A 72089-nucleotide genomic window follows, 5' to 3' on the forward strand; every position below is an offset into this window, starting at 1 on the left:
AACTATACTCCGTACATCAGGGCCAGACGTTGGCATTTATAGGGCTGGCCCCGCCTTGTTGCAGTCCCACCAAGAAGGAAACGCAGAGAGCTTCATCTATACAGCTGTATCATCTCATACAGAGAGGCTAACTGAACAAAGGTCGCAGAGTCGCTGCGTTCCGCAGAACCACAGAACCAACATGGTAGAGAGGAAAGTGCTCTGAGAGTAAGCACATGGAAGAAATGAAGGCCCAACATACCCATCCTCCATGATCCACAATCCAGCCCAGCAGATTGTTCGTGAAAAACTCCACGGTCCACTTCAGGATGTCCGTCACTAACTGAGGGAGGCGAGCCTCCACCATCTGATGGACAGCAGAAACACAAAGAGGTCCATACACAAAGAGACGATGCTGCCAAATTAAATAACATGGCTGGATCAGTGAACATCAGACTGTTGTCTGATATGAGATATATATGTTCATATATATATTCATATATATATATATCTATATATATTCATATATAGATATATATATTCATATATAGATATATATATTCATATATATATATTCATATATATATATATATATTCATATATATATATTCATATATATATTCATATATATATATATATATATATATATGTATGTATATATATATATATATATATATATATGTATGTATATGTGACATACACACAGAAGCGCAAACAATCACTTTTTATCAATATTTGTTTGGAAAAGCCCCCAAATGAAGACATTTCAAATTAAAACAATACACTTTTGAGGTGATGAGTAAAGCTTTGAATGGAAAATACAAAGTGAAACGCGCCAAAAGTTGGCTGAGCGATCCGATGGACGCCTGATAAATCACTAGCAGCTGCAGTAGGTCATGCAAAGACAGATGCATTCCAAGGAACAAGAATCATTCTGGTAGTGAGCATCAGCGCTGATCGCCTCTCCAGCTGGAACACAACCCTCCTCATCGAGGCAGGTCACAGCACTGCCAGACCTTCTGATGGACAGGCAAGCTCTGAGAAGAAAAGAAGCTAACCCACCTTGACGGCTAGCTTGGCGGCAACGTAAAAGAACAGAGCGATCCTCTCCCAGGTGATCCCCTCCTCAATCACTCTGGCCGCCACTTGCTTAAAGTGGTCCCACTTCGAGCTGGAGGAACAAGCCACTCCGTCAATCGCTCTGAAAGAGAGACAGGATGCAGTTTAAGTAGATGTTGTAAGAAATTTGAGCGTAGAACTGTGTGTTTAGTAGATATAATAAAAGTGTTTAATAATTCATATTTAAGAATTCATAATTAGTCATCATAAGTGTTTTGGAAATGCATAATTAAGATAAGCATAAAGTGTTTTAGGATTAGTAGCTAACAGTAGAATTTGAGACATGAAGCTTATGCCAAAGTTGCAAAGCCTTATCTATTATATGGAATGTTTATCATAGAAGGGATTAAGCAATAACTGACCGACATTGAATGTGTTAGTAAACGCAGGGACAGAAAGCCAGACAGGCGAATACACTCCTGGAAGTTAGCCAATAGGAATTGGGATAAACGGAAGGGGAGGAGTTGCGAACGGATATGAGGGCGGGAATAGAAAAGCATTTTTCTCGTTCTCTTTAGCGTGTGGTGCCACGGGACGGCTGTGTCTCATGGGACCAGGGACGAGTTTTTTCCAAAGTGGGGTAATATTGTAATATTTCATAGGAGTATGTACTCCATTGTTTAACTGTAATCATACTTGCATCGGTGGGATTAAAATCCTTTTAATTGTAAACCAGTTTTGGTAGATTTATTATTGCAGCGTGTGAACTGTAGGAAGCAGCTGGACACACGTGCTTCCGGCCTCCTCTTTGTGAAGCAGGCTAAAACTTCACAATGTTAAGAAACTACGGAGCGCGTATTACACATCTACCCCGGTTCTATTTTCCGTATTGCATCACAAGCGCTGAGACACAGCGGGCGAGAGACTCACTCTTGTAACTCCTCGTCGGCTCGGATAGTGTCGCAGATGCTGTGGATACGATTGATCAGCTGGGTCACCATCTTCTGCTCCTGCTCAGTCAGTCGACCTTTGACCGATGACCATGTGGTATGAAACTCAAGGGGAAATTCCAAAGACTTTTCCCATAGTGAATTATGGATTTCTCACCGAACTCGGCCCACATTCCCATAGAAAGCAATGGGCTAGGACCCTGAAAATTGAACGGTCAGTCGACCTTTGGCCAATGACCATGTGGTATGAAAATCAAGGGGAAATTCCAAACACTTTTCCCATAGTGAATTATGGATTTCTCACCGAACTCTGCCAGAATTCCCATAGAAAGCAATGGGCTAGGACCCTGAAAGTTTAACAGTCAGTCGACCTTTGGCCAAAGACCATGTGGTATGAAAATCAAGGGGAAATTCCATACACTTTCTGCTATGGTAAACTCCGTACACGTAGAAATTACGGCCTTTTGACTCAATTCTGCCTAAAGACACCTAGAAAACAATGGGCTAGGAGGCTGAAATTGTCACATTAAGTCAACCTCTGCCCCAAGATGAAATGGTCTGAATATCAACGGGAAATTCTGTACAGTTTTCCCATAGTGATTCATGGCATTTAGCATTTATTTGGCTTAAATAGACGTTCAGTTAATATCCCTAGAAAGCAATGGGCTAGCATGCTGAAATTTTCACAGTCAGTCGGCCCTTGGCCACAAACCACGTGGTATGAAAATCAATAGGAAATTCGGTACACTTTTCCCGTAGTAATATATGGCATTTTTCTTCATTTTAAAGTTATTTGGCCTAATTACCCCATAAAACAATGGGCTAGGACCGTGAAATTTTCACAGTCATTCCATCTTTGCCCCATCGTTAAATGGTATGAAACTCAATGGGACATTCCAAACACTTTTCCCATAGTGAACTATGGATGTCTCTACCCAGATGACACTTATGTTCCGACATGGCCTTCAACAGTCTTTTCTCTCAAAATGTCCACTTTAATTTAAAGTAGAGATTTGATTAATTTTCTCCTTCAAAGAGGGGCTCGTCACCATTACACACCTATAATCTGGGCCTCGTAGCTGCAAGTTAAGGTCCCCAAAAACAGCCCCAAAGGTCAAAATTGAGGCATATGACCTCATCTTTCGGCCTGTTTTGGCAAGTGAGAAACGGGCCATTAAATCGTAGTGAAAGGTTGGAACTGCCTGATTTTTGCATAAATCAGTCACCTGTGATAAGGTGATGCAGGATCTAAAGCGAGATATCTGTAGAACCTTGGGAAAGCTAACTTCCGGTAGCAGCATGCTAATGACTTGAATCCAATTGAACCTTGAAGAGGGTCCTGTTTTGGCCATCATATGTGAATTTCATCAAAGAAGGCCATTGACAAGTGTTTTAAAATTGATCAATATTAAAAAGTGGTCAAAATCCAGATTTTACCAGTCTTTTCTCAAACTGTTTATACTTTAAAAAGGGGTAGGGTTTTAAATCCTTTTCTGCCTCAAAGAGGGGCTCGTCACCATTACACACCTATAATCTGGGCCTCATAGCTGCAAGGTAAGGTCCCCAAAAACAGCCACAAAGGGTTTAATTGGGCTTAATTGGGGCCTTAGTCACTTATATTTTGGCATATGCAAGAATGGCCATAATTTCTCAAATATGGGTCCTAGAACCCCCAGATTGTGCACACACATTGTGGACAAGGCCTACAATAGGACCACCTGGAAAAATCCCTCTAGATTATCTAGAACTGATTTTTGCCTGTATCAAACTCAGACTTCAGCATGGGGTACATGTCCCTGTCGTACTCTTGATGAGCTCAGACCATCTTTTACTTCTGAAGATGTCAGAGCCCTGTTTTTTTAATATGTTGTAGACAGGCCCCAATGAGGCACATTCAAGTTTCAGTTGTCCATCTTTTTTCCACATTTACAGAGTGCATCAGAAAAACACAAAATCAATGTCCCAGAGACCATGAATGAGTTCCTCGACATGTCCGACGATGAAGGTATGTGAAGAATGCTCAAATGACTGCTTCATTCTACGATGTTTCACACATTTAGCACTAAAATTGCATTGATTAATACGTGCAAACCATTGCTGTGACTTCACGATTTTATTACAAAAAAGCAATTGTAACAAGCCACAGGCTCCGTTGTTTGGGCAGGGCTGCTTTTGTGTGTGAATGAAATGCGAGCCTCAGTGCCATCTGGTCAGTCTCCAGGTGATGAAGCTCCCTAGAGCCAGGCCGGTGATAAAGATGACGATGAGGCCGTAGCTGTGGGAGCTCAGCGACGACACACTCTGCACGGACGCCACCTCCAGCTCCGAAAAACTGTTGATCTGTGGAGAGACAGCTCCGATCACCTGGTGTGGAAAACATGCATCTGGAAAACATTCATGCCACTAAATGCCGATTACTTTTTTACAAATGTGATTGACTATCTGTCGTCCATGTGGCTCCGGAATGTTTTATTGTCGGTGCAGGAAGTGACAACAAACATGAGAAATATCCATCCGCCTTGCTATGCTGCTGTGCACTTCACGGTGAGCAGAACTGTGAATAAAGCTTCACAAGCTGAAGCAGCAGCTGGGTCAGCGATGTTCAGCCCCTCAAACTCCTTTGAAAACTTTTCCACCACCGGAACTTAACCCCTAACGTACTGCGCAGCCAGTGTGTTGTCTCATGTGTGAACACTACCATCGTTTGTCAATCCCGTATCAGACTAATGCCGCGTCTCCACGGTACAGCTCTGTTCTCAGCTCTTCTCTATTCGTTTTCCACTGTGCACCCACCCCCAAGATCTGGGTCCAGTGAATACAAAACATATTGCGGTCGCTGTTGATGCTTGGCTATTTAAAAACAGCAGGTTTGTGCAGGAAGTGCCGTGTCGAGGTGGTGAAGGTTCTCTCTCATTGGCTGGTCTGCAGTGTTGTAAATCCACCTTCCAGTACAACGTACTAGCTACACGTGGAACTAATTTACATTTTCAATTGTGCCTGGTGATGCTAGTCAATGTCGTTTAGCCGGGTGCATTCAATTTCTGTGTATCAGAATGTAGCATCAATAAGACAACAGTTAGGACTACAGTATGTGATGGAGGGACACACACACACACACACACACACACACACAGGTAACTTCTGCTGGGGTGTCAGACTTTGTGTATATCCAAATAAATGACAAATACTAAAGTTACGTTGGCACGGCAGGTAGAGATAATATTAGCAAAGGAACGTTAGCGTGATCTTTTCTGGCTAACGATAATTCATCTTAATAATCTCTCACGTTACCACAGAGATCAGAGGAAGCTAACATGTCTGAATCTCACATTAACAGATCAACTTAGCTTTAGCCCTACATTAGCTAGTTAGCTAGCATTTCGCTAACATTAGCCAACTTAAGATGTGTCTACATACACAGTGAGCGCGTATAATAAAACTTCAGTTCCATAGTAATGCTACCTTTGAGCAGACGTAGCATATCGAAGTACAACAGGAAATGGGGAAATTGATTGGAGCACTGAGCAAACGGGCGGGACTAAAACACAGAAATGATTCAGCATTTTTGCACTTCCTGTTCAGTCGTCTCAAAGTCAATGGTTGTTTTGATGTGTTTTTGGTAGGATGCCTGAAATAAGGTCTGTGGTTAACACAAGCTTATGATAGTTTACGCTTTGTTCTACAATATAAAATACATCAGCAGATACCCTTCTCGTGAATTTTGAGGCTTTTAGGTGTCTTAAGCCGGTTGCTAACATGTGGGTAAATGAGACTAAACGTGGATGGGAAAATCATGTAGGCTGTCTTTGGTCAAGAGAACCACTGCTAAGCTAACTTTGCTCTACAAAATGACGTCATCCCTGCGGCACTCTATGGAGGAGGGTCCCCCCCTATTTATTTTAAAAGAGCAACGGCCAACGGGGAAACTCCAAAACTATACTCCGTACATCAGGGCCAGACGTTGGCATTTATAGGGCTGGCCCCGCCTTGTTGCAGTCCCACCAAGAAGGAAACGCAGAGAGCTTCATCTATACAGCTGTATCATCTCATACAGAGAGGCTAACTGAACAAAGGTCGCAGAGTCGCTGCGTTCCGCAGAACCACAGAACCAACATGGTAGAGAGGAAAGTGCTCTGAGAGTAAGCACATGGAAGAAATGAAGGCCCAACATACCCATCCTCCATGATCCACAATCCAGCCCAGCAGATTGTTCGTGAAAAACTGCACGGTCCACTTCAGGATGTCCGTCACTAACTGAGGGAGGCGAGCCTCCACCATCTGATGGACAGCAGAAACACAAAGAGGTCCATACACAAAGAGACGATGCTGCCAAATTCAATAACATGGCTGGATCAGTGAACATCAGACTGTTGTCTGATATGAGATATATATGTTCATATATATATTCATATATATATATATCTATATATATTCATATATAGATATATATATTCATATATAGATATTCATATATATATATATATATTCATATATATATATATATATTCATATATATATATATATATTCATATATATATATATATATATATATATATATATATGTATGTATATATATATATATATATATATGTATGTATATGTGACATACACACAGAAGCGCAAACAATCACTTTTTATCAATATTTGTTTGGAAAAGCCCCCAAATGAAGACATTTCAAATTAAAACAATACACTTTTGAGGTGATGAGTAAAGCTTTGAATGGAAAATACAAAGTGAAACGCGCCAAAAGTTGGCTGAGCGATCCGATGGACGCCTGATAAATCACTAGCAGCTGCAGTAGGTCATGCAAAGACAGATGCATTCCAAGGAACAAGAATCATTCTGGTAGTGAGCATCAGCGCTGATCGCCTCTCCAGCTGGAACACAACCCTCCTCATCGAGGCAGGTCACAGCACTGCCAGACCTTCTGATGGACAGGCGAGCTCTGAGAAGAAAAGAAGCTAACCCACCTTGACGGCTAGCTTGGCGGCAACGTAAAAGAACAGAGCGATCCTCTCCCAGGTGATCCCCTCCTCAATCACTCTGGCCGCCACTTGCTTAAAGTGGTCCCACTTCGAGCTGGAGGAACAAGCCACTCCGTCAATCGCTCTGAAAGAGAGACAGGATGCAGTTTAAGTAGATGTTGTAAGAAATTTGAGCGTAGAACTGTGTGTTTAGTAGATATAATAAAAGTGTTTAATAATTCATATTTAAGAATTCATAATTAGTCATCATAAGTGTTTTGGAAATGCATAATTAAGATAAGCATAAAGTGTTTTAGGATTAGTAGCTAACAGTAGAATTTGAGACATGAAGCTTATGCCAAAGTTGCAAAGCCTTATCTATTATATGGAATGTTTATCATAGAAGGGATTAAGCAATAACTGACCGACATTGAATGTGTTAGTAAACGCAGGGACAGAAAGCCAGACAGGCGAATACACTCCTGGAAGTTAGCCAATAGGAATTGGGATAAACGGAAGGGGAGGAGTTGCGAACGGATATGAGGGCGGGAATAGAAAAGCATTTTTCTTGTTCTCTTTAGCGTGTGGTGCCACGGGACGGCTGTGTCTCATGGGACCAGGGACGAGTTTTTTCCAAAGTGGGGTAATATTGTAATATTTCATAGGAGTATGTACTCCATTGTTTAACTGTAATCATACTTGCATCGGTGGGATTAAAATCCTTTTAATTGTAAACCAGTTTTGGTAGTTTATTATTGCAGCGTGTGAACTGTAGGAAGCAGCTGGACACACGTGCTTCCGGCCTCCTCTTTGTGAAGCAGGCTAAAACTTCACAATGTTAAGAAACTACGGAGCGCGTATTACACATCTACCCCGGTTCTATTTTCCGTATTGCATCACAAGCGCTGAGACACAGCGGGCGAGAGACTCACTCTTGTAACTCCTCGTCGGCTCGGATAGTGTCGCAGATGCTGTGGATACGGTTGATCAGCTGGGTCACCATTTTCTGCTCCTGCTCAGTATGCTCCACAGCCAGCAGAGTGAGCGCTGGGACGTCCTCCGAGGACATGTCCCTCAGCTCCTCCTCTATGAGCCTGCAGGACAACAGGACGATGAAACACTTTCACAAACCCGATACTGTGCAGAGGCTCCGTTTGAAGCTGTGGAAGGTAACTTCTTAACTGCATTGATGAGTGTATGCGACACAAATCAAATTAAGCTCCAGACAAAGTGATGCCTCCTTTTATTTGACTTTATGTGATTTTTACAGCAGCGTAGAGCTCCACTATGACAACAATACTATTGTTGTGGCTTTAAAGAGAGCGATATAACGACTTTAGTTCCACAAAGGACTGACGTGAGGTAAAGCAGCTGAAGAACGTACTTCAGCCAACTGACAGAAAGGAGACTCACCCTTTGATCAGGGCCTCTCCGATCCTCGCGTCTGTGGAGGAACAGAACAGCATGAGTGGGTTACTCGCGTTAAATGACACAAGGCAGCGTTACAACCTCCATGCAGGGGCGGACTGGCCATCGGGGATCCCCCGGTATCCCCGGTAGGCCGACGGGGTTTGGGCCGGTCCAATACCGGACCACCTCCATCATCAACCGGCCCTCGCTCTGAGATCGCCGACCCCGACTGTATTCTATGCTTCACAGAACACGTTAAATTTACTCTAATACTTAAAGATCATAATCGCTGACTGATATTTATACTACTCCTCGCGATCTGTATTCACACTCGTGGTTTCCATCTGTGAGCCGGCAGCACCCCTACACACACCCAGCATGCAATCTGCCCCAAAGAGGCGGGTCTATGAAGCAGTTTAGCCAATGATGCTTTAATGCTGATTAAAGATATAAATGAGTGAAATACAATTTAGCCAATCAGCATCCTCAAATAGATTCAGCGCCGGAGCCGGCATTCTGGTGTGGCACCTTTATTTTGGGGGGAGGGGATAAGTAATGTAATACCGATTCAGCAGCATTAACTAAGGTACCACACTTTTATCTTATTGCTCTCTTGAGTGAAGCAGACTAAGAGTTTGGACTTCCACGCTTCAGGCGACATCCTGCCAGCAACGAGGGGTTTTCTTTCATTTCATTTTTCCAACTTGTGTAATTAAAGGTAACCTGAATATCGTTAGATTGTATCGTTTCCTGCAGTGGCGGCTGGTGGAACATGTTCTAGGTAGGGCCATCCTATCAATTTCAGCAAACATCCCAGTATGATTTAATGCAAAAAAAATGTAAGTATCAAACACGCATTAGTACTTGGCAGTTAAATATTTAACATGTATTCCAACACGAAAACAATCAGTAAATAACACTTATATAATATAATATAACATGTTCATTCATTGAGATGCCCCTATGGACCTTGTTATAGGAGGTAAAGATCAGGAGAAGTAAACATGAAGTGTTATTATGAATACTGATGTTAAATTAAGCTATGATGAGTTTTCACTGTTAATTTAACATCTCTATTACATGTTGATGCCTCCATGACCAAGTTAAGCAGATGAGACTGAGGACAGCTATGCAGAAGAAAAGATGTTCACTTTGTCTAACATGTAGCTTGACAGAGTTCTCCATGTGTGTCCTGGTGTTCTCATGTTTCCTTACCTCCTCATCCCTCACTCCCTACCCTGGTGTTCTCATGTTTCCTTACCTCCTCATCCCTCACTCCCGTAACTGTCCGTGCTGGATCCGTCCCCGTTGTTTTAAAAAGCTAAATACGTTATTAACATGACGTCATCCAGCTAGCCAAACCTGTCTGGTGTACAGCTAGTACAGAATGTACAGAATGTGTAGTACAGTGTATAGTACAATGTGTATAGTATAGTAGTATAGTATATATATATATTATATATACTATATATATATTATATATATTATATAATTATATATAATATATTATATTATATAATATTATAATTAATAATAATATAATATTATATATATATAATAATATAATATATATATATATATATATATATATAATATATATATATATATATTAAATTATTATATATATATATATTATTATATATATATATTATTTATTATATATATTATATATAAATTATTATATATATATTAATTATATATATAATTAATAATAATATAATATATATATATAATAACAATCCGGGCAAATTGGTGGATCCAAATGTTATTAAAAAAAACATGTATGATGTAATTTCTTTGTAATCATCCAAAATAATGTTAAGTGTATGTTATTTTTCCAAGTAGGCCACTGACTGGTCGATACGTGCGATGCATTGAGTGGGTGTATTGAGTGGGCCGGTCTGACAGTAACTCCCGGGCCACTTTTTTCCGCCAGTCCGGCCCTGCCTCCACCTACATGTTCACAATGGTGTCACTGTGCGGGATACAGCCAGGCGATGTACACAAATACAGCCATGATAAATAGGAATATGCACTTTAACTCGAATGGACGTCTTTAAGTGTGCGTTGAGCTTACCTGACATTCCGCTCCCTTCACACGCCATGGCAACCAACTAGAAACACTTCTAAAGTTAACTGAAGTGAATTCTTCGTCCCTCAGAAACTCCGCCTCCTTTCCTTCACTGTCGGATAAAGGCTCCTTTAAAAACTGTATTAAAACTGATTAAACACGACTCATATGATGCGTTTCTAATTACAACAAACACACATAGAAAGTGAACCTCTGAGCGATATGCGCGGAGCGAGCCAACTGTCCAAACCTAACGTTTGATAGGCATAGCAACAGTAACCAAGGGGGGCCCTTTGCTAAGCTACATGTAAGCACAATACATAATTATAATACCAACAGAGTAAACACGCATTTCTCTTCGACAGAATCATCCATAATTCAATGCTGTGTGTCTGAATGGCCTCAGGCCCACTTCCCCTTGTGTCAGCCTGCTCACCACAAACTCAAACCCAAGCCCACCAACCCAGAACACAACTTATTTGCATAATGACGACATTTCTTCCTTCTTTTATTTATTTATTTATTTTGGCAGTACATAAAATAACCCAGCAGCATATCCTCGGCTCTCCATCAGTCTCACACATGCTGCAGAGTCAAACAGGGATTGAGGAGATACTGGATTATATTTAAACTTCAGGCAGTGAGAACGTCTGTGACCCGGCCGCCCTGCTGGAAACAGTGGAGCCAAAACTAACCAACCAACGTCGGGATCTTGTTATGTCATTAGTGGCACTGAAAAGAGGCAGAGGAAGCAGATTGTTCCACAGGTTATCTGTCTCTACTGCCAGGATAGAGTGACAGTTTGAGCAATGATGACAAAAAGTTATTTTTTATAAACTGCCGCTCTAACAGGCTCCATATAGGAACAGGAACCAACACATCCAGCTGTTGAACCAACACATCCAGGTGTTGAACCAACACATCCAGGTCATTGTCCATCTATCAGGCCATGGCAGACTACATGTTAAAGCATTGACTGGAACTTCTTTTAATTGTATTAATAAGTAGTGCTTGTATTAAGTGATGTGTTGAAATAATGAGAAATATATAAAAAAAAGAAATGAGTATGTTATCACACTATAAAACATTTTAAGAAGGTAAAACATAAAATTGTTAAATTCCCCTTCTGCCTTGAAAATGTAAAGTAAATGAGGTGAACCTGGACCTGCAGCTGGAGGCCCCTATGCACCAAAGCTGGTAGAAAGACAGCACGAGGCTGCTCCAGTGACCTTGCAGTAATGATTCTTTTCAGTGATGAAATTACAGAAAGTTATCACAGTAACCGGCAGATGGAGAGCGGCCACTGGTGAGCATTCATTCAGGGTTCGACCGCGTTGGATTTGGTGTGTGAACCCTGCGGGGAGATATGCTGACATGCTGATGTTTCTCTTGGAACATCATTTCATGAGTAAAGTGAAAACACAGCGTGTCATTCGAAGGCAAAAGATTCACATCAGAAGAACTCCTAAGTTCTCAAATCGACTGATGCCATGTGACAAACACATGACAAACAAAACGGACGTAGCTGTACATTCCTGTGAACAGCAGCAACAAAAACAAGTCTAATATGACCGACATCTTAACATTAAAAATCCAACCTGAGGAAAACATTGTCCCTCAACTTTGACTGTGTGAGCACCAAGCATGATGGTGTAAACACAGAGCCCACCTCCTCTCGTCCCACCGGAGTCCTGAGCTCTGTCCTGATGTCCACCTGAGTGCAGCTTGATCCGGGATGGACGATGGATCCAGGTCCCTGTGAAGATGTGGGCTCAACAGTCACTGATCTCCCGCTGCTTTCATCCATCTTATTGTTCTGCGACGAACATCAGACAGCCAGCAGTAGGCTGGGTAGTGGAACGGCCTCTGGTCCTAGCTGGGTTAGCTTAGCTTCCATCTCGGCTCTCCTCCTGGGGCAGTTTTGTGGCGTTTGGTCTGATATAAGTTAATGTCAGTGAATTCCTGTATGGTGTTTCACAGTGTTAACGTATTTATCATAATGAGAAAAGCCGTACGTTAATACAAGAAAATGTTCTTGTTATTATGAAAATAACTTGATATTGGTGGCAGTAATATGCTGCTGTGTCCAGCTCATATGTGTGCGGTGCAGAGGAGCTCCCTCTTGTGTTCGCTGTCAGGTATTGCGATAACATTGTCAATTAAAGCTACACAATATCAGTTATTTCTTATCTTTTCCATTCCTTTCTTGTGGATTTCATGCTGAGACTGTTAAGTTGTTCACAGCCGATGTCGTCGAGAGCTGTGGATCTACAAGATGGCCGCCAGAGTGCATGTTACATCACCTGAGACGTGCACCTAGCACAGGATGCCCCTACCAGTGCGTTTCTACTGCGCAGCCATAATAAATGAGCAGGGAGTAGGGCGGGACACTGTTGAGGGATTAATAATGAATGAACAGAGACAGACAGAAAGACGGAAAAAGATCACTGGCATCTTTCTCATACACACACACACACACACACACAACCATATACAAGCCCAGTTTCCATAACCGATCGAAATGCAATTTAAACCTGCTACACACTGCTGCTTGAAACAAAGTACTGTCAGATACCCAGTCACACCCACATTAATGGATCATATGTCACACCTGCGTTGAAATGATTTGCTGCTCAGCATTTAACTTATATTATTTTATTGCGTGTCAGGTAAAGTACCTGTCAGAAGATGAAATACCATTCAGTTAGGTTTGAGTAACAGATCCACAAGTTTAAAGGCTTGTCGGATCATAAACACTGCACAGCAGTTTGTAATACACGGAGAAAGGATTTAATCCTCCATCAAAGCCATGTAGACCATTCACAGTAAAAACAGATCAAAATTCCTTTCAAGGATTTTCATTCAAAATGTATAAAACCTGATTTTGTGGACTCTTGTGAATGCTTGAATGCCCCTGCAGAGCATTTGTGCGGGGGGGGGGGGGGGGGGGAGTATATTTGAACAGACTTTGATATCGGTGGATTGACCAGACGGTTCAGTATCTTGGGTCGCAGTTAGCCTGCTGACAAAATGGGGGAATATTTGATCAATTTGATTTCTCAAAAGCAAATATTAAACAACAAATACTGTAACGACTGCCTCGACAACCAAATAAAGGAAAATATATGGCTTGAGAGAGACCATACGTTATATGTCGGTCGCAGAACAGGGCTAGCCACAACAGCTAGCATTAGCATCAAATTTGGGGTGCGATTATTTGATGTTTTGTGTGGTTAATGTTAGCCCCTTAGACATGCTGTCTGGATAGGTTTGTTTAATTGTTTGTGGACACGGGGACTATGAAGGAGGAAACTCATAGGATGTAGTCATGAAACCTGCAAAGGTTTACAGCTAACAGTTAGTTAGCTTAGCCCAAAGAAACAGCCAGCCTGGCTCTGTATGAAGGTGATTAACCGTTCTACTTTCTACCAGTAAATGGAATAAAGCAATGCAGATTATTCGCACTGGAGCCGATGCGCATAGTTGTCATGCGTGAACTGTGCAGATTTGACTAAATTCCCGCACTGCATTTTGGGATTGCACTGGTGAAAAATGGCCTTAACTTCCTTGTTGGGGACCTTTGATCTCAGAAGAGCTACTGCATCAATACATTCTCATTGAAACGCCTGAGTGATATCTTTGGTGTAAATGTATGAAAGGATGGTCTCACCTGTTACTATTGAGGAAATACATTCTCTAGGAGTCTCCAGGAGAAGATTTGATGTGAAGTAGGATGTTTTTCTCTATCTGACTATTGTCTGTTGCACTCATGTCCATTCTGATGTGCTCTGTAATACAATACTATCCCTTAACAGCATTGAACACGGAAAATCTGACTTTCTGTAAGCTCAACACCTCCATCCATCAATCAATCCCTCTTTTGCTCATCCCTTGTTACCGGCTAATTCATAAAACCACCCTTCCCTGCTAATTGTCTACCGGTTATAGGACCACAAGAGACACCGGGGAGCAAGACAGAGAGGGAGGGAGAGAGAGAGAGAGGTAGCGGTGTCATGGTATAATTATGTTAAGCCAAGTCACACATGAACTTGATAGAGCTTATTCTTAGCACAGGGAATGTAGGGGAAGTGACAGGAAGGAAGAGGAGGACTCCAGGTTATTTCAGTTCAAAGAGCATTTAACAACAACACTGATATAGTGGACTTTGTAAGGAAGACTGTAAAGTACAACCTGATCAGTCTCTGGCCTCTCATCCAGAGGCCTGCAGGTTCAGTCCATGTCACTGAGACTTCTGTTCTGTAGATGTGGGCACTGGCTTTTATTAGCCAGCAGTATGGCTCGAGGGATGGCAGTTTGATTCAGACTGAAATAACAAACAACTGTTGGATGGATGTCTTGAGATGTGTTCCAGGGAGTGTGTGTGTGTGTGTGTATGTAGGTATAATGTTTCCAGTGCTCCTCTCTTGGAACAGACCACCCACTCAGAAGACCAATAGAAGGACTACGGGGAGCCCGGATAGACACACACACACACACACACACACACACACACACACACACACACACACACACACACACACACACACAAACGCACACACAAACACACACACACACACACACACACACACACACACACACACACAGCTCCCTCCAAAGTCAACCATTCCGAATTCTCAGAATAGAACATGTTGTTATCAGAGATTGAAGTGATACCAGAACAGCTGACATACTATCAAAAAGTAAAAAAAGATACCAGAAATCGAGGAGGGTTTAATTCCAAGACGCTACGGTTAGAAAACGTTAGACGTTTGAAATCAAATATCAGATCAGAGCCTCATCGTGGCTGCTGATTTGAAGTATAGCGGTTCTCAATAGGGGACTGTACCTTTTAAGTCCTCCATAGAGAGCTGCTATGAGGGAGTTGCTGTGAGGACAAACACTGGAGATTCACCCTGAGCTCCATCTGGACCAGGGACATTTGGGGGGGCCGGAGGAGGCCCAGCAGGTTTGTCCATTAATCGCAAGGTCGGTAGTTCGATCTTTGGCTCCTCCTGCCCACACATCGAAGTGTCCTTCAGCAAAACACTGAACCCCATGATGGGTAAGACCAGCGCCGTGCATGGCGCCTTGCTGCTTCTCTGTGTGTTTGTGAGTAAAGCCCTCGATAGGTAAAAGCACAACATAAACGCAGCATTTCACTCAGCTCAACATTAGCTTCAACTGAAGATAATAGCTTGCATGGTTCATATTTCCTACTATATATGTGACGTAATGACCACAAACTAACCGGCATGCAACGATCCTCACTGGGTCTGGTTCATTCCAGGAGTACTGCTTGGTTTGAGAGGCTCAAGGCAATCTAAAATGAAGCTGGCTTGTGTAGTCTGCCATGTGCTCTATACCTGATGGATACTTACATGCAACAGGATACATATACACAATGCACAGAGAGTGAGAGATCAGATTCTTTCAGTTATTTCAGAGACAAAACAATAAAAAGTGAGTCAGTCGGTTACTGTATAAATATGTATGGACTACAACATATTTTAAATAGGATTAGTCAAGCCTGCAATTTTCTTACTGGTCACAGTGAAAATCAGGGTGAAACATTTAAATGGGTCCAATGAGTGTAGTAGACTCATTCATGTGTGCCTGAAAGGGGTAGAATGAAATTCACTACGGTCATGTTATGTTTTAGTTTATAAATAATGCTACATTTTTTAACAGATCTGGTATTTGTTATATTGAGCACAATCTTCAATCCTATCTTCAATGAATTAAGGGATGGATAGATATATATATATATATATATATATATATATATATATATAGAGATAGATAGATAGAGATAGATAGAGATAGATAGAGATAGATAGAGATAGAGAGAGATAGATAGAGATAGAGAGAGATATATATATATATATATATATATATATATATATATATATATATATATATATATATATATATATATATATATAGAGAGAGATAGAGATATATATATATATATATATATATATATATATATATATATACTCAAACATGAAAACCTTAAGGCTGTGGTGGTAGATTCTCTGTCTCCGCTCACATTCTTGCTTGCTTATCAGTTCACCTCTATATTCTAAGAGAAATTCTCCCTTTTCAAATAGAGTACAGGTGAAGATGCCGCGACCTATTTCATACACAGAAAAATATCCGTTAAGTTTATTCATACTTAAATCATGATTACAAAATCAGAACATTCAACTTACCTTTGAAGGCATTGATGTATTTGACATCAAGTCCCACTTTGTCCGCTCCAGTGTCAGTGTAATTTTGCATCATCCTTTGGATTTATGAGTCTTCGCCGTTGCATATTTTTTGCTGAAATTATCAAAGAAGATGGTTGTCAGGATTATCATCTTTATTTGTAGAACATGCATGTTCAGAAAACATTGTATAGCCATTTAAACCAGTAATATACTGGGATAAAGGTGAGGAAGGCCAGCAGCATGGTGGGGTGTCCACTGGATACTGTGGAGGTGGTGGGAGAAGCTCTCATCCCTGATGAGCCACGCCTCCCACCCCATGCAGGACACTCTGCACAGCTCCTTCAGTCACCGGCTGATTCACCCCCGGTGTCTGAGGGAGAGGTACCGCAAGTCCTTTCTCCCTGCTGCTGTCAGGCTGCACAACAAACTGCTCTCGGTGGACCACTAACACACTGAACACAAACACTTTGAACACTCTGAACACTCTGAACACTTTAATTCATTCACCTGGTGCAATATCTTATCTAATCCGTGCAATATCCAATACGTTTAAGTATTTACCTGATCCGTCTGTATATTCTGTATATACTGGTATATTTAATACTCTTCTTTACTGTCTTATTTTATTACTGTTTTACTGTTTAGTTTATTATATTAATTGATTTTTATCTTTTATTTTATTTACTTGTGAGCAATGCTGCTGTAATCCTGTAATTTCCCCACTGAGGGACGAATAAAGGATTATCTTATCTATCTTATCTTATAAAATATGAAGAAAACGCATAACTGCTCCATTCATATTTTGAATTGACACTGCTTCACTTTTTAAGAATATCATTAGACCATCTAAGATTAACTGTCCTCTCTGCAGGCACAGAGTAAACGCACTATCGCACTATTATCCATATTGGATAACCCGGACCACCCTCTCCATCAGCTCCTGCAGAGACAGCGGAGCACTTTCTCCAACAGACTGATCCAGCTCCGCTGTCACAAGGACAGATTCATAAAAACATTCCTGCCCTCTGCCATTAGACTTTATAATAAAACACTCGCTCGCTAGCTCGCTAACACGCTAGTTTGCGCTCGTTCGCTAGCTCGTGAGTTGTCATTGTTAAGGCCAGTGTTGAGCCACATCGTGTGTCAGCTAATGTTAGCTTGTTCGCTACATCGTCTGTCAGCTAATGTTAGCTTGTTCGCTAATGCTAGCTAGCACACCACATGGCTCAACTGCCCTTAAAATCACAAAGCATGCCATCATATCTCACCTCACACTGTCTCATCTCCTCCAGTCTTAACCGAATCACCTGTTGCGAGCTCCGTTTTATACATACAAATAAAAATGCTTACCTGGTGGTGGTGTCTAATCCTCCATGAGTCCATGCGTCTCTTCCATGCCTGTCTGTGATTAAAGGGCTCCTTGGACTTGATGTCCGTAACGTTACATCGCTCCGACGTCCCTCCCTCGCGGGAAAACCAGGACGTGACGTCCCTACGTCACTCCGACGTACCTCGACGTAAAACCAGCTCGCGAAAATTTAACTTGTGTATCAAAATGTGTATGAAACTGCACCAGCATGGTCAAGCCGATAGCAGGCGCTGTTCTATACACAGGGATACACAGAAATCAGGTCAACTGGTAAAGGTGGACTTAAGAGAATGTATGTTATTTAGACACTTATAAGGCGTTTACACTCTTTGTTTTATGAGGATCAGAAATCAGGGCTGCTGGTAAAAAAGGACTTTCCACGAAAAAGAGATTGTATGTTATTTAGACACTTATAACGGCGTTTACACTCTTTGTTTTATGAGGACCTCAGCATGGTCCGCATATACCAACTAAGTTCTCATAATGCTGGTGTGTAATCAGGTCACACACACACACACACACACACACACACACACACACACACACACACACACACACACACACACACACACACACACACACATACTGGTGGATATGTAATAGGCGGACTTTTTCGCCATACAGGCCCGGTTGTGGTTTGGATGGACTACCCTTTCCTGAGGTCCCACAGCTTTGGCAGTTCGGTTAAAACACTTCAAAAAATCTGAAAAAAATTCAGCTCACTTTAGATTTCAGATACAACCAAAACAACTTCAATACACAGCAACCTAATTCTATTGTGGTATAGGCAGACATTTCTATTTTTGACAAAAGTGTGACTTATGAGGACCAAAAAAACACTGTTGGGTCTTTAAAGGGACAATAAGCCCGCCCTCCTCATTAACATAAATACACACACCTGACAGGACACAGCATTACTGGAACAGTTAATTTAATATCAAAACTAATCTTAATAGATGACCAAATTGGAGGCATGCAAGTTGGCCACCTCCAGAGTGAGACAGTATGTGTATAGATAGATCTATCTATCTATCTAGAGAGAATCAGCGAGTGCCTGAACCTGGCTTCAATATCTGGCTTTCATTTAACATGAAAAAAAACAAGAGGTGGGGCGCTTTATCATTCAGTCAAGTTTATTAAGTTCAAACTCAGGCCACAGACTTAATTTTTTGTAAACAACTCTTGACAAACCGAAGAGAACAAGAGAGAGCGACAGAGACAGAGAGAGAGAGACAGCGACAGAGAGAGAAAAAGAGAGACAGCGACAGAGAGAGAAAAAGAGAGAGAGACACAGACAGAGAGAGAGACACAGACAGAGAGAGAGACACAGACAGAGAGAGAGACACAGACAGAGAGAGAGACACAGACAGAGAGAGAGAGAGCGAGCGAGACAGAGCGAGACAGAGCGAGAGAGAGACAGAGAGACAGAGAGAGAGCGAGCGAGAGAGACAGAGAGAGACAGAGAGAGACAGAGACACAGAGAGCGAGGGAGAGAGACAGAGCGAGAGAGAAAGAAAGAGAGAGAGACAGAGAAAGCGACAGAGACAGAGAGCGAGAAAGAAAGAGAGCGAGAAAGAAAGAGAGAACGAGAACGAGAGAGAACACATGAACATTAACTTTCCTGCCAAAAAAAACAAAATAACAAAAAAGGATATTTGTTTACAGCTTCTGTGACTGTCTTTTTTCAGCTGTTCCCCGATTCCGAACGAAGTCTCTGACATTTTGCACAGTTCTTTGTTCCAAGACTGGTCCTTCCACCAACTTGCAGTGACTGCATTCGTTCTTGGAGGCCAGGTGACCTTTACGAATGTGATTTTTGAAGTGCCGCATTACTGCTGCAACCTCAGCCTTGGACCACGCTTTCTTTGTCCCTCTTCTGGACCCAGCATCTTTTCCTGGAAGATATACAAAGTAGACAAGACGATCACACAAACAGAAAACAAAATGTATTGGCAAAATGAAGCAATCAAGTACGGACACTTAGGAATATGTTAAGCAGTAAAACTTACAACAAATTACTGTGATAACATCTTTAACATTTTAAAGTGGCTGAACCTTTTTATATTTCAATAGATAACTCATTACAGTGCATGAGGGAAACCATTTCTGTTTTTTTGGTTCTGTACTCTAACACACTAGATTGGAAATTAAAGAAAAAAAACAATGTTGAGTTAAAAGTCTCAGTGAAGCGTATTTACCTTCTATACTGTGACGCAATCTCCAATGAAACAGAATATTTGAGCTGTGTACAGTAACAAGTGCGATCAAATTCTTCACATTTGATTGGACAGCTAAAGAGTGGGCAGGCTTAGAGTTTAGCATGATATGGAGCTACAGAGGACTGTTGGCTTTACACACCTCACCAGTTGGTAGAGAGATGGAAGGGAAACCTTGCAGATTTTGAAACAGCACAGTATCACTGCACCGTAGCCAGTACATGCAGATGACCGGTACCTAGAGCTCTCTGCTGAGCCACTGACAACGCAGACCGGCGGAAGTACATTTTCTTCCCACCGATATTCAAATGCACATCTCTTGTTGTCTGTCTCCACATTGTTACCAAGATCAACAAAAAGGTGATATCACTGGTGTGGCTACTTCGTGGCTCAAAGTTTTGTTTGATCGGATACATTTTGAAGACTTCAAACATTTGAAACTGTTTTGCTGAGAAAAGAAAGGGACTTTATGGGGATTTTGATGAAAGTTACCTGGATATTGATATTGTTTTACATATATTTGGCATAGAACAAGAAATAAATGAACAATCAACACTGGAACTTTAATTAAGATCCAATTCACAGTTAAAAAAATTATTGAATTAACATCCACATTGGATTAACAGTGGGAATTGGGCCTGAAAGTTCAATATTGACCTTGAAAATATTAGTCATAATCTTCAGACTATGGTCTGCTCTGGAAAAAGGCAAGCTGTGTTGATTTAGTGTCGGTGCTAGCACAGAGGGGAAAAGCAACGCCACTTCATCCAGCAAAATAAGTGCCAGCATTTCTGGTACTAATAGCTATTTACTACAACGTTTTGTACCTAACGGTTTGTGTCTGTCCTGAGACTGCAGATCGAAAGCAGCGGAATTTGGTAAAATGCATCGGTCTCCTTGGATGAGATTAATGTGTTTTGTACATGAATGATAATGGTTTGTTGCCGTGATAACTTCCTTCTCAAAATCCTTCCATAAAGTATTATTAGCCATTGTGAATGTTATGGCTTCTGATAAACCTTAAAACTATTACTAAAACCCGCTTAAAGCTATTTCCAAGAGTCGAGACAAAACAATAAAAAGTGAGTCAGTCGGTTACTGTATAAATATGTATGGACTACAACATATTTTAAATAGGATTAGTCAAGCCTGCAATTTTCTTACCAGACCAGGAGTCTCTGGTCACAGTGAAAATCAGGGTGAAACATTTAAATGGGTCCAATGAGTGTAGTACACTCATTCGTATGTGTGCCTGAAACGGGTAGAATGAAATTCACTACGGCCATGTTATGTTTTAGTTTATAAATAATGATACATTTTTTAACAGATCTGGTATTAGTTATATTTACCACAATCTTCAATCCCATCTTCAATGAATTAAGGGATATAGATAGATAGAGATATATATATATTCATACCACTTTTTAAAATATTTGTTTTGCATTTTTCTTGAAAGTGAACTTTAGCGTGAACTACTTGGGCGCTCCTCACTCTTTTTAAATCGTATGTCTTCTCATTTTGCCTTTTCTTTCTTCTATACCTTGCATCAATGCCTTTTTGTGTCTAATGTAACTACTTTAAAAGGTGCTCTACCATCAAACTTGGCTTACCTTCAGAGAGAGGGGCGGTCTCAGTTACTGTGGACGACACTGTTCCTGCTAAACACACAATTTCACAATACTTTAGTTTCAAATTGAATTTAAAGAACATTTGGTGAACAGCGACAAGTATAAAGTGAGGGAACCTACCTGAATCTTCAAAGTCATGGACCTGCTCTGTGATTGTAGAGTCAGATGTAGCATCTACAGGCTCGCTAGTTCCAAACTCTGATGCTCTGCCTGCTGTGCCACAGTTATCGGATTCGCTCCCACTGTCCTCGTCTTCAGTGCCGCTGAATGCAATTTCATCTGGAAAATAGTATTAGTAGTTCTCGCATGAAAAGCTGCACATAAAAACAAATCAAAGTTGGAAATATTTTTGCTTATTATATGGCAGCATATATAAAATTTAAAACAGTATCAGGTGTGTTGTAAGTGTTAATTTCTTTACAAACCGTCCACTTCAAGCTCATCCAGTGATTTTCCCTGCATGCTGGAAAGATTCCCTTTCTCCATCGATAAAAGCAGTTTGGAAATCTTGGCCAGTTGTGTTGTGGGAACTGATAATCTGTAGAAATCCCGGTGAACACGGATGTCGTGACCCATGAAATCTGCAACCTGATCAAGTTCATTGTTTTTCAAATTAAGGACTTGTGAGAGTGTGGCGACGTGTTTCCTGAGCTGTGTCGACCTGAGGTACTCGGGGTGCTTTGCTCCACACTCGCTTGCATAAACACGCAAACAGTCCTGTCCCCTGTAGTGGCTCATCGAGTTGGGTATCGCAAACAGGAAGACATTTGTGGCACAAACACCACAATCTGTTCTTTTACTGGTAAGGAGTGACAGAGCATCCATCATGCTTGGTGTGAGCAGAACTGCAACCTTTCTGCCCCTTTTTCCCATGATTTCGATTCGGCTGAAATAGTTGCACAGTCTCTGTTCAGTCTTCGACAACCCCATGGCAACATCTTCATGAAGCTTTGTATCGTCTCTTTCATGGAAACTTTTGAGGCGCATTTTTGAAACCTCCCCAGCACGTCTTCGATTGAACACAATGATTTGTGTAAGTGTACTCTTTGCAAGTTGAGCATAGTTCTGAGTACTGGTCTTCTCCTTCAAGTTGCAAAAGGCAGTTTCTGCAGACTTCTCGAGGTGCCGATGAAGGCTCTGAACATCTTCAGTGAAGGGTAATGTTGATGGCTTGTTATATTTTGCGTCACTCAGTGTGTTCAGGGCACTGTGAGACACCATCTCAGACCACTTGGTGGTGTACAGCTTCTTGAACATGTCAGTGGACTTGATCAGTTCTTCATCTTCTGCCATGAGGCCCCTACAATGAACAATGTCACAGATTTTCTGAAGTGCATGTCCCAATTTCAGCGCGAGGCTTGGTCTTGCGTATGAGTGTTTTTCTTCATCAAAACCTGAAACTTTCTTTACAGCTTGCACAACCCTCTGGAAGTTAGCAGGTTTAACAGCCTCCTCTAGGTTATGTACAGAGAAGTCTTCGCGCAGACATAGCAACAAACGCCCCACTTCACGGAGCTTTTGTCGTATGTACTCATACTTGGTAGGATCTTGTCCATGTTTGTTATAGAGTGACTGAGCTAAATTAATAATGGTGAGGTCATTTCGCACAACTGAGGCAACCGCATCCTGTTTCATGACACTAAGGATCCTCCACACTCCACTTGAGATCTGCTGACAGAGTGCAGATTCTTGAGCTTCAGCCAAAGCCAGTACTTTGGTTCTCCCAGGTTCTTCATCTTTGTTTTCTGGCTTAAAGGGACATCTGCGGGCATGTCTCCAAAGTTCCTTACGAATGTACATGCCTTGACAGTACATACAGTGAATAAACTTTCCAGCCAGTGCTTTAGCCTTTGGTTTTCTTTTCACTTTCAGTGGTCCTGTTCCATCTTGTAAAACTTTAGTGTTGTGTCTAAAATTTCCCTTATTCCTCATCTTTTCTACTAATATCTTGCGATCTTTTGAGTGCTCAGGGAGGGAAAATGCTTTTACAATTTCAGCATGTGTCTTGTGTGTTTTCAAATGGCGGGAAATTTTGCTTTGTGGCTTACCACAAACATAACAGTAATTCTTTTTGGTCATAGTCAGATGTGGTACTTGTTGTTCGTGAAGCGCAACTTCACACTTTTCCTTTGTTGAGTCTTTGGTAGGATTCAATGAATCAGATGTTTCAGCAGCATTGGCAACCATGTGATCTTCAAGAGGTGGGAAACCTTTTACTGAAGTGGACACAACTGGGACGCTCGTGTCTGACCCATAAGATGTTCCAACATCAGGTAGTACTGGTTTTACTTGAATCTGTTCGGCTTTCAACTGACTAGGCATAATGGGGATGCTTGCATCTGAATCATCATCTTCTGTTTCTGAGTCTGGTATGTATTCCTCATCGGACATGCACTTATCATCATCTGATATTTGATCCAGAAACTGGTAAGAAAACAAAGGATTTCACGTGATGATGGACAGCTACAGACAGTTAAGAGTTCAACAAACTATATGTGCTCTGTTTTCTGTGTCCAACTCACCTGTGATGAGTATTGGAAGTTATCATTTTTAATTCTTCTGAGGCAGGATTTATGCCAGACTCCTGAACAACCTGTAAGACATTTTGAATATACAGTACAAAGTTTCAATACCACATGTTTATTCAAAAAGTCTCCCTTTTAAAGAGATAATTGATGCCCATGTTTGCACTTGTAAGTGTAATAACAGGTGCATTGGAGTAAAACCTCTAGCATTAAAACATAACAAATCTTGTCAGTGCCAATGAAGCAAAATAAAACACCTTTAAGTAATCTGAATGATATCCCACACTCTTAACTACTTCAACTTCATCATAACACATGTTTACACATCCTACAATTTTGAGAACTAGTTGATATATTAGCCTATGTTGTGAACCAAGGATTATTTGTCATCAGTGTTTCATTGTTGAATGGTTTGTACATTAGAACAGCAAATATACCGACCCAATACCCTAAGACAAACTCTGTACCAATTCAATAAATATCTCACCTCTGCATTCATAGCCAATCCACTTGTAGGAGGATACAGGTCCCACACAATGAACACACTTGTCCAAGGAGGATATTGTTGCGCACACCAGGCGATGATTTTGACACTGTTAAAATTAAGTATAACTTATTTCTGACAGTTTTACATTGACATCTACTAAGTTGACTACATTTTCCAATTGACCTTCTGAATCAGATTTTTCTTTTAGGAACTGTAATTGTTCCATATACACCATATGAGGCAACTGCACTTACACACACTAATGAAACATGATTTCATGTTTTTTCATAAATAATGTAATTAAACTTAAGTTTACCTTTTCAACCCTGTGGAAGGGATCAAGTTGTGGACATGTTTGAGTCAGGCCATCCTCAGAGGTCTCAATCTTGTCAGTCGCTTCACTCTCAGCAGTCTCAATCAGCTCACTCTCAGTTATCATCTGTAGCAGGCAAAAAAGGAGGACAATGAACAGAGAGAAACTGTAATGTACCATTACAGACACTATTTGGAGTTTTAATGAGAGAAACAATCCTACTGTTGCTAAAACTATGTTATGGACACCAAACATTTCCAGAGGCATTTCCTTATCAAGACCCTGAAAAAAAGGTCTTATCATATCTATATTTATTGAAGACTGGGTGCTTCTTGTGTAACATTATGTGGAAGTTATGACTGTTTTTGCCTTCATAGTTCTTATATTAGCTGTGAGTGATTAGTTAAACAGATATACATATCACATGCAGGTTGTGCAAATATTCTTAAAAAACAAAGTGCTTGACACACACACAAACAATACTGACTTACACTTGGACAAGCATTTAATGAGATGGCTGTCCCAATAAAACATACGACAGTCAGGCAGCTGCACACACACACAACCATCATATTGGTATATTTAGACAATATCTCATGTCCTCATATACCACCCGTCTCTATAAACCATGAGAGGAGACTACACACACACACACACACACCCACCCAACATATTGGTATATTTAGACAATATCTCATGTCCTCATATACCACCCGTCTCTATAAACCATGAGAGGAGACTACACACACACACACACACACTAATGAAACATGATTTCATGTTTTTTCATAAATAATGTAATTAAACTTAAGTTTACCTTTTCAACCCTGTGGAGGGGATCAAGTTGTGGACATGTTTGAGTCAGGCCATCCTCAGAGGTCTCAATCTTGTCAGTCGCTTCACTCTCAGCAGTCTCAATCAGCTCACTCTCAGTTATCATCTGTAGCAGGCAAAAAAGGAGGACAATGAACAGAGAGAAACTGTAATGTACCATTACAGACACTATTTGGTGTTCAAAACATAGTTTTAGCAACAGTAGGATTGTTTCTCTCATTAAAACCCCAAACATTGTCAGAGGCATTCCCTTATCAAGACCCTGCAAAAAAGGTATATCTATATTTGTTGAAGACTGGGTGCTTCTTGTGTAACATTATGTGGAAGTTATGACTGTTTTTGCCTTCATAGTTCTTATATTAGCTGTGATTGATTAGTTAAACAGACATACATATCACATGCAGGTTGTGCAAATATTCTTAAAAAACAAAGTGCTTGACACACACACAAACAATACTGACTTACACTTGGACAAGCATTTAATGAGATGGCTGTCCCAATAAAACATACGACAGTCAGGCAGCTGCACACACACACAACCATCATATTGGTATATTTAGACAATATCTCATGTCCTCATATACCACCCGTCTCTATAAACCATGAGAGGAGACTACACACACACACACACACACCCACCCAACATATTGGTATATTTAGACAATATCTCATGTCCTCATATACCACCCGTCTCTATAAACCATGAGAGGAGACTACACACACACACACACACACTAATGAAACATGATTTCATGTTTTTTCATAAATAATGTAATTAAACTTAAGTTTACCTTTTCAACCCTGTGGAGGGGATCAAGTTGTGGACATGTTTGAGTCAGGCCATCCTCAGAGGTCTCAATCTTGTCAGTCGCTTCACTCTCAGCAGTCTCAATCAGCTCACTCTCAGTTATCATCTGTAGCAGGCAAAAAAGGAGGACAATGAACAGAGAGAAACTGTAATGTACCATTACAGACACTATTTGGGGTTTTAATGAGAAACAATCCTACTGTTGCTAAAACTATGTTTTGGCCACCAAACATTTCCAGAGGCATTCCCTTATCAAGACCCTGAAAAAAAGGTCTTATCATATCTATATTTATTGAAGACTGGGTGCTTCTTGTGTAACATTATGTGAAAGTTATGACTGTTTTTGCCTTCATAGTTCTTATATGGGAAAAGTATAGATAAACTAAAGCAAGACAAGCTAACAAATGCTACAGAGAAGTGGATACAAACTGCAGGTTAGTGTTGTGGAAGATGTCGGTCTGAGGAATGTTCTCAAGGTGCGTTCGCGTCACGTTTGGTGTGAACGCAGCTTTAGGATCGCAACGAATGACGTCACGTATGAGCCTCAAGACGCACAGTCACAAGAAGAATGCACGAGTTGTGTTAAAGTAAAATTTGGACTACCTTGCATCTCCACGGCCAGTCTGAGTCACCATAATTATAGGTGATCTCCTCTCCTTGACTGATGTCTCGTGCTGCAAACAAACACAGATGGGGCTTCCCTTTGATGGTTACGTACTTCATCTTGCCATTAGGGTTTCGATTATCGTGGTTTACAAGCCTTCCAAGCGACCCATCCTCTTTTGCTGCATCAACACTACAAAAATACAAGTGAATATTAGTTTCACAACAGTAAATATATAAAATAAAGGCAATGTGTCATTTAATTTTGATTGGACTAAGCATTGACATAATACGCACCACCATAGTTTGCCATTAAAATGGAACTCAAACATGAAAACCTTAAGGCTGTTGTGGTAGATTCTCTGTCTCCGCTCACATTCTTGCTTGCTTATCAGTTCACCTCTATATTCTAAGAGAAATTCTCCCTTTTCAAATGGAGTACAGGTGAAGATGCCGCGACCTATTTCATACACAGAAAAATATCCGTCAAGTTTATTCATACTTAAATCATGATTACAAAATCAGAACATTCAACTTACCTTTGAAGGCATTGATGTATTTGACATCAAGTCCCACTTTGTCCGCTCCAGTGTCAGTGTAGAATTTTGCATCATCCTTTGGATTTATGAGTCTTCGCCGTTGCATATTTTTTGCTGAAATTACCAAAGAAGATGGTTGTCAGGATTATCATCTTTATTTGTAGAACATGCATGTTCAGAAAACATTGTATAGCCATTTAAACCAGTAATATACTGGGATAAAGGTGAGGAAGGCCAGCAGCGTGCTGGGGTGTCCACTGGATACTGTGGAGGTGGTGGGAGAAGCTCTCATCCCTGATGAGCCACGCCTCCCACCCCATGCAGGACACTCTGCACAGCTCCTTCAGTCACCGGCTGATTCACCCCCGGTGTCTGAGGGAGAGGTACCGCAAGTCCTTTCTCCCTGCTGCGGTCAGGCTGCACAACAAACTGCTCTCGGTGGACCACTAACACACTGAACACGAACACTTTAATTCATTCACCTGGTGCAATATCTTATCTAATCCGTGCAATATCCAACACGTTAAAGTATTTACCTGATCCGTCTGTATATTCTGTATATACTGGTATATTTAATACTCTTCTTTACTGTCTTATTTTATTACTGTTTTACTGTTTAGTTTATTATATTAATTGATTTGTATCTTTTATTTTATTTACTTGTGAGCAATGCTGCTGTAATCCTGTAATTTCCCCACTGAGGGACGAATAAAGGATTATTTTATCTTAAAAAATATATAGAAAATGCATAACTGCTCCATTCATATTTGTAATTGACACTGCTTCACTTTTTAAGAATATCATTAGACCATCTAAGATTAACTGTCCTCTCTGCAGGCACAGAGTAAACGCACTATCGCACTATTATCATATTGGATAACCCGGACCACCCTCTCCATCAGCTCCTGCAGGGACAGCGGAGCACTTTCTCCAACAGACTCATGCAGCTCCGCTGTCACAAGGACAGATTCAGAAAAACATTCATGCCCTCTGCCATTAGACTTTATAATAAAACACTCGCTCGCTAGCTCGCTAACACGCTAGTTTGCGCTCGTTCGCTAGCTCGTGCGTTGTCATTGCTAAGGCCAGTGTTGAGCCACATCGTGTGTCAGCTAATGTTCGCTACATCGTCTGTCAGCTAATGTTAGCTTGTTCGCTAATGCTAGCTAGCACACCACATGACTCAACTGCCCTTAAAAATCACAAAGCATGCCATCATATCTCACCTCACACTGTCTCATCTCCTCCAGTCTCACCTGTTGCGAGCTCCGTTTTATACATACAAATACAAATGCTTACCTGGTGGTGGTGTCTAATCCTCCATGAGTCCATGCGTCTCTTCCATGCCTGTCTGTGATTAAAGGGCTCCTTGGACTTGATGTCCGTAACGTTACATCGCTCCGACGTCCCTCCCTCGCGGGAAAACCAGGACGTGACGTCCCTACGTCACTCCGACGTACCTCGACGTAAAACCAGCCCGCGAAATTTAACTTGTGTATCAAAATGTGTATGAAACTGCACCAGCATGGTCAAGCCGATAGCAGGCGCTGTTCTATACACAGGGATACACAGAAATCAGGTCAACTGGTAAAGGTGGACTTAAGAGAATGTATGTTATTTAGACACTTATAAGGCGTTTACACTCTTTGTTTTATGAGGATCAGAAATCAGGGCTGCTGGTAAAAAAGGACTTTCCACGAAAAAGAGATTGTATGTTATTTAGACACTTATAACGGAGTTTACACTCTTTGTTTTATGAGGACCTCAGCATGGTCCGCATATACCAACTAAGTTCTCATAATGCTGGTGTGTAATCAGGTGAACAGTCCAGCCATAACATATCCACAGACACACACACACACACACACACACACACACACACACACACACACACACACACACACACACACATGGCACCTGACTGGAAAACGACTACACGCAGTCTGCAGAGTATCTCGACATCTGTGTTAAGAAGCACTCATTATTACAGAGAACTAAATAGTGTTAACCCTGCCTGTGACAAAAGTCCACACACAGCCTTATCTGAACAGGTTTTCTAAAGGGCTGTGTTCGTGAAGTCATATTTCATGTCCAAATGAGTGGCTGTCATTTTCCAAACAATTCCTCTCGAGGCACGTGTGACAGTGTTGCAACAGGGCCACAGCCATAGTGTAAATAGAAACGTACAGACTGTGGTTAATCATTGTACATCATCTAAAATCAGCTCATTTCTTTGACAAATAAATACATAAACACCAAAAAAAACAAAAACAAAAACGTCATGTTGATAAAAAAGGCTTTTATGTCATTTCACTCTTCCCAAAAACAGAGGATTGTGAACAATGACGCATCTTCCCGCAGATGATGACACGGCATTGACCTCCTGAGGCAAGATATCAAAAGAAAACCATAAATATAATCATTATCCCTGTGTCACTAAGACCACTGATTACAACATAATGATAGCCGTAGAAGTGTGTATGTGTGTGTGTGTGTATGTGTGCGTGTGTGTGTGTGCAGGGTTAAGAGCTTGATTGAAAGTGTGTGGGCTGCGTATGTCCTAACCTTGCACACATAGGATGGGTGGAGACTCCAGACATTGTGGAGACAGAGGTTATAAACTTGGGAAAGACATTTCTCACAAAACACCATTGTTCGTCTGCTTTTACAATGTATTTCAGGTGACTTTTACAATTCTCTGAAGAACGTCTCAGTGTTGTTTGCATGGAGGTGGTTTGTTTATGGGTGATGATGAACTGATATAGCAGTGACTGTAAAATACATATTATATTGCACTCCTTGATTACAGTCTCCTGTCTTCATGTCGGGATGATAGATGAGCTTCATCAAGGCTACAAGCTGATTCGTGTTGGTCTCACAAAACAGTACAGCTGTACTTTACACTGCAGTCTGAGTTTTGACCCTTTACAGTGAGTATTTCCCAGTATATTCTTCTGAACAAAATACTTTTCTTCACTTGTATTCAGAGCAGTTTCTTTAGTTTCAGGATTTATTTGAGAAAAGAGTGTCGGGACATTGAAACAAGAGAATATAAAGACATATCTGATGTCTGTTTATTCAAGCACTGACTGTACAAGGTTGAGGTTCTTGTATGTCAACCGATTAATTTATACATTCTGGAGGCAAATACTGTACATTTTACTCCACTGCATTTATCTGTTACTTCGCAGATTTAGATTTTTAATCCAAAACACAATAAACTAATAAACGATAAGGTGATAACATTCTTTACAATTAGCTTCACCTCTCGCTGCAACATTAAAGAAAATACTTACACATGAATGCTTCATGCTGAATGCTACTTTTACTTTTGGTACTTGAGAATTTTGAATGGAGGACTTTTACTTGTAACAAGAGTATTTCCACACAGTGATATTGCTGCTTTTACTTCAGTGTAAGATCTGAGTTCTTCTCCTGCCGCTGTTTATTTGTCTTGTACAGGAGACAGAACCTCACCCTACTGGCTACAGCATGACATCCTGATCGTGCATTTCATTTGCAGTTTATCTTTCTGTCTGCTTCTTTCTTTCTTTGTCCGTCTCCGTTTAGTTCAGCAGCTGCTTTATCGGCAGGACGCAGTGAATCCATATCGTGCGAGAGGTGTCAAAATCAATTCAACTCACTCCAGACTGTAACAATTAAATGAGATTTAATTAACTATTTACAGTGTCAGCCGGTGTTGCTGCCCATTTTCCCCTCACGCATGACACTCAATCTGTCTGTCTCACCACCGATCAGGCCCCTCCTGTGTCTGTCCGCCCCTGGGAGCTGTGTGCTGGTTGTGTGAGCATTGAAGACGAGCTGCAGCTCAGCGGCTCTGCTGATGTTTTCTATTGTGCAACTTCTCCACAGCTTCTAGTTCTGTAGAAATCATAATAACTTTTACCTTCAGGCCTGCTTCATTCTTCATCACTTACTTATTTTCTCTCCCACACAAACACACACACACTCCCTGGAACACCTGGAACATTATGTCTTCCGTGTAACGTATAATGACGGATGAGGGTGGTGGACGAAACCGTTACAGTATGTAGGCGTTATTTAAAACATAAACAATAAAACATTCCGGAGCCACATGGACGACAGATACTCAATCACATTTGTAAAAAAGTAATCGGCATTTAGTGGCATGAATGTTTTCCACACCAGGTGATCGGAGCTGTCTCTCCACAGATCAACAGTTTTTCGGAGCTGGAGGTGGCGTCCGTGCAGAGTGTGTCGTCGCTGAGCTCCCACAGCTACGGCCTCATCCTCATCTTCGTCACCGGCCTGGCTCTAGAGAGCTTCATCACCTGGAGACTGACCAGATGGCTCTGAGGCTCGCGTTCTTTCTCACACACACACACACACACACACACACACACACACACACACACACACACACACACACACACACACACACACACACACACACACACACACACACTCCCTGGAACACATCTCAAGACATCCATCCAACAGTTGTTTGTTATTTCAGTCTGAATCAAACTGCCATCCCTCGAGCCATACTGCTGGCTAATAAAAGCCAGTGCCCACATCTACAGAACAGAAGTCTCAGTGACATGGACTGAACCTGCAGGCCTCTGGATGAGAGGCCAGAGACTAATCAGGTTGTACTTTACAGTCTTCCTTACAAAGTCCACTATATCAGTGTTGTTGTTAAATGCTCTTTGAACTGAAATAACCTGGAGTCCTCCTCTTCCTTCCTGTCACTTCCCCTACATTCCCTGTGCTAAGAATAAGCTCTATCAAGTTCATGTGTGACTTGGCTTAACATAATTATACCATGACACCGCTACCTCTCTCTCTCTCTCTCCCTCCCTCTCTGTCTTGCTCCCCGGTGTCTCTTGTGGTCCTATAACCGGTAGACAATTAGCAGGGAAGGGTGGTTTTATGAATTAGCCGGTAACAAGGGATGAGCAAAAGAGGGATTGATTGATGGATGGAGGTGTTGAGCTTACAGAAAGTCAGATTTTCCGTGTTCAATGCTGTTAAGGGATAGTATTGTATTACAGAGCACATCAGAATGGACATGAGTGCAACAGACAATAGTCAGATAGAGAAAAACATCCTACTTCACATCAAATCTTCTCCTGGAGACTCCTAGAGAATGTATTTCCTCAATAGTAACAGGTGAGACCATCCTTTCATACATTTACACCAAAGATATCACTCAGGCGTTTCAATGAGAATGTATTGATGCAGTAGCTCTTCTGAGATCAAAGGTCCCCAACAAGGAAGTTAAGGCCATTTTTCACCAGTGCAATCCCAAAATGCAGTGCGGGAATTTAGTCAAATCTGCACAGTTCACGCATGACAACTATGCGCATCGGCTCCAGTGCGAATAATCTGCATTGCTTTATTCCATTTACTGGTAGAAAGTAGAACGGTTAATCACCTTCATACAGAGCCAGGCTGGCTGTTTCTTTGGGCTAAGCTAACAAACTGTTAGCTGTAAACCTTTGCAGGTTTCATGACTACATCCTATGAGTTTCCTCCTTCATAGTCCCCGTGTCCACAAACAATTAAACAAACCTATCCAGACAGCATGTCTAAGGGGCTAACATTAACCACACAAAACATCAAATAATCGCACCCCAAATTTGATGCTAATGCTAGCTGTTGTGGCTAGCCCTGTTCTGCGACCGACATATAACGTATGGTCTCTCTCAAGCCATATATTTTCCTTTATTTGGTTGTCGAGGCAGTCGTTACAGTATTTGTTGTTTAATATTGGCTTTTGAGAAACCAAATTGATCAAATATTCCCCCATTTTGTCAGCAGGCTAACTGCGACCCAAGATACTGAACCGTCTGGTCAATCCACCGATATCAAAGTCTGTTCAAATATACTCCCCCCCCCCCCCCCCCCCGCACAAATGCTCTGCAGGGGCATTCAAGCATTCACAAGAGTCCACAAAATCAGGTTTTATACATTTAGAATGAAAATCCTTGAAAGGAATTTTGATCTGTTTTTACTGTGAATGGTCTACATGGCTTTGATGGAGGATTAAATCCTTTCTCTGTGTATTACAAACTGCTGTGCAGTGTTTATGATCCGACAAGCCTTTAAACTTGTGGATCTGTTACTCAAACCTAACTGAATAGTATTTCATCTTCTGACAGGTACTTTACCTGACACGCAATAAAATAATATAAGTTAAATGCTGAGCAGCAAATCATTTCAACGCAGGTGTGACATATGATCCATTAATGTGGGTGTGACTGGGTATCTGACAGTACTTTGTTTCAAGCAGCAGTGTGTAGCAGGTTTAAATTGCATTTCGATCGGTTATGGAAACTGGGCTTGTATATGGTTGTGTGTGTGTGTATGTGTGTGTGTGTGAGAAAGATGCCAGTGATCTTTTTCCGTCTTTCTGTCTGTCTCTGTTCATTCATTATTAATCCCTCAACAGTGTCCCGCCCTACTCCCTGCTCATTTATTATGGCTGCGCAGTAGAAACGCACTGGTAGGGGCATCCTGTGCTAGGTGCACGTCTCAGGTGATGTAACATGCACTCTGGCGGCCATCTTGTAGATCCACAGCTCTCGACGACATCGGCTGTGAACAACTTAACAGTCTCAGCATGAAATCCACAAGAAAGGAATGGAAAAGATAAGAAATAACTGATATTGTGTAGCTTTAATTGACAATGTTATCGCAATACCTGACAGCGAACACAAGAGGGAGCTCCTCTGCACCGCACACATATGAGCTGGACACAGCAGCATATTACTGCCACCAATATCAAGTTATTTTCATAATAACAAGAACATTTTCTTGTATTAACGTACGCCTTTTCTCATTATGATAAATACGTTAACACTGTGAAACACCATACAGGAATTCACTGACATTAACTTATATCAGACCAAACGCCACAAAACTGCCCCAGGAGGAGAGCCGAGATGGAAGCTAAGCTAACCCAGCTAGGACCAGAGGCCGTTCCACTACCCAGCCTACTGCTGGCTGTCTGATGTTCGGTCGCAGAACAATAAGATGGATGAAAGCAGCGGGAGATCAGTGACTGTTGAGCCCACATCTTCACAGGGACCTGGATCCATCGTCCATCCCGGATCAAGCTGCACTCAGGTGGACATCAGGACAGAGCTCAGGACTCCGGTGGGACGAGAGGAGGTGGGCTCTGTGTTTACACCATCATGCTTGGTGCTCACACAGTCAAAGTTGAGGGACAATGTTTTCCTCAGGTTGGATTTTTAATGTTAAGATGTCGGTCATATTAGACTTGTTTTTGTTGCTGCTGTTCACAGGAATGTACAGCTACGTCCGTTTTGTTTGTCATGTGTTTGTCACATGGCATCAGTCGATTTGAGAACTTAGGAGTTCTTCTGATGTGAATCTTTTGCCTTCGAATGACACGCTGTGTTTTCACTTTACTCATGAAATGATGTTCCAAGAGAAACATCAGCATGTCAGCATATCTCCCCGCAGGGTTCACACACCAAATCCAACGCGGTCGAACCCTGAATGAATGCTCACCAGTGGCCGCCCTCCATCTGCCGGTTACTGTGATAACTTTCTGTAATTTCATCACTGAAAAGAATCATTACTGCAAGGTCACTGGAGCAGCCTCGTGCTGTCTTTCTACCAGCTTTGGTGCATAGGGGCCTCCAGCTGCAGGTCCAGGTTCACCTCATTTACTTTACATTTTCAAGGCAGAAGGGGAATTTAACAATTTTATGTTTTACCTGCTTAAAATGTTTTATAGTGTAAGCTGGCTTCACTGTACATGCTCCCATTAATTTGGGTAAGCAAGCGTCTCCATATTGATTAAACCCCATTTGATTATGTTTTAAACATAGATTTATTAAATGGACGTGAGTTTTGATTTTTGCAACAGAGCCTTAAACTTAACTCTGAATTCATTCACTTTAAACTTAGTTTACCTAAACCCTGATAAGAGCTAATCCGATTTATCCTTGAAGGTGCAACGCAGCATCAATGTAATAAGTCAGAATCAAAGAGAACACCATGAGCACACTTTTAATAGGTGAGCTGGCTTCACTGTACATGCTTTCAGGTTTTGTCACACAGTTTCTACTTCTTGCACTTCAGAGGCTGCACATGCAGCGATCATATCCTGTGATTCGCTCCTGTAGGTTACTTTGACAGGAAACTAAACTTGAAAGCAGCCCATGTGACGTCTTATCTTCTGGCGCTCTCTGCTGCGCTCTCTTGCATGCATTGGTAGCAGTGTGTGCTGTGAACCTACGGTAACTTCCCAAGCTGTCAGAGCTGCAGGTCAGTGAAGAACAGACTGGCACCGAGCTGAAGCCTGCTAGTGAGTCCCAGTGCTTTCAGACTATGAAACTATGAAGTACGTGGATTTATTGCTCACATCTTTTCATTAAGATGACGCTTATCAAGAATTGCAGACCAACAATGTCATCACATTAGATGTATATACTGTTATGTGGGAGTTCGCAGGTAGGACCCAAACGCAAGACCACAGGAGACAGAAGTTACTATGAACAGGTTTTATTTAGAATGTGTGAAGGTGTGGAGCCCGTGGTCCGACACCAGAGTGGCAGAGCGACGGTGTGAGGCCCGTGGCTCGACACCGGAGGGCTGGCAGCTTGACGGCGAGAGTAGTCCGTGTCACACAAGGAGGGCAGAGCGGCGGAGTGTAATCCATACACACAAGGCGGGCAGAGGACGCCACGGGGTTGACGCGGGTGAAAGACGGTACGACCTGACAACCCCAGACTGCAGGGCCAGAGCTTATGTAGTGACAGGAGACTCATTAGTGGGCCCTGAGTCTGGTGTGTCAGGCAGCAGGAGGTGATTGGCTGGAGTGTCCTCAGCTGTGCACACTCAAGGGTGTGGCCATGGGAGGCGTCTGGAGGCAGAGGACAAACCGAGAGCACATGGCACACAATAACAAACGGGGGAATGACAGAACACATGAGGAGAATGAGATCAGGGGAAACAGAGGTAACATCGAACAGGTCAGCAGGGATCCTGGATCCTGACATATACAACTCGTCTCTCCCCTGACAGCTGACAGCTTTTTGTGCCGCGGTAGTTGCACGTTCCTGAAACAGCCTCGAACCAGTCTCTGTGAATCTGCTGCTTGAGACACTGCAAGTGTCCGTCTGTGAGTGAGAACTCTGACTTCAAACTCTTTTTCTCTCCAGCTCCCAGCCATGTATGCCTGCGCCAAGTTCGTCACCTCTCCTGCTGTGGTAGGTCAGCTGTAACACTTCTCTGCCGTTACTTTACTTAAAACATGTAAAAGTACTGACATGAGCATCAGCAGCTCATTGTGAAGCTTTTAACCGTAATGCAGCTACGTGTGTTTATTCTGTGAAGCTACATCAGTGAAGAGAAGTACAAACCACATAGTTTGAATGTCTGACATGACTACAGATCCTACAGCACACTCGGCTGCGTGAGCTTTTAGCATCCTTGGTTTGCGTTCAAGGACTCATAGTTTCCACTTAGACTCCACTCTTATGATTTACATGATTTAATTTGATGGTTTATTCTCAACTCCTATTCTCCGTCATGTAGCGACAGAAGGCTGCAGTGTGAACCATGTCAGCAGAAGCCCATCATGTACCTCACGTTGCAGCTGATCTTTTTTCCAGAAGTTCCGTAGTTTACTAGTTTAAGGTAAAAGTGAAATGTTCAGATGGTTACTGCTGGTCTCATGTACTGTAGTCTCTGCAGTAGAAGATGATTCAGAGTGACGCACTGTTGAAGCGGTGCTGATGTGGTTTTGTCTGCCTGTAGCTGCGTGGGGGGGTCCAGAGTCCTCGCCCGGCCCGTCTCTGCCTCAGTCTTTAACAGACCTGAAGCCACAGTGGAGCAGCAGGTCAGTCCTCTGGCCTTCAATCATCCTGCACCCAATGTTTGAACAGCCTCAATACAGCTGATGCATCCTGGGGCGTGTGTGGATGGCTGAAGATGATCTGCTGCAGTCCATCTCTTGTATTGCAGTGTTGATGTAGCACAGTGTTTGGCTCAAATAGGGATAGCTGGCTCAGTCTAGAGAAACACATGTCGCTGGATATTGCATCATTTCAACCAAATCAATGTGAGAGAACTGGGCTGACCACAGATTCTGTCTAAATATCTGTAAGAAGTACTACACATGTGTGGTATAAGACTCGTCTGAGAGCAACGACTCTGTTCTCATCGTTCTAACACAGCCGGCCTGTGCGCAGCACCGTCTGGAGCTCACGGTCACAGGCAGCATTATGCTGCGTTCAAGCTCTACTCAGTAAAAACGAGTGTTAGGCAGAGGTAACTTATAACGTGTTGAATGTAATCTTAACTTCAGCTCTAAACAACCATAACACATAATTGTTGTTGAAATAGTAATTATTTTTCCTAATCGTTTTTATGCAAAGGACTACTCTTAGATGACAACATAAAAAGGTAAGACTGGTTTGATTCTTGTCTTCTCCCTGATGGTGGTGAAAGATGTTCTCTTGAGCCCTGTGTCCAGCTGCTGTAACACAACACACAATGACCGTCTCGCTCATCGGGGATCTGTATCGGCAGCAGAACTGCGATCGGCGCTTTTCTAAATGGAATGCATGAACTGCATTAAGAAAGTCAGGCAGCATATTCACTGCAGCTGTTCCTGCGCTCCCTCCTCCCAGGCTCTGTTGCCAGTCAGCCAGTCTGCAGTCCTGAGCCGGTCCTTCCAGACCAGCGCCGTCTCCCGGGACATCGACACCGCCGCCAAGTTCATCGGCGCTGGCGCTGCCACGGTGGGTGTGGCCGGCTCAGGAGCTGGAATCGGAACGGTGTTCGGCAGCCTCATCATCGGCTACGCCAGGTAAAGGTGTAACTGGTTAGCCAGGTGCAGGGTTCTATCCACAGCACCCTGAAGTGCTGCTCGTTCCAGGCGTCTATGAGAAGGAAAAGACTGTGACCGCTTTCACCACGGCGGAGTGATTCTTAGCCCGGTGCTGTATATGTCACAGGAATAAATAGGTTTTGTGATGTCAAGGAAAAAAGTCAAAAGGATGGTATGCCATTAAAACAAAAAAGTCATAGTATGTCACAGAAATGACAGTCATAAGAGTATATTATAGAAATGTTATGAAGTCATACTATCGTGTGATATGAATGTCAGAAAGTCTTAGTATGGTATGTCATTAAACATGTTACAGTATAAGATGTATAGTATGTATAATATGCCATAACAATGTCATTAAAGTCAGTCTGCCATAAAAATGTCATGTTATAGTTTGTCATAACAAAGTCATAGTATGGTTTGTTATAAAACGTTAGTGTGGTATGCCAAATGTGATAGTATAGTATGCCATACAAATGTTGCACTAGATGCTTTTTCTGCATAGTCACTAGATATGGAACAGAACATCTGTCTCGAGCAGGTGCAGTTTTTTATTTTTGCTCTATACAGTTTAGCTAAAGCTGGCCCTCAAAGTTTGCAATTACAAATACTACAAAAGGAGTTCTACCTCCTGAACGCATTTTGCTGTTAAAACTACATTTGGTGGACATATGTAAATATGATTCTTAGGTGACCATGACAAATTGGGTGCTATTTGGCCAATAGATGGCGCTTTAGCATTTTAATTCAATTTTAATTGTGTTGCCCAATATCACAAATTTGCCTCATAAGACATCCTCTGTCCTTGGACTTGTATTGGATGAGGAACAACTCCCCAAATAAAACCTTTAACGCGGAATAAAAGAAACATCAGGTCTCTGTCTATGCATATGTACGTCCTTTACATATCAGTTCTCTCCTGAACGCAGTCACTCGAAAAGTAGGATTTCACATCCTGCTTCGCTCTTCAAGTCCCTCTAGCTTCCTCTGGAGGACAGTGCCTTAGTGGCTTTAGTGGCAACATCATTGTTCCCACTAGGTCAGTCACTTATAAAACTATTGCTGGAATAAACAAGTGCGCTGCTTTTAAACCATATTGGCTGTTCATGAAAACAAAATACATAACACACATGTGACAACACCATTGGTTTGCATCACACTCACATGTTATCTTTGTGCTAGATCAAATGCACATGTAGTGCAGATGGACACCAATTCCATACAGCACTGAACAACGAAAATAAACATTATTTTCGGTGCAGTACACGCACATTAAATGCTCTCGAACATGAAGGATAACAGAATCTATAACTGTAGGATGGTCTTAAAATGCTAAACGTTATTAGCCTCGCAGTTCTCTCCTGAATGCAGTCACTCGAACAGTAGGATTTCACATCCTGCTTCGCTCTTCACGTCCCTCTAGCTTCCTCTGGAGTACAGTACAATGAAAACAAAATACATAACACACATGTGACAACACATTGGTGGGCATCACACTCACAACATGTTATCTTTGTGCTAATCACAATTTCATCACTTGTGGGTCGCACTATCCAGTCACAAATTACTGTATGGGAACCACTAATGAAATAATCGCAACGACAAAGCCACTAGCAAAAAATCCTGCTGTCAGTAGATTTGTGGCACAGGGATGCCACCAACTCCTGGTCTCAGCAGCTGGAGCCGACAGCTCGTCCCACTCGACACCATAATCATTCTGGATTGCCTGTAGACGCTGCCCAAGGTCAATAATTGTTTGCGACTTGAAATCATTGTCACGTTTCTTCTCATGTATACACAGGCAAAGGTCAATAATTTTGTCCGACTTGAGAGCACTGTCACGTTTGACGGCCTTTAGACGCTGCCCAAGGTCATCAATTTCAGCCGACTTGACATCACTGTCACGCTGGAATGCGTTTAGACTCTGCACAAGGTCATCGATTTTGTCCGACTTGAGATCACTGTCACTCTGCAACGCCTTTAGACGCTGCCCAAGGTCATCAATTTCAGCCGACTTGACGTCATTGTCATGCTGGGCCATCTCGAGACGCTTCTTATAGTAATTCGAACGGAACGAATGGTAAATATTGACATTCTTAGCCTCCTTTAGAAGCCGCTCAAGATCAAAAATTTTGGCTGACTTTACATGATTGTCATGCTTAGCCTTCTCCTCAAACTGCTGCATACGCTGCTCAAGGTCATCAATTTGGGCCTGATACATATTTATCTCTCTTCCTTCCATTGTAGGTCTACTGGTGTCTCTTGAAAGTCTGTAATAACTGTTTGGAGAAGTAAAGTGGGGTATAGAGTTTCTTTGCATTTTATCTGGACAACTGATGATGTCATGGCATTCTATAGTCTGTTCCTGAACTGATGTCATTTGGAACGCTTTTCCGTCTCTGATCTTTGTGTGACGTCATGCCATTCTATGTGCCAGCTGTGTCCCAATCCAGCGGGAGGCTCCGTTTGGAGACCGAATGCGTCACCGCGGCTGCGACGAGGCTGTCCCTATGGTTACATCCCAAGTCTCTTAATTGCATCCCCGTTTCCCTCACTTGCGTCCTTTCCTTGCGTCTTAGTCCCACCCACCAGGGATGCATGGAGGAAACCAAGCGAGGAGAGAGGAAACGAGGAATTATGTTTGAAGAGACATGAGACTTCATTTTCTCAGTTGCGTCACGTGAAGCGACGTCTTTTTCTGATGACGGCAGCACAGCTGGAGCTACTGACAGCGCACACGGGAGAAGTTTCCCTTAAAGGCTATCTGCCAGAAAGGGTGTTATTTCAGCTCAAAGCAAGCAGGTTTGTAGCTCTAACCCGTGGATACTTCTAGCAGAAATCCCTGAATGACCGCTACATTCACACACAAGCAATAGATAAATGAAGTTCTGTCAGTCATTGGAAGGGTGGCCAACTGTGCCAAAGTGCACTGTGCTTACAAGCCACTCTAGTTCATTTAAACATCAAAGTGGTTGATGTTAGCTGTTCTCACAATGCTCACCAAACATATCCAACTCTCTACCGTCACTAAACTTGGCATCGAGTGCTTCCGAGCTGTCTGCGCCCCTCCGGAGGGCTGCAGCGGGGTTGGGTTACCTTGCAGACAGCAGCGCTCAAGTCGTGGTCTGTATGGAAAGTAGTGGTGTCACGGATCACGGAGTATTTTTTTCTTTTTTTTTTACAGCGTAATCATCATAGTGTGTAATGAAGTTCTACTGCTGCTGTTCCTTTTCAAGTAACAAGTCCCCGAATATCAATGCAGAGTGTCAGTGAACAGATAGAAAGCAGTAGTGTGTTCACGTGACCGGAGCAGCTTAGAAGCATTTAACGGTGACGTCATGGCGAGCGGAGGAACGTCAGAAGCCGCGGCGTCATTTAAGTCGCAAGTTTGGGAACATTTTGTCTTCCGTGTAACGTATAATGACGGATGAGGGTGGTGGACGAAACCGTTACAGTATGTAGGCGTTATTTAAAACATAAACAATAAAACATTCCGGAGCCACATGGACGACAGATACTCAATCACATTTGTAAAAAAGTAATCGGCATTTAGTGGCATGAATGTTTTCCACACCAGGTGATCGGAGCTGTCTCTCCACAGATCAACAGTTTTTCGGAGCTGGAGGTGGCGTCCGTGCAGAGTGTGTCGTCGCTGAGCTCCCACAGCTACGTCCTCATCGTCATCTTCGTCACCGGCCTGGCTCTAGTGAGCGTCATCACCTGGAGACTGACCAGATGGCACTGAGGCTCGCGTTCTCTCACACACACACACACACACACGCGCACGCGCACACGCACGCACGCACGCACGCACACACGCACGCACACACACACACACACACACAAAGGGAAACTGGGAATCACACCAATGCAGAACAGCAGAGGGTGGAGCAGGCAGGAGCCTTCTTCCAGATGTGTGACATTAATTTAGTTGATCCAAAACATGAACCGGTAGCTCCCACTCACTCATCACCATTGTGTGTGTGTGTTTGTGTGAAACATTCATCCTAACTTTTTAATATTCTCACACTCAGAAATGTACCTGCAAGTCGGCATTTTGTGTATAATCTGTAAGATTTGGAGAGCGAGGGAATAAAGATAAGAAAAGAAAAGAAAGGAGAATAGAATTCCCCCTCTCGAGCTTTAGGTGGAGGAGAAGATGGAGCAGAGAGGACTAAAGGGAGACAAGGTGTGTATATGAAAAAAGAAAAGGAGGGAAAGAAGAGGAGCAGAGCAGGTTATGTGAACAGCCTCCACTCTGACCCGTGGAGCTGCGCCCCTGGACTTTCATACAATACTTTCCACCGGGGAGAAGAGGGGGATACGGTGCATGGAGAGACAGAGAGAGAGAGAGAGAGGGAGAGAAAATGAAATTAAATCAGAGGAGCGGAGGAGGAGAACGAGAGGAGATGTAGGAGGACGGAAGTGGTTGATTGGGTCCCCCCAGAGATTCTTCTGTTTAGATTGTTCTGCATTTCACTTCTTTCACTCTCTCCCCTTCCACCTCCCTCTTTTCTGACATCTGAGGTAGATTACAACAGAGACCCTGGGTCACATTTATGACTTAAATCAGGAACATATGGCGTGTGTGTGTGTGTGTGCGTACACGTGTTTGTACGTCCATTTCAATGCAGTGGGATTCCCCTCTGGTCCCTGAGTGGTGGTCAAATTTATTTTCTTGTCCATTGTCTCTTGCTGGGACATCAAAGGACTATTGTTTGTTGATCAGCAAGGGTCCCGCAGGTTACTTGCAGGTCTCGGACAAGAACATTTCGCCTCTCCTTCACATCTTCCTTTGGTGAAACTGAACTTTTAAGCCTGTTGGATCTCCGCAGAAAATCCCAAACAGGGAGGATCAGCGCTTCCACAGAAACCATGTTTTGGATTTTAAGAGATTAAATTGTGGTTATGTCTCATTCGTTTCATTTAGGCCCTGGCGAGGCTTGTTTAATGCACCACTAACGCCACACTCTCTATTTGCACAGCATGGATTACTCTGTGCTTTAACACAAACCTCATGGACAAAAAACTAAATGTACCACATATTGTGGTTGCTGCCACACATAAGCCTTGAAATTCATTGTTAGAGGTTAAAAGACGAAATCTCCCCCATTAACTTCAGCACAAGAGCACGTCTGTAAAAGTGTCAGTTGACTTTATTGGGATCGGTTTCACTCAGTTGAAGAAAAAACAACTTTTGTCTTTGGAACGTTTAACTAGGAAGAAAAACAAATCTCCAAAATAAGTTGTTGGACGGACAATATACAAAACAATGGCATCAAAATATCTTTGACAAGAAAACAAAACCAAAGAAAAAAGGCTCAAAATTTTTTGGATGCAGGGCATTTTACTCTTTTTGCCCTTTTGTTTACAAAACAATAACAAAAGCGGGAAAAAAATCAATAGTTATTTACAGTGCATATATTTACATTAAGGCATTTTTGCTGGGGAGAAAGACGGTTGATCTAATACAACCCCCACTTCTACACAATCAAATAAATAGTCCGATTTACCATGATACATTCCAGTGATATATTATCTTTATGCTACCTGCAGTGAATGAACAAATACAGTTATAGGTGCAGGCAAAATCACACCATCAAAACGGACATTCAAATGTATATTAAAGGACAACGTTGACATTTTTTCAAGTCGGTCTTAAACCAATCGTCTCATGCAACAAACAAAGAGTTTTTGATTGATGCAATTGTTCCTCTTGTGACGAGATGATTTCAGTGCAAGTTATGTTGAACACAGTCTTTGTTTTAGTGTAGAATGACTTAAACCAATGTTACTATGCGCTAAAAATAAACTCAAATGGGTACTTTGCAAAATTAATTATTTTTAGTACTTTGAACTCCCTCATTGTGTTATTCCACACAACAGCTCAACAACAACACTACCGGTAGTCGTGTTTCCATCCAATTGTCAAGCTAATTTTAAGCTTTTTTTGAAATGTTGCAAAACAGAAATGCAAAATAATGTGTTTCCATCAACTGGTTTGGAGGGAATGAACATCAGTACTTGGCGGTATACTCGCTTTACGCATGGCCGTAATCCGCCGGTTTACAGAAGAAGTAGAGGCTGCAAACCGGAAACAAAACAAGTCGCCTTGGCTGTTTAACCGTACGGCTGAAATGCTAAATCTTACCAGTATATTTGTCCGATTACTATATAAGACAAAATCACCTATCAAATACAATTCCAGTGAGATATAGGGATCTATTTTTAGACAATGCGTATCTTGAATATCGTTTTACATCAACGTTTTTTCGACAAAGTCAAAAACCAGCTCGAGCGAGTGTCAAGTCTTTTTTGTGCAATTGAGGGAGTTTCGTCACATTTTTCTGTTTCCCTACAGATTTTCCAATGAGATACTTCAAAGTACACCTCAACATATGTTTATGGAAACACAGCCAATGTCTGGCAAAGACGGAATTTTGCACTAATGATTGAAATACGACGACACCTCACATTATGTTCCGCTTAACATAATGCATTTTTACGAGGACCGTCGATTTTCTCTCCTATCACTTCCACTGAAAACGTTTTAAACAAGGATCGCTTGAGGAACACTTGCAGGAACAAATAACTCTTGGTATGCTCACATGGGCATGTTGTTTTAAGAAAGACTGTGAAAAAATGTGAACGTATCCTTTAATAAAACATACGTCCATGTTCGACTGACTGATAGAGCCGAATTTGAAGTTAGTTGTGTACAGAGTCAGAGAGTGAAAAACATCTGAATTCTAAAAAGTTCCACATGATCTCAAGATGTCTGTGAAGTGGTCTGGCCTGTTGAATCACAATGAATGATGGGTAAACCTTGTAATTTAAAAGAAATTCACTTTTTCCGAGAGATTTCAATCGATTAAGAAATAAACACAGCACCACGTGTGTGTTTTAAAGGACTACGTTGATCACAGCTCTGCTACCACTGAACAAAACCACATGAATCAGAGAAGGAGGCACTTAATAGTGTGTTGGTGATGAAGATGGTACTTTGGTTAAAACATCTTTTAACACAGAAAAAAAATGAATCAAAAATGGATGAGATAGATTTTTACAGTAATTGGATTTTGAAGACGCTTAAAACGCAAGCATGTGCATCAAATACGGTTAATTCTGTTTAAACTGAATGAATTCTCGGATGTGTCTACAGGTTCTGCTTACACTTCTCTCGGTGGAGATCCATCGAAAGACAACATGAATAATTCATCACCTAATTGCTGCTCTTTAGCAATCCTCTGTTTTCTCAGTCGTCCTCAGATCTCCTCTCGCTAAAAACTAAAATCTCTTCATCTCCACCCCTCCCTCATTTTTTTCCTGCACTATCTTCCCTCTCTCCAGAGTATAAATGCCTTCAATTTTTTATATCTGAACAGCAATGATTTGTCTGGCGTGCACAGACATTCAGTCCAGTACTGATAATGATCGTTTCAGTAGTGAATGAGACACATGGGCCAAAAAGGCTCAGACTTACATGACCAATTCTAGTGCAAACCAAAGGATTTGGTTAAAAAAATTAAAATAAAATAAAAACTGGACATTCCAGTTATATGAACAAACTATCAAACCAAAGACTAAACAAAGATTTGGCTTGACTAGTTTGCAAACAAAAGCTTCTCTTTTATAAAAAAAAAAAGTTTTATGTTAGAGGGACGAGACAAAAGATGTACAAGTGTTGAGTGCTTTCATTCCAGTCACACAAAGTCCAATTGCACTGGAGACACATTTTGAAGCTCCCATTTCCTTTTTGTTATTTTTTTCTTCTTTGTAATTGTCCAAAGAAATATATAGCAAGTATATCTGGAGGTTAGGGGACACAGGACTTCATCTGCCTGCCCATTATCTTTCTACTTTACAACCTCCGATTTGTCCCACTTTGGAGTTAAGAGCAACACGCTTGTTAGGCTATCGTACCGTTTCAGCACAGGATAGCAGCACCAGGAGCAGCTGTGGTGTCGTCGGGCAGCTTGTAACATCGCTGCTGTGGGAGATGGAGTGAGTGCTTTGTGTGTGTGTCAAGATAGTGCTTGCGTATTTGTAGTGTGTGTGCGCGTGCAGACGCCGCTAGTTCTGGTGTCTCTTCATGTGCAGGGCGAGGTGGTCGGATCGGGAGATGGAGCGCGAGCAGACGGCGCACTGGAAGGGTTTGGCGCCTGTGTGCTTCCGGAAATGGCGCTCAGCTCATCCGAACGTGCGAAGCGCCAGTCGCAGCCGTCCCACGTGCACCTGTACGGCTTCTCACCTGCAGGAACGGGAGGAAAGAGTCAGTGTGATTTAGTGCAGCTGCTCTCTGAATAACTGAGCATGCAGCAGCACGAGCTGAGCATTTCTTGTCCGATCACATGATCTCCGGCGCTCTATAAAAGAGCAGAGATGTGTCGATGGTTATAAGAAGTGATCATTATTAAAACAGACGTTCCCTGAGACACATGATTCATGCAGTTGGGTGGAGGAACTGGGAAAACAGGCTTTACAGAAAAGTCCAGTTGTCTGACAACATATACAGTCAGACTACTGTCAGACATTCATCAAGCACTAACGCTGCACAAGTTTCCCACGGCTGACTCATCCGCATTGTCGGGCCTTTGCCTCGGTGTATTTTTCTTTGGTGGAGGTAGTCGGCTTCTCTGTAACTCTGTCATTCCATTAATGTACAGCTGCAGCACCTGGCACTTTGTGAAAAACAACAACTTGTGTGACCTTTCCCCTTCAGCCCATGACTCAAACCCCCCAACCCAGCTTAAAGGATTTGTTCATCCGGTGGTATCCATCCATACAGATCATTTCGGTGACATTGGTCCAGGTTTTGACATACCTGCCTCTGACATTTGTGCCACCACCCAAATACAACGAAGGTGAATGGAATGTTATTGTGACATTAAAATAATTCGACAACATGACCTCATTACACCCTAAAGACAAGTCTTACAGTTTTTCTCAATTGTTAAAACACTGAAACCCATTGGCTGAACAAAGTTCTCAGTTGCCTGAACTCATTTAGCTAATTGTGCAGTCTGTTGTCAATACCTTAAACCAGCGGTTCCCAAACTTTTTAGGCCACGCACCCCCTTCTACATCCCGACCGGGTTCACGCACCCCCAACCCCCCCCCCCCCCCCCACACACACACACCTTAAAAAAAAAAAGCAACAGAGCCGCATAAAAATCGGACGAATGAGAGAACAGTTTGCTCGCGCGTGGCGTTTGTTTACAAGATAAAAAACACAAAAACTCTTCCTGGACCGTATCTTCGAAAAGGTAACGGACGTAACGTTACGAGCCTACAGATTGGCCACATCTGTAGGCTCGTCTACTTGCAGAGAGTAAAACTCACTCTTCTTCGCGCGACCGACTAATGTAGCGAGGATGTCTTCGGACAAAGCATCGATGCGGCGCGACAGTGTTGTTGGACACCGGGATCACGTCCAACTTTTTCGCTTCTCTCTCTCCAATCATACATTCCACCATCTCTTTAACATTTTTCCCTCTCCACCACCGCCTCTCCTCCCTATTACGCGGTCAGAATACTACCACAACACGCCGCCTGTCTCCGGCAGAAATGCGCTCATACACGCACGGGAACAACACCGAGTTGTAATATATACCTCCATAACACCCCGCCACTCTCGGCTCATACCTCCGCAGCAACGAGGCACATCACCCGGTCACAATACCTCCAGAATGTCCCCGGGGTGAAATCCGGGACTTGCTTTTATGGTTCCGAGTGGCGGCGCTCACTCGTTGGCGCCGGGACGCGAGGTCTCCAGCCGCCCCCGCCGTGAGGCACCCGATCGTCAGGTCTTCAGCCCTCGGAACAGGCCGCGGGTCAACAACTCGTGGGTGGCGGGGCAGAGGCGAGCCAGATCACAGAAAAATAATAAAGACTAGAGTACAGCAAAGATATGTTGATGAGAAGCGTATTTGTATGTCAAACACAAACGTAATCAGGGAGAAAATACGTTTATGGTAAAACGTAATTGAGACTGCATTTTAGTTTTGGGGGAACGTAATTTTTAGGAGACAGGACTGCACCGCCATTACATTTTTCCTCTCGCACACCCCCTAGAGGCAGCTCGCGCACCCCCAGGGGTGCGCGCACCCCACTTTGGGAATCCCTGCCTTAAACTATGTCACATGGTAAAACACAATTTGCAGATCTCACTTAGACTTTTCAGCAAAACTCTAAACACATTCTCAGTCTCAAAACACATTCTGCACTGTAATGCACATGTCATCCATACTGGCAAACACAAGTGGCAACAATCAAATACAAATAGAGAACACATGTCATTGATGAAACACAATCACTCAAAATGGATTTCACTTGTATCAAATGATGTGACACAACCAATATAAGCCAGTTTAGAGAGCAAACAGGTGGTTGAAGGTGATGTCGACGAAGTGCTCTGGCCTGACCCAGCCCAAAGACAAGAGGAAGCACATTGATGATATGTTGACTCCTTTGATTTTTGTCCCTTTGACTGTAGTATTGTATGCTGTAGTAGGCCTACAGTGCATTGTAGGCTGTATAATGTACAATAAACAAATTGTATGGCCTTGAACATGGTGCTTTCTATTTGTTACAGTAACAGTACTGACTGCTCAACATATTTTGACTGGTTGCAGGTTCATATCAACAAAGAACAAGAATTACAGTATCACAGAGACAAAGGACACGTTTGTGAGATGCAGGGTACAGTACTGTTAAAATAGGGGTACAAGGAGGAGGAAGAACAAAATAAATTGCAAAGAGCAAAGCACAGTAGTCATTTCTGATCAATTTTGAGCTACTGCAATAGAACATGTTTTCGTTCATATGAAATTTGTTTTGAGATTAAAAATGTACTTTTTCCTGAGAACTATATGTTTTGAACAATGTGCTTTCTATTTATTGGTGTATTGTTTACTGACTGCTTGATGGTGTATATTATTTTGATCACTTTGTTTATGATTTGAGAGCAGTGTTTGATTTTGAGCACAGGTAAAACTGTTTTTAGGCGAAAGTTTCATTTTGCAAGAGGATTCAGAGGTTTTGTAAATAGTGCTTAAAGATGAGGTTTTGTGTTTACAGTTTTGAGAGAATGGGTGACCGTTTCAAGACATGTGTCTTAGCAATCGAGAAAAACTGTAACAGGAAGCATATCTCTATTAGCTCTATGTATTTAGCAGTCTGGTAACAATGGATGTTAATTAAATATGGCCGGTTGGTAAGGAACTTGATTCTTGCTGAGCTAAATCGCCCCCTTTTATCCTTCTGTCTTTGCTTATTCTGGTCCCTTTTGTATGTGCATTTTAAAGACTAGGTGAGATAACCTCCTTGTAGTGGCCATTTGTCGGCTAAATCAAACTTAAACAAATAATAATCAAACGCCACTGATGCACCGTGGTCGGTATCCTTACGCAGCCAGAAGAGAGTAAAATGTCCAAACAGGATTCCATTTTTGTGTATTTATTAAATAAAGCAAATAAAACAAGCAAACAAACTAATTAACAAAACTCCTGTCGTGCTGTCTCTCCTGTCCTGTGCAATACTGCTGTGCAGCTGGTAAAAACTATACGCCCACCCCGGTGCATGCTGGTCCTATCTTTCTACTCGTTTAAATAGCAACAGGTGCCCACAGTAATTACCCAAGAAATAATAGAACCAAACAAATTACTATTAAAGAGAAAAATAATCTTAACATATGAAACATCTACAATAATTAAACACTACTGATAAATGAAATAACAAAATACAATATCAAATAAATAGCTCCAACATTCCGGCCCCTAATTGTGCATAATATCACAATTATTATTCTCAAACGAGCTATTCCTACAATAAACATGACCTAAAGTTAATCTTCTTCTTGACACCTACAACAAAAAGAAAGATTAGAGAGAGAGAGAGAGAATAGAGGTCGAGAAAACATCAGTCCATGATGTTTAGTCTGCTGCTTCCAAAAGCAGACAGAGCTTTGTCACCGGCCTCTCCAGAATGCTGGTCCTGGTTTGAAGTCGCACAGAATGCACCAGCCCCTTTGTATCTGGTCTTGCCTCCAAAACTTTTCCCATCATCCAAGATCCTCTTGGAGCTGTGGAGTCCGCAACAAGGACAATGTCTCCAGTAGTGAGGCTTCTTCTTGGCCTTGTCCACTTTTGTCTCTCTTGCATCATAGGCAGGTACTCAGAGATCCATCTCTTCCAGAAGAGTTCAGCCATGTACTGTACTTGCTTCCACCTTTTCTTGATGTATAGATCACTTTGAATGAATAGTCCTGGTGGCATGATTGGTTTGCCTTTTAACATTAGAATGTGGTTTGGTGTGAGCGCTTCAAGGTCATCTGGGTCATCTGAGACTTTTGTGATGGGTCTGTCATTTAGAATTGCTTCAACCTCACAAAAAATAGTCTGGAGCCCTTCATCGTCCAGACTTTGCTGTTGCAGAACTGAGGTGAGAACACCTTTCACTGAACGAATCAGGCGCTCCCAGATGCTGCCTTGATGGGAAGCTGCTGGGGTGTTAAAGTTCCATTTTATGCCATCCTGGACCAAAGCCCTTTGAATTTTGTCATGATTCAGAACAGCCAGACTTTCCTTCAGCTCCCGGTTGGCTCCAACAAAGTTTGTGCCATTATCCGACCTGATAGTGGAGACTGCACCTCGTCTACAGATGAACCTTCGTACTGCATTTATACAGGAGTCTGTGTCTAGTGTATATGCCACTTCCAAATGCACAGCACGACTGGTTAGACAGGTGAAAAGCACTCCATATCTCTTCAGAAGACTTCTTCCTCTTTTAACATTGATGGGCCCAAAATAGTCAACTCCAACATTTGTAAAAGGAGCTTTATCAGGCAACACTCTCTCCTCCGGCAAGTCTGCCATCTTCTGTTCACCAAGCTTTCCTCTGTTGCGTCTACAAACAACACAGTCAGATATGACTTTCCTGGCAGCGGAGTTTGCATTGATGATCCAGTACTTTTGCCGTGACCTTGACAGCATGTGATTTCTTCCAGCATGTCCCAGCTGATGATGGATATGGCGCAAAATCAGCGTGGATACATGTAGGTCTTTGGACAAAATAACTGGATGCTTGGATTCTGCTGGCAGTGCTGCTTTACTCAGCCGACCACCAACTCTGAGGATTTCATCATCCATTACTGGGTCTAGTTTGTACAGCGGACTTTCTTTGTGGATGTTTTTAAAGCATCTTTTCAGTGAGGCAATTTCAGCTTTGAACTTGTGTCGTTGTACATATTGAATGATTGACTGCTCTGCCTTAGCAAGATCTTCAGGTGTTATTCTTTGTCCTTTGAGTGTGGCTTTAAAGCTTTGAACTTTTCTTTCCACTTTATGCTCCTGATTCTTCAGATCGTCCTTTCTGAGGCCTGCAGAAGCACAAAACTCCTTTCTCTTCTGTCCCAATAACAAGAGATGTTCCTTGACCTTCAGAAACCAAGCCACAGATGTTTTTACTCTAGTCCAAGATGAAAAATAGTAGATCAGGTGGTTGGTGGCATTTTCCAAATCCTTGATGATAGCATTTACCATTAAGTCCCTTTTGACCTCTGGGTCATCTGCAGAAATCACATCAAGATTCCCATCAAGTTTAGGCCACTCCTTCTTTGACTGATAGAGAAACTCAGGTCCATTTATCCATCTCCTGCCTTTCAGGAAATCCTCAGCTCTCATTCCTCTTGATGCTTCATCTGCTGGATTATCCTTGGAACCCACATATCTCCACTGATCTACATCTGCTGCTTCTCTGATGAAAGAAGTTCTGTTTGCCACACAAGTGTGGAATCGTCTGGTTTCACTAGAGATATACTTAAGGACTGTTGTGTTGCTCATAACATTCATGAACTTGATGTCTTCTCTGGACATTTCAATCTGCTCCTCTGATGATCTCTCATTAAAGTCATGGTTATACCGTTTAACCAGCATTCCTTGCAGATGTTCCACAGAGATTCGGTTGGCTGTTACAGCAGGGCAGCCACTCTTACTCCTACTGCCGCGAAGTGGACCATTAATGACCCAACCAACTCTGGTTCTGACCGCATAAGGTCCTTCATCCTGGCTGTTTATCAGCTCCCAAGGCGCCATCACTTTTGGAGCATCAGTTCCAATTAGTAGCTCAACACCTTCGTCAATGTCGTGGAGCTTAACATCCTTGAGGTACGACCATTGATCAAGATCCTCCTCTCGTGGGACGTTGAGTGCAGAAACAGGAATGCTCCTTTGAGTTAAAACATCAGGTAACTCAATGAAATCGTTTGTGCTCATACCAGACACTTCAAGGCCTGACAGAATATGTGCATTTATGATCTTCTTTTGATTCATTGTTCTCAGCAGAACACTAGTCCTTTTACCCTTCAAGTTCAGTTTTCTTGCCAAGTCCTCTGTACAGAATGTGCCGGAACTCCCTGGATCCAAGAAGGCATATGTCTGCACCGTTTTGTTACCTCTCTGGCTCTTGACTTTGACTGCGACAATAGAAAAGATGGAATTATCTTCATAACCAGCCCCGATATGGCCGCAGGTTTGAGACATGGTGGTTGAGACACTTGGAGGGCTCACAGACTGTTGGGCTTGTTGAAAGGTTGTTCTTTTGTCTTGCCACTCTATGTGAAGGACTCCTGGGTGCTTTTGGTGACACACATTGCAATCCAAGCGACTCCTGCAGTCTTTGCTTGTGTGGCCTACTTTCAGGCAACCAAAACAAATACCCTGTTCTTTGATAAAGTTAATTTTATCACGATGTCCTTTCACTTTAAACTGTGAGCATTTATCCAATGAGTGACAACTTTGTTTACAAAACAGACAGTTGTGAAGAGAGGAAGACTTGTTCTTGTTTCCTGTGTACTGAGTGATGACTCCTTCTTTCACTGCAGTAACGTTGGTGGCAAAGCTGCTTCCTTTTTTCCTTTGCTTCAAGTAACTAACGTTGGGGACCTTCAAGTTGGTGGGTTGTGAGTCCTGAATGTTGCCAAAAAGTGGATCTGTGGCAATACTAACTTGTTTTTCAATGAAAGCAACAAGATCCTTAAACAGTGCTCTCCGGCCACTTCGCTCTTGCAGATCACAAGCAACATTTCTCCACCGTCCCCTTAACTTATAAGGAAGTTTCAAGATGATGCTCCTCATATTAGATGGTAGGTCCAGTTCCTTCATATGCATCATTTGCTCCGTTAGATTTGAGCATCCTCGAAGAAACAGGGAAAATGATTGCAATGCTTTAAGATCTTCACTTTTAACAGGCGTCCAGCTGAGAAGTTTTTCCATATACGTAGATGCAATTTTGTATTCGTTTCCAAAGTGCTCTGCGAGAAGACTTTTGGCTCTGTGGTATCCCTCATCTGAAGGTAGATGTTGACAACTGCACACCAAGTCTCTTGGCTGCCCCCTGGTGTATTGTTCGAGAAAGTGCAAACAGTCACTCCAATTAGTTGTCTTCTCCTCCACTCCATTTTCAAAAGCTCTGATAAAAGACCTGTACTGAAAAGGGTCTCCATCAAACACAGGAATGTTTCTTACAGGCAGGACAGAGCACAGCTTTTTGCTGGACCAGCAGAGCAGCGATGTCATTTTGTCTTTGCATCACATTTACAATGTCATTCTGATGGGGTTGAGGTTGCACAAGCCCTGCTTGATTTTCATTCACAGTTTGTGTCGTTTGACCTGGAGCATCAGTCTTTACGAGCATCTCATCAATTTGTGTTTTTGACCTTTGTTTAGGCCTAACAACCTGTGGTTGCATTATGGGATCAGACACAGAAATAACATCCATTTCAACAGGAACAAAGGTGTAGGCATGGGGATTTAATAGTCTTGCTTCTTTGAACTTGTTCCTTTCAACATAAGAGTTCATGCCGTCTGAACATTTTGAGCCACACTGGGATGAATTTATTTCCAAGACATGAAGCTTTGCATTTGTAGCTGCCAATTCCATTTCAAGTTCCAATTGTTCCTTTTCTTTCTTCAACTTTTCCTTCTCCAACTTTTCCTCCTGAGCTTCTATTAGATGTTTCCTTTTTAGAGCAGCAACACGCTCCATCAGAGCTGCCTTGTCAGCTTCAGCCAGTTGTGGCTGTGGTGGGATCGGTCCTTTGAGTCCAAGAGCTAAGTTTTTACTTTAGTCCAAGGGCGTAGTTTTTACTTTTAGTCCAAGGGCTTAGTTTTTACTTTATGTAGTGGCCATTTGTCGGCTAAATCAAACTTAAACAAATAATAATCAAACGCCACTGATGCACCGTGGTCGGTATCCTTACGCAGCCAGAAGAGAGTAAAATGTCAAGCAGGATTCCATTTTTGTGTATTTATTAAATAAAGCAAATAAAACAAGCAAACAAACTAATTAACAAAACTCCTGTCGTGCTGTCTCTCCTGTCCTGTGCAATACTGCTGTGCAGCTGGTAAAAACTATACGCCCACCCCGGTGCATGCTGGTCCTATCTTTCTACTCGTTTAAATAGCAACAGGTGCCCACAGTAATTACCCAAAAAATAATAGAACCAAACAAATTACTATTAAAGAGAAAAATAATCTTAACATATGAAACATCTACAATAATTAAACAATACTACTTATAAATGAAATAACAAAATACAATATCAAATAAATAGCTCCAACACTCCTATTCAAGTTAACACATTTCTTTGCTTCTCCATGTAATTGATTAAAGATGTTTGAAAAAGATGAACTTTAAAGATTAAAGAGTGCCTTTGCCACAGAGAGCCACAGCGCTTTAAAAGTTATAATGGAATCTAATAGAAACTGTGCTGTCTGCTTTTAAATTATTTCTTCTTCTCCTCCTTTTATCTATTCATTTATTTCTAATGATCAAAAACAGTGTGGGATATCTATATATATATAGATCTATATATATATATAGATATATATATATATCTATCTATATATATATATATAGATAGATATATATATATAGATCTATATATATATATATATAGATCTATATATATATATATATATATATATATATCTATATATATATCTATATAGATATATATATCTATATATATATATAGATATAGATATATATATATCTATCTATCTATATATATATATATATATATAGATAGATATATATATAGATCTATATCTATATATATCTATATAGATAAATATATATATATATATATATCTATATATAGATATATATAGATATATATCTATATAGATATATATAGATATATATAGATATATATATATATATATATATATATATATATATATATATATAGATCTATATATATATATATATATCTATATATATATATATAGATATATAGATATATATCTATCTATCTATATATATATATATATAGATATATATATATATAGATATATATATATATAGATATATATATATAGATATATATATATATATAGATAGATAGACCAATAGTAAATCTGCTGCAAATCGCAAATAAGAATTCAACAACTGTGTGTCTTTCCAGAAACATGCCCCATAACTAGATAGTCCACAGACCTCACTATGAACAGTGTCCATTGGAACTACTTCTAAAAATCGTAGACAAATGTGTGTGTGACAAAACAAAACTGTAAAAAAAGTTCTTGAAAGCTCTATGCACCATAAACATAATTCCATTCACCTCCATTAAAATGAGGTAGAAGCAATAATCTAAGTGATGTAGATCACAAATTAAAACTATCTGCATGCTGGATACCATTACAGGGAAGGAAAAACACGTGTTTTTTTGTCATTTGTGTGAACCAACCCTTTAAACAAGCACAGCAAGCAATGCAACCTCGCTAAAACAACAACTGTAATCCTGTTACGAAATGAACCACATTGTGGTTACACACACACACACACACACACACGAAGCTGAACATAACGAGGAGACACAACGAAAAGACAGAAAAATAGAGAGAAGTGAACCGAGCGAAGGGTTCAGTTCTTACACTGGCAAAAACATGTACACACACACACTTACACACACACAGACATACACACACAAACAATCAGGATAATGGATGTTGATGGAGATTAGAGTGGGAACTCCCACAGGGACCCAAACGCATTAGGAATCATCTCATATAGATTACTGACAGGTGTGTGTGTGTGTAAGTGTGCATTCAAGCAGCTGAATAAGAGAAGTAGAATGAGTAACAGACAAAGATAGAACTGGGGAGGGGTTGAAGGTGGGAGGAAAAGCACAAAGTAGAGAAGAGGATGATTAGATGAATGAAAGCAATAGAAAAAAGGGGGAGAAAAAATAACGAAGCGGGACTGACAAAAGCAGAGGAGGATAAGGAAGTTGCTGCTACATCCCCCTTTACGTGTCGTGTCCTCATCTTGTTGTCGATAATAACTGCTATAACCACAATCAGCCTGCAGCATGAATGACGCCAGAGCTAATTGTCGTGTCATGTTCCCAAAACTGAAATGCAAGGCACGCACACCACCAACGATGTTCTGTTCAGATTCATAAGGGGAACACAACTCTGGATCGTAAAGTGGTACGAGTGAGTTTTGTGTGTGTGTGTGTGTCAAGATGAGTGAGGAATGCGTAGATATCAACAGAAGCTTGATTGTGTTAGCTGGAGTGAGGTGGGGCCCCAACACCTAAGCGCTTGTTTGTTGACTTTGCTCATTTTAAACTAATAGTTCAAATCTAAAATGTGAAAGAAAGAGACAGATTGAAAGAAAGACTAGAAACAAGGGGACGAAAGAAAAAAGGAAAATGGACACCAGAGTGCACACAGTGAATACTGAAGTGGAGAGATTAGGATCAAGACGATCTAAGATATTTTTGTATCTGCACAGACGGATCTTGTATATATTTATAGTGGCGAACAAGACACAGAAGCATATTAAAGCTTTTAAACATCAATGTCCGAACAAGCAACGGTATCTTAAGAGAGAGAGATGGCTCCATTTGTCTCGCGCTGACCACATAGGCGGAGAGTCATTCCCTGGCAGAAGTGTGTCACTTCCACCTGTTTTGATGGAATAGTATATTGGGCAGAGGATGGGAATGGGGTAGGATACATTTACACACACATGCCAGGAACACAACACTCTGCCTAGCAACATGGTGCCAGCGCAGATACCGAAATACGAGTCATGTGGGCAGTATTTTTTATTTATTTTTTGACGAGTCCCTGTTTTAAAAAGCTGCATTAACTAGAGGAATGTCTTACCCGTGTGAGTCCTGAGATGGGCTTTCAGATGGGACGACTTGGTGTAGACTTTCTTGCAGCCTGACGACAGACGGGGTGATAAACACAAACAGAAGGCTTAATCCAAATGCAAATCATTCACGTGTCACATATGTATTTAATAAACTGAGCTGTGTGAACTAATGAGGAACAGAAGTTGTTTGAAATGAGATACAGTAAACTTGTGTTTTTGCAGCTGACTTTCAGTCTTATTTGGTATTTAAACTGTTTCCAATCAAATTCATTCAACTATTCATTCAAGACATGTTAAGTTCAGGATTACAAAACCTTTTGCACTTGATGTTATGCACTGTAATTCTTCAGGTTTATTCAGACTTTATATAAGGAAATGATAGAAGTTTATGTATTGCAAAGATTTAAACCGTGAGCAGCAGCAGCAGCAGTGTGACTAATACACTCTTGGGTAAAGTGTGGATGCGTCCTTGTGTGGATATGATGGAATAGAAGTTAGACATGTGGAAACATGCTGCAGGAGGCTCCGCTTAAGCCTATTATACACGGTGCCACAGGCTAGTTGACATTACATGCCCTACAAGTAGCTGCACATTGTACAACTGCAATCTGAGCACAAGATTTAAAGCGTGACTGTATGCAAATGATGTGTTGGGGGGGGGAACATCCATTTAATGAACACACACACAGGTTTATTCCACAAACATATACCAGTGATTGCTTTGAAGCCACAACAATGAGTGAGAGCGCACGGCGGAGAGCGGCACGGGACGTTTGAGGTGAGCCAATAAATGCAAAGTAGTTTATAAACTACGGTAGGTGGTTAGTTGACAGGCGGTGATTTAAGTTAAGTGATTTAATTCCAGTGCAGCAGGAGCTCGGCCATGGCTGTGGTACATTGTGTGACTCACGTGCCTGGGAAAGTCATTCTATACACATGTCATTTTTGGGTTTTTTTAAATGCACGGGCATCTTAAAATAAAGCCGGTTTTGTGAGTGACCAGATAATTCACCTGACCGCAGCGTCAAAATAAAACACCCAACAGCGACAAGAATCAGCGTGCATAAACAGTTGTTCTCACCTGGGTAATCACAGTGGTGGATCCGCCGTTTCTCCAAGTCCGGGTTGTTCCTCCGGTTGTAGCGGGTGTAAATAAAAAATATATTCATTCAATGTTAAATAATAGGCGCTATACTTGTAAGCTTATATTGCGGAGTTGTGAGGTCACTGTAAGTAGGTCAAATACTCCGAGCAGGGCATTCCGTCGCCTGTTCGCACGATAGAAACAGATACAGTGGCCCTGAAAGAAACACTTGCTTAAACCACCAGATTAGGGTGGAAACTGCCATCTTAGAGTAGGAGTAGAGTTCTCTTTATCTATTCACACAGAGACTTCGAAATAGTTTAGAACTGCACCCTTTCCGGCACCTTAAGTGTTAACAACATATCACACACACTGACGTTCCAGAGAAGGCGGGATCCGGAAGTGAGCCAGTGTGGGTGAAGATGCCCAGAGCTCCAACAGGCTGTCTGAAAGCTAGAAACAGATCCGCCTCCAACTTTGCTTAAAGCAGTTTTGTGACTTTTGTCGCCCGACAAATAAATTGTTCTTACTTACTTACTTATTTACATACAAAGCCTTTCATAACCTCGCCCTTCATACCTTTAGATCTCCTGCAATGACACGTTCCCAACCGAAACCTCAGATCCGCCGATGCCAACCTCCTTATCCCCCCCTACTCTGTCCAAGCATCAGACCTGGGGGAACAGAGCCTTCTCCATCGCTGCCCCCTCCCTCTGGAACTCCCTCCCCCAGCCCCTCAGACATCCTCAGTCACTTCATTAAAAGTCACCTATTTAAATCTGCTTTTAAGCTGTAAAGTTAGTTATGTATGTCTTTGTGCTGTTCCTTTCTGTTATGTGATATATTTTGTTTATATTGTAATTGCTTCTATTGTTTCTGTTTTTACCATGTAAAGCGTCTTTGAGTACCTTTTAAAGCACTATACAAATAAAATGTATTTTTATTATTATTATTAGATGTCGACAAATCCCTCTCACTAGACCTATAAGAGTTTTCAATCAAAAAAGGCCAAAATAATCAGAATCAGAAGGGTTAGGGTTAGAAGCATTCCGAGGCCAGACGAGATATATAATCTCACCAGCATGTTCTGGGTCTACCCTGAGGCCTCTCACCAGTCAGGAATGCCAAGAAAACTTCTGAAGACAATATGACCAAGAGGCCTGGGAGTTGAGGACCTCATGGACAGGGGCCTCAGCTGGACATTCCCAGTTCACCCTGAATACACTTTTGGTTTTACCAGGTCTGTCCAGCAGCCTCTCTCCCTGCCATCTGATCCAACTCACCACCATGTGATATAAAGAATGTCAGAATATGTGACGAAAATCGTTGAACTTCCACACACTCCCTGACTGCTCTCCCCATAACACCTCAAATGATTAACAACCAGAATAAACAGCTTTTGTTCCACTCTGGCATATTGCTGAACATCTGAACTGTGTGTCATAGTACAATGATTAACTATTGTAGAGAAATGTTTTCTTGAGGTAGAATGTTTTCTTATTGGCATAGAAACCGTGGGAGGGGTAAAGTGAGGAGGGACGGAACAAGCATCCGTCCAAGCAGGTTCTTGTGAGTATAAATCAGATGTGTGTCAGTACTTACTGTCAGACTTAATTCCAGGTATGTTTCATAGAAATACTGCGATCACACTAACTCTCATTTGAAACTTGAGATTTTCCGACTTGCAAGAAATGGAGGAGCATATCGGCCATGGTAAGATGTTTAATGTAATCTGTGATGTTAATATTCATATGTGCTTACAGTTTGGGCTTTTGACTACTGTATTAGTGTGGCACAATGTAGACAAAGCTGCTCTCTATTGTGATCCAGCCGTATCTTAACAATATTTATTAATTATTTTTCCTGCTAGTTATCCCAGCACCAGTAACTACGAAGGGATCATTTGTGCATGGTTTGTCCCCTGAGAACTGTGGCATTGACATTCTAGACAATGGAAGGACCATCAGAGACTTCCTAGACAGTAAAATAAAAGAGCGTGGTTCAGCGGTGAGTATCAGAGACATCATGTCACCTAAGCGTTCCTAACTATGAATCTCTGTGTAATTGCCTCCATGTATCGTGTGATAGTTGAGCTTTCTTGAGATATGAACTAAATGTTGACTTTGCTCTATTTGTTCAGGACAATGAAGAGCCATTCTATGTGGCAAGTCTGGATAGTATATTTGAAAGGCACCTCAGGTGGCGTACTAACTTACCTCGAGTCACGCCTTTCTATGCAGTGAAGTGCAACAACGATGCATCAGGTTTGAGGATGATGAGTGCTCTGGACACAGGTTTCGACTGTGCTAGCAAAGTACCGATGAAGCATTTGAAAGAGAATCCAGCTCTGTGTTTTCTTTGTTGTGGAGAAGCAGTTTGCTCATTTGAAACGCGCTTTGATCGATCACAGGTCGAGATACAGCAGATGCTGTCCCTCGGGGTGACACCTGACAAAATCATTTACGCACACACAACCAAACCACTGTCGCACATCAAGTATACCTGTACTCATGGAGTCGATATGATGACTTTTGATAGTGAGGAAGAACTCCTAAAAATATCTCTTAGTCACGCCAAAGCCAAGTGAGTGAACAACTACTGATATTTTCTGCTCCTTTGTTTAGTTGATTGTTAAATTACCGATTAATACTTTTGAATCACTTTTTCCAGATTGGTACTCCGCCTCGCAGTGGATGACTCTGCATCCAAGATAAGACTCAGTTCAAAGTTTGGCGCCAGACTGGAGTCAGTTGGTAAGCTGCTGGGATGTGCTGGAGAGCTTGGCTTGGAGGTCATTGGGGTCAGCTTTCATGTGGGCAGCGGGTGCACTGGAAGTTTTTCCGTTCCAGCAGGCCATCGCAGATGCCCGACGTGTCTTTGACATGGGGGTAAGTCATCGTCACAGCAATAGAACACAAATTTAGTTATGTCGTTAGTCCAATAAATATTTCATTCATGAAAGCTTGATCATTTGATTTGTGTGTATATGAAATAATAAGTCACTGTACACTGTGATAAGAACTCCATAGCAGCCCAGAGATTGAGACTTGAAGCTTTTCCTGTTTCCAAAATTGAGTATTGTCCTAAATTATATGTAAGTTATTTTCCTTAAATTATTTTACTTGAACTCATTGTGTTTTATGGCTGAAGCCATAAATGTGCTATGACTCTTTTTATACTAATTCATGGGTTTATGATCCATAATTAAGTTATTGATAACCATTTTACTTGGATATTAATTAGTTATTATTTATTATTATTATGTGTTACAAGCAATAGCACTACAGTAAGTACAGTATAACATTTTGAATTATATGACTGATTGATTAGAAACTTTTTCAGAATTTGCTGGGATTCCAGATGAGACTCTTGGATATCGGTGGAGGATTCTCTGCGATTGAGAGTTTTCAACAGAAATTTGAAGAGGTAACATTTTTCAAAAACATATACAATACGAGTGCTCATTAATGGATGTTCTGCATCTCCATTGTCCTGGTAAAACAAAGCAAAAGGAGCACAAACAACAAAATAGAATGACACGGATTACACAACCTTTTTCCTGTTTTACCTTAAGGGCTATGTAGACCAGGGGTGCCCACACTTTTTCGGCCATATATATATACTGAGTATACTTTATATTTACAATATATGTTGGCATCCCTTGCATAACTGCATGAACCCTTATGGCACAATACAATTCTGTACATTTTTGGTCATTACCTTACTCTGATGACTTGCACTGAATGGAATTGGCCAGAGTTGCATTGTCCGTACAGTAGCTGCTGGTATCCGCCTCAAGCAGACTTCAAATGATCATCAGTCATGGTGGAACGGTGTTTGGACGTAATGTTCTTCATGTGGGAAAAGGCTGACTCACATAAATGAGTAGAGCCGAATAATGCAGTCAGAAAGGTATCACATGTCCTCATGTTTGGGGACTTTTCCTCTGTGAGAAAACTGTCCATGAGCCCTGGACTTCAGCTGAATGTCAGCTTGCAGTGTCAGAATCTCATCCTCCACTCCAGACGAGTTCAGGTGAAACAGCGTTGACATTTTTGATGCGAGTGAATCAACCTCAATATCTTCCCCAAATGTGCAGCACATAAGTGTAGCAACTGGCTCGAGTAAAGCAAAGTCTCGAAAGCGTTTGTCAAACTCTGACAGACGCTTGTCAATCTGCTCTGTCAAGTTACGCACACACCTTCCGTTGAGTCTCCAGTTCTGATGCGAGGTTTTGGAAGGTTTCCCAAATCGTGGCGCTACAGCTTTAGCTTCTTTAGTACAAATAAATTGGAAGGCTAACTAATTAGCTCGCCGGAGTTTTGCAGTATCTCGCGCGGTTGACCGCGCATACGTGGTGACCCGTGTGTTAGAAAATCAAGTGGCAAATGCCATGCGGACATCTAATTTTTTTTGAATGGCATGCGATCTACCCGCACTACCTCCGCGATCGACGTATTGGGCACCCCTGATGTAGACTGTCAAGGAACCTTTAAATGCATATTAAAGAGGCAAACTTAATCAGGAAATATTCGGAGGACTTGCACCTCGCTGCCCCTGGAGGAACTCTCAGGTCCACAGAACACGTCGTTGCCCTTTCATTCGCTCGCTGCTAGCACCACATTGTTTCTTATGCCGTGTTCACACCTAATCGCGTCATTTGCGCCACCGGTCTCGCCGGGGACTATTTGTGTTCATTCGCATGATTCACGCTGGACGAGCCTGAGAGGGGGCGTGGCTTATCGCCCTGAAAGCCGCCATCAACCATGGAAAAAATGTTTCTGCTTAGTACGTATTGTGGAAGTCCCAGATATCACGGGAAACTAAACGCCGTCATGTCTTGGTTCATAACATAGTCCGGAGGAGCTCCACGTATTCATCCAACTCCATTTGTCATTCAAACCCAGCGAGGCATTCACATTAATTTGGAAGGCAGTGCTATCTAGGATACCTAGATTTAGGAACACAAAGTGTTTTAGCATTTAGGCTCTGTGGGTGTTTAATGCTAAAGTTAATTGTGTATCCGCCCCGCTTATGTTGTGCTGCTCTTGTTGCGGGAGAGTAAAACAATAGGCCGTGTCCTCGGTTCATTAGCCCCTTAGCAGCTCGATAACAAATGCTTTTCTTGAGAAGCTTACAATGTTGAGACTGTAAGAGAGATGCTGACTTAACTTTATTTACCATTTCTGGGGCTGTAGTTTGTGTGTTTTACTGGACTGAAAATGTTATAAATGTCTGTCACTTGAGGCAGCATCAGTTTTTGCTGAATACTACAAGTTTGAAAATGAGAAAAAATGGGGCTGTGTGAGTGAGAAAGAAGTGATCTCTGTAGCCCGCTCCTCTCTCTGCTTAAGGCTAACGGCTCACGGCTACGTTAGCTGCTACTAGCATAGCAAACCTGAATCTCTGAGCAAACTGTCTGCGATCAAGTTGCAAGTTATTGCATTATATTGCATTTTTTACACTTAGGATGATGACATTGTGTCCAACGTGTAGAAGAGGCATTTACATTTTACAAATCTAGATCAAGCATCTATAATAAAACATAATCAGTGAGCTCAAACATAACATAGTAACACAATTTAAATGTATAGTTCAGATAATAAGCTAATCGAACAATTGCTTTTACTGTTTTGTATTCCAGAAACGCCTTTAGACTCAGTATAGCACACACACTCTTGTCTTCAGCTACATTATATACCAACCAGCCTCTCAGTCTCTTTATTCATTTTCCCAACTATCTGATTTCCTTGCTACAGTATACAGTACATGTGACAGATGGTCACTATTGCGTAACAGCACTTGTCGAATAACAGAGCCCAGTATCACGCGGCCAGGAGAAAGGCTGGGGGTCGAATCTGCCTTCACAAGGACCCGTACCGGTTCATAGAACGCCTCCTGTAGTGTTATTTATGGCCGAGGCTCAAGGGGAGCTCGTTTATGTGTGGGACGCGGAGCATCGGAAGTGACACATTGTTGGCAGAGCAGGTATGGGGATGCCAGAGCTGGAATGACAGCAGTACAAAAGTGTGGTTGGCATGGGGGAGGGGGGGGGTGCACATGGAGACTGACATGGATATATACAGACACACATACACACACACACACACACACACACACACACACACACACACACACACACACACACACACACACACACACACACACACACACATTGGACAGGTGGTGCAGAGCTTAACACACATTCCTTTGGCTGTTCCATGCTATCCAGAAAGGAAACACTGCTCTGCACATAGCTTCGCTGGCTGGCCAAACGGAAGTCGTCAGAGAGCTAGTCACAAATGGAGGCAATGTCAACTCACAATCACAGGTGGGACACACTCAACACACACGTACACACGCAACAATGTCAAAATGACAGTGAGGTCCCGTTGGTCTACATTTAGGACCTGAAACAACTTAACTTGTGTGATATGGCATCGTGAAGTCAATGACACTGAGGGGAATCACTCAGTGGAAAGATCCTCGCTGACACAATCTGGCATCACGCCAACTGGGCCTCTGCCTCTCCAGGAAACTGATGTCCTTGCATTTTAAATTAAACTATCAGATCAAGGTGAGAAGAAAGATTACAAGCACCTTCTTTCTCTCTGCTCTGATCAAACCCAATAGAGATGTAACAGCAACGCAAACATCTTTCAGACTTTACCTGAACATTTTGTTTTGTGTCTGGGTTTGTATCATTTTAAATTACATTTAATTTGATATTACAAGTGTCCTCATCTAAGGCATATTGAGACATTTTGCATTGCTTTCAGTGTAATGTCACAAAGAAAAGATCAACCAGAAAGGACACATTCATCTCTTTGAGTGGCAGCAGAGTATGTTCTAAGCCTGTATGTAAACGTGCATGTGTGTTCTGGTCTATGTTGGGTCCAGAATGGCTTCACTCCTCTGTACATGGCCGCCCAGGAGAATCACCTGGAGGTGGTACGGTTCCTTCTGGAGCACAGCGCTAGCCAGAGTATGGCCACTGAGGTACTGTACGCGGGCTTGTGTGTATGTGTGTGCGTTTGTTACCGTGTGTGCACGTGTGCCAGTCCTGTGTCCACCTCTCTATACCGTTACAGTAAGTCTCCATGCGTTTTCTCTGCCTCGGTCATGTGTGGTCTTTATATCTGTTGTACGAACCACCTTCATCTCCTCTCTTTCCTCCCCTTCCTCCTTTTATTATCCCGACCCCACTCACTCTGCATCTGCCTTTGTCTCCGTCTGTTTACACTCTTCCTTCGTCTCGGTGTCCTTTCTGTCTCACATTCCCACTCTGTCTACCTCACTGTCTTTCCACCATCCTCCTCTGCCTGCTCCTTCTCCTCTTCCCCTCCTCCCTCCCTCCCTCCCTCCCTCCCTCCTCATCTCCTCATGAGGGACTAGGCAGAGCGTCATACCTTGATATGAACATGATATATATTCAGGCACACTACACAAATACTTACTGCACACACACTCACACACACACACACACACATTGAAGTGTGTAGAAACACACTGCTGTGGCAGGGAGCCTCCAGCTGAATTATGCATCATGAGAGTAATGTGTGTAGGAGATAGATGTGAGCCTTTTCCACCCCAGCATCTCATTATGTAACTTACATCAGTGTCCTACATGGTGAGAAGGCTTGAGAATACACAGAAAGTGTACAGTAATCTCTACATCTGTTTGACAAATGGGCTATTATGTTATGATTTACTATCCTACATGTTCCAGGAAGATCAGACTGTCTAAAGGTTAAACTTTCTATCCAGATGATTCTTTTTCCTCAGAGAGAAGATATTTGATTCTGGCAACATAAATATAGAAAATGTAACCTCCAGGTACAATCGTAAAGTAATCTCTGGATCGTTTCTGAATAAAATGATCACACAAATACAAAATGTTTGCAGTTTGATTTGATGGAGAATTAGGAAACATTTTACCGTTGCGCTCATGTTTCCCATCGCTTTTTCTTGACATTTTTGCGTAACAAAAATGAAGTTCTACATAGTTCTCAGACTAAAGTACCATTTGTACACTACAAAGAAGATGTTCTAAAACAAAAGATAACGTGCTGGAGTTCATTGGACCATTAATAACCTTTTAAATGTCTATAGGACTCAGGGGTCTTGCTTTGCTGTCCCCTCTGCCTGCAGCAAAATGATAATTCAGTCCGTCCATGCAGTCACACTAACCATCTCGTATCCGCCCCGTCACCGGTAATGCATTGCGGCGCCCCTCCAGCCCCAGTGACTCCTCTCTCTCTCTCTCCTCACACGCAGGATGGCTTCACTCCTCTAGCGGTGGCCCTCCAGCAGGGCCATGACCAGGTGGTCTCCTTGCTGCTGGAGAACGATACAAAGGGCAAGGTACGCCTACCTGCCCTGCACATCGCTGCCCGCAAGGATGACACCAAGGCCGCGGCCCTGCTCCTGCAGAACGACCACAACGCAGATGTTGAGTCCAAGGTGAGTGACGGCGCTGGTGCAGCCAGGTGGTGGATCTTAAGTTGATTGTTTCTTTTCTTTTTTTTCACCTCTGATTATTTAATTGTTGTTTAAATCTTTGGTTTACAAAGCCAGTTTTTATTTCCTTGCTGCCTTTTTCTCTTCTTCGTTCTTGGTTAAATTTGCTTTTGAATATCTTTTTGGCAGAAAGGGGAGAGATGCAGAAGTACATTTCTTTGTTTGTATTTATTAAATCACATTGTTGATCAGAATAACAGTCAATGTATATAAAAAGTGTCAGATGACAGAAACAGGGATTTGTGAATGTACTTCATGATCGTGCTGGAAAAGGACTCTGGTTTGAGAATGTCTTTCTCAAATTTAAAATCATAGATAACATCAATACTTTTTTGCCATAAATTGTTTTGTACTGATCTCCTCCCCTCTCTGTGCTCCTCCACTTCATGTCAGTGGAGGACCTTTTCTGTTCTTTTGCTCACTAACTGCCCATTCTCTCCTCTCCTTGGCTGACTCTGTAGATGATGGTGAATAGAACAACAGAGGTACACCTCTACTCTGTACATTACCTAGTCTCTCCATTGCAGCTCATGAAAAACTCTGAAAAACCAAACAAACACTTCAGCGCCCCTGACTTGATGCAGTAGTGTTTCTGCAGCCCTTTGTCGTCGTCCCCTCAGTCTCATCTTCCTCTCCATCTGTTCATTCACACAAGATTGCACCCACAAACAGGAAGTGACGAGTTGCTGACGCTGTGCTGCTGTTTTCCCTCCAATTTGCCTGTCACCTGATCCAGTTCACTTGTGCGTAGTGTCTGTTTCACCCTCTTTTTTCTAGTTTTAATTGATCTACTAATAGTACGATGTCAGCCAACACGTACTAGAAGTTTTTTAGAACTTTTTTATAACTAGAACTGTTTTTGCATTGATCTGCTATGGCTTCACTCACCCCTCCATCCGACTGTGTCAGCTGCGCCCGCCTGGTGGATAAAATCACAGAGTTGGAGGGAAGAATATCCACGCTCTACAGGATCCAGTATGCCGAGAGCCTCATGGACACCATCATTTTCGGTCCATCACAGACTGACACAGCCAGCGACCGCGTGCATGAGTCCATCGCTTCCAGTCCTGCTGCCGCGGCCCCTCCTCCGGTCGCAGCTCCTGAGGCCTCCTGGCTACGGCTCGGAGCTAAGCCCAAAGCCCTGGTCAGCTCTACTCCATCACATCACGAGCCCTGGTCCCTGGTCTGTGCTCGCGGCAGCCGGAGAGGGAGACGCACATCCCCTACACCCCATGGCTTCGATGTCCAGCGGAAGAATGGATTTGACGCCCTTGCCCTGCACGAGTTCCCTCCTCTGACTACGGACTCCCAGCTTCCTACATCATCCCAGCTGCCGCCTCGGGGGACCCACAGCCCCGGGCCCACCGACATCCCTACGCCAGTCATTCCTGAGCCCTCCTCTCGCCCCAGGACACGCCGCTCCATACCGTGCTTTACACCAGCACCGCGGCGAGCTTCGGTCGCCCGTTCTCTCAGTCCTTGCTTGTCTGCTCCGCCACCACTGGTTGAATCCTCGCCTCCATCCACGCGTATTGCACGCGCAGTGTTGCCGCCTCGTCCCCTCTTCGCCCCGACGACGCTGATAGTCGGGGACTCAATAATCAGGAACACCCGTTTCTTCAACGCGGAGACACACTGTTTCCCCGGAGCAACGGCTCCAGACATCCTGCTGACACTGCCTGGCCTGATGCGCGCCCTCCCGTCTTCCATTCGGCGAATTATCGTTCATGTGGGAATCAACGATACAGCCCTCCACCAGTCCGAGTTGACCAAGATGGATTTTACAAATCTTTTAAGCTTTTTAAACAGCTGTAGACTGTCTGTTTTTATCAGTGGTCCAAGTCCAACACTCGGCCGTGGATCACAGCGGTTCAGCAGAGTCCTCAGCCTCCACACCTGGCTCCAGGCTGCCTGCAGGACCAACAACGTGAGCTTCATTGACAATTTTAATCTGTTTTGGGGCCGCTCTTCCGCTTTTAAGAAGGATGGTATTCATTTTAACAAGCTGGGTAGCCGCCTGCTCGCGGCTAATTTACAGCATGCTGTTCACTCCCATTCACATGATTGACTGTTTACACCTGGATCCCCTGTCCGCTGTCACTCTTCCTCTATGATCATTCATCAGCCGCATTCATCCCCTACAAGCAACACCAGCTCCCCCTGGCGGCATGGAGGATCTCCAGCCTCTAACGTAACTTCCACTCCACGACCCATGAGCATTCCCGTGAGAATCACAGACTCGCGCTCACGCCCTAGTTATGGTCGGTTTCGAGGTGCTGCACGAGTGATCCGTCATGTTGCACATACCCCCAAAGCTTCCTGTGCTGATGACGACACAGTGTCTTCCCCCATCAAAATGTGTCTGATTAATGCACGCTCTATAACAAACAAGGCTCACATTTTAAATGACTTGTTCACAAGTCATAATTTGGCTTTTTTATTTCTGACCGAGACCTGGCAACGGAATATGGAATGCATCCATTTCAATGAACTCTGCCCTGTGGACTGTTCTTATGTTGGGACACCGCGTCTGACAGGCCGCGGTGGAGGCCTCGCCGTGGTCTGGAAGAATCAGTTTTCCTGCCACTTGGGGAGCACAGAATCCTATGCTACTTTTGAACTACAGCTGACTAAAGTGGGCCGGCAAAAGCCGTTTTACTGTTTTTTAATTTACCGACCTCCAGGTCCTGCAGGTCAGTTTTTATCAGAATTCACAGACTTTCTGACCTCTATTATCAAGCTAGACAAAGTGCTTCTGGTTGGTGATTTTAATCTGCATGTCAATGATACCACAGACTGTATAGCTACTGAGTTTCTCAATATTACTGAATCTTTTAATTTCACGCAACATGTTTCTGGCGCCACTCACAGGGGTGGTCACACCTTGGACCTTGTGTTTTCTCTGGGTCTTGATATTGATAATACCCGTTGTGAGGACCTATTGATCAGTGACCATAAATGTATTTTCTTTGATCTTTCTGTCAATGCTGACCCCTTGTGTCTGAAACAAACATTCCACTCACGCATTATTACTCAGAGTACAGCTGATCAGTTCTCTATGCACTTCTGCTGTGACTTTTACACAAATCTCAATGATGTTGAACACTTGATACAGTCATTTAATGAACATTGCACCACTTTGCTGGATAAAGTGGCACCTCTTAAGGAAAGGACCAGGGCTGCCTATAACACTACTCCGTGGATGACAGAAGCTGTGTGCAGCGTGAGACAGAAGTGTCGCAGGACAGAGCGGCTCTGGAAAGCTACTGGGCTAGAAGTGCATCGTTTATATCTCAAAGACCTAAGAGTTTCTTTTAATACCACAGTAAAGGAAGCTAGAACTGCTTATTTTGCCAACCTAATCTCTTCTTCAAAGAAAAATCCCAAGATTCTGTTTGACACAATTAGAGGAATTGTTTCACCACCTGTCTCCACTGTATCATGCTATTCTGTTGACGATTGCAACAAATTCCTGATCTATTTTAATGATAAGGTAACAGGTATTAGGTCTGGCATTCAGCCTGGGATCTGTTCATCTACTTGTAGCTCCTCGCAATCTCCTGCTGTTATGGGCTCTTTCCAGCCTATCAGCCTTCAAGACCTGATGGACTTAATTAACAAAACAAAGCCATCAACTTGCCCTCTGGATATAATTCCATCCTCTCTATTTAAGAAAGTTCTGCTCACTATTGGTCCTGCAGTAACATGTATTGTCAATTCCTCATTGTCTACAGGAATTGTCCCTTCCTATTTCAAACATGCCACTATCCAGCCCACATTAAAGAAACCTAACTTAGATCCAGCTTTGCCCATGAACTACAGGCCCATATCAAAACTGCCTTTCTTGTCCAAAATGTTAGAGAAAGTGGTGGCCAAACAACTTACTGCTGCACTGGAGAGGCACAACATGTACGACAAGTTCCAGTCTGGGTTTCGTAAGCAACACTCTACTGAAACCGCTCTCCTGAGGGTTTCAAATGACATTCTCATGTGTGCTGATGCAGGTGACTGCTCTGTGTTAGTTCTTCTGGATCTCAGTTCTGCATTTGACACTGTAGACCATGACATCCTGATTAAGAGTCTACGTGATTGGGTGGGCATAACTGGCATAGCGTTAGACTGGTTTACATCTTACCTCAGTGACAGAAGTTTCAATGTCTCTGTGGGTGATTTTGTGTCTGTTACCTCTCCACTGTCTTGTGGTGTACCGCAGGGCTCGGTTCTGGGGCCTCTGTTATTTTCCCTTTATCTGTTACCTTTGGGACCGATCATAAATAGCTATAATGTGTCCTATCACTTATATGCAGACGACATCCAACTTCATCTGTCATTCAAACCCAGCGAGGCATTCACATTAACTCGGCTCCTGGACTGTGTCAATGCCATCAGAGACTGGACGGCAGAAAACTGCCTGCAACTCAACGACTCTAAGACGGAGGTCCTAGTTATTGCTCCAGAGGAGTTTGTCCCCATGATCAGGCAGATTATTAGTCCA

General features: G+C 42.3%; 4 protein-coding genes, 1 long non-coding RNA gene and 1 pseudogene across 6 annotated transcripts in view; 2 read left to right on the plus strand and 4 right to left on the minus strand.

Annotated features, from left to right (window-relative positions):
• The window catches only part of LOC306787325 (apoptosis regulator BAX-like), a gene marked incomplete at both ends in the record, with an annotated part of 2914 nt that extends 1738 nt beyond the window's left edge, over positions 1 to 1176 (minus strand). Inside the window, 2 exons of the mRNA XM_079282443.1 lie at positions 242 to 346; positions 1042 to 1176. Coding sequence (XP_079138569.1) covers positions 242 to 346; positions 1042 to 1176 — 240 coding nt within the window. The remainder of the gene's footprint in view (positions 1 to 241; positions 347 to 1041) is intronic.
• A 3008-nt stretch (positions 1177 to 4184) lies between these two features.
• Positions 4185 to 10468, minus strand: LOC306787326 (apoptosis regulator BAX-like; the record flags this gene model as incomplete). Its single annotated transcript, XM_079282444.1, has 6 exons — positions 4185 to 4328; positions 6162 to 6266; positions 6960 to 7091; positions 7948 to 8047; positions 8367 to 8397; positions 10441 to 10468. The coding sequence occupies 6 exons, from the start codon at positions 10466 to 10468 to the stop codon at positions 4185 to 4187; spliced, it is 540 nt and encodes a 179-aa protein (XP_079138570.1).
• An 8866-nt stretch (positions 10469 to 19334) lies between these two features.
• LOC306787327 (uncharacterized protein) lies at positions 19335 to 27553 on the minus strand. Its single transcript, XM_079282445.1, has 10 exons — positions 27430 to 27553; positions 26810 to 26932; positions 26002 to 26124; positions 25188 to 25310; positions 24872 to 24977; positions 24382 to 24452; positions 22285 to 24283; positions 21980 to 22138; positions 21842 to 21889; positions 19335 to 19910 (listed from the first exon to the last, which is right to left on the minus strand). Exons 1-10 carry the CDS (start codon positions 27547 to 27549, stop codon positions 19675 to 19677), a joined length of 3108 nt encoding a protein of 1035 aa, XP_079138571.1. The 5' UTR covers positions 27550 to 27553; the 3' UTR covers positions 19335 to 19674.
• Positions 27554 to 27581: 28 nt separating this feature from the next.
• On the minus strand, positions 27582 to 28045 carry LOC306786592. Its single transcript, XR_013772495.1, has 3 exons — positions 27969 to 28045; positions 27727 to 27889; positions 27582 to 27622 (listed from the first exon to the last, which is right to left on the minus strand). It is a non-coding gene; the product is annotated as an uncharacterized lncRNA (long non-coding RNA).
• Positions 28046 to 36867: 8822 nt separating this feature from the next.
• Positions 36868 to 38885, plus strand: LOC306786314 (ATP synthase F(0) complex subunit C3, mitochondrial-like; annotated as a pseudogene). The gene is made up of 4 exons (XR_013773180.1): positions 36868 to 36958; positions 37148 to 37195; positions 37746 to 37827; positions 38621 to 38885. The product of XR_013773180.1 is annotated as an ATP synthase F(0) complex subunit C3, mitochondrial-like (transcript).
• A 23539-nt stretch (positions 38886 to 62424) lies between these two features.
• Positions 62425 to 72089, plus strand: part of LOC306786589 (uncharacterized protein) — a 16033-nt gene continuing 6368 nt past the window's right edge. The window contains exons 1-4 of the mRNA XM_079281405.1: positions 62425 to 62500; positions 65307 to 65405; positions 65975 to 66073; positions 67352 to 67537. Of these exons, the coding sequence (XP_079137531.1) occupies positions 62435 to 62500; positions 65307 to 65405; positions 65975 to 66073; positions 67352 to 67537 (450 nt within the window). The 5' untranslated portion in view covers positions 62425 to 62434. The remainder of the gene's footprint in view (positions 62501 to 65306; positions 65406 to 65974; positions 66074 to 67351; positions 67538 to 72089) is intronic.

This window comes from Melanostigma gelatinosum (assembly GCF_949748355.1).
Source record: "Melanostigma gelatinosum genome assembly, chromosome: 13".
NCBI classification, from domain to species: Eukaryota; Metazoa; Chordata; class Actinopteri; order Perciformes; family Zoarcidae; genus Melanostigma; species Melanostigma gelatinosum.

Coding starts and splice junctions, on each gene's coding strand:
- LOC306787327 (XM_079282445.1), bottom strand. CDS start 27,549: ATGAAGTACGTAACCATCAAAGGGAAGCCCCATCTGTGTTTGTTTGCA. Junction 26,125..26,809: donor CCCTCCACAGGGTTGAAAAG/GTAAACTTAAGT, acceptor TGCCTGCTACAG/ATGATAACTGAGAGTGAGCT. Junction 24,978..25,187: donor CCTTCCACAGGGTTGAAAAG/GTAAACTTAAGT, acceptor TAATTTTAACAG/TGTCAAAATCATCGCCTGGT.